The sequence below is a fragment of the Bufo gargarizans genome, chromosome 3 (genome assembly GCF_014858855.1).
Source record: "Bufo gargarizans isolate SCDJY-AF-19 chromosome 3, ASM1485885v1, whole genome shotgun sequence".
Classification (NCBI taxonomy): Eukaryota; Metazoa; Chordata; class Amphibia; order Anura; family Bufonidae; genus Bufo; species Bufo gargarizans.
The window spans coordinates 566,923,829-566,995,917 of record NC_058082.1 but is presented as its reverse complement, the minus strand read 5'-3'; the positions used below and the strand labels follow the sequence as shown (position 1 = coordinate 566,995,917).

General features: G+C 50.4%; 2 protein-coding genes across 2 annotated transcripts; one reads left to right on the top strand and one right to left on the bottom strand.

Annotated features, from left to right (window-relative positions):
• Positions 1 to 20,935: 20,935 nt before the first annotated feature.
• Positions 20,936 to 57,625, bottom strand: MAN1A2 (mannosidase alpha class 1A member 2). Its single transcript, XM_044284287.1, has 13 exons — positions 56,440 to 57,625; positions 31,748 to 32,003; positions 28,148 to 28,244; positions 27,344 to 27,462; positions 27,146 to 27,226; positions 24,836 to 24,930; positions 24,582 to 24,705; positions 24,261 to 24,354; positions 23,142 to 23,257; positions 22,751 to 22,970; positions 22,498 to 22,670; positions 22,105 to 22,220; positions 20,936 to 21,650 (listed from the first exon to the last, which is right to left on the bottom strand). The coding sequence occupies exons 1-13, from the start codon at positions 56,745 to 56,747 to the stop codon at positions 21,518 to 21,520; spliced, it is 1,932 nt and encodes a 643-aa protein (XP_044140222.1). The 5' UTR covers positions 56,748 to 57,625; the 3' UTR covers positions 20,936 to 21,517.
• On the top strand, positions 40,429 to 50,386 carry LOC122930721 (interferon-induced very large GTPase 1-like). Its single transcript, XM_044284286.1, is given in 4 exon segments — positions 40,429 to 40,487; positions 44,034 to 44,125; positions 44,684 to 45,642; positions 45,644 to 50,386. Coding segments are annotated over 3 exon segments (5,037 nt in total). The 5' UTR covers positions 40,429 to 40,487; positions 44,034 to 44,061; the 3' UTR covers positions 49,658 to 50,386.
• Positions 57,626 to 72,089: the final 14,464 nt, after the last annotated feature.

The following is a 72,089-nucleotide window of genomic DNA, read 5'->3' as shown; positions in this document are numbered from 1 at the left end:
GATACAGGAGGGTTACACGGTGAAAGGAGCAGGGTCCTCCCAGCAGCACAGAGGATTTCAGAGCTGGTATTAGGTTTCTTGTATAAGAGAGTGTCGGCGTTGGGGTCCATCTATGAGAGAGTGCTGCGGCGTTGGGGTCCGTCTATGAGAGTGCTGCGGCGTTGGGGTCCGTCTATGAGAGAGTGCCGGCGTTGGGGTCCGTCTATGAGAGAGTGCCGGCGTTGGGGTCCGTCTATGAGAGAGTGCCGGCGTTGGGGTCCATCTATGAGAGAGTGCCGGCGTTGGGGTCAGTCTATGAGAGAGTGCCGGCGTTGGGGTCAGTCTATGAGAGAGTGCCGGCGTTGGGGTCCGTCTATGAGAGAGTGCCGGCGTTGGGGTCCGTCTATGAGAGAGTGCCGGCGTTGGGGTCCGTCTATGAGAGAGTGCCGGCGTTGGGGTCCGTCTATGAGAGAGTGCCGTGGTGTTGGGGTCCGTCTATGAGAGAGTGCCAGCGTTGGGATCCTTGTATGAGAGAGTGCTGCGGTGTTGGGGTCCCTCTATGAGAGAGTGCCGGCGTTGGGATCCTTGTATGAGAGAGTGCCGCGGTGTTGGGGTCCGTCTATGAGAGAGTGCCGGCGTTGGGATCCTTGTATGAGAGAGTGCCGCGGTGTTGGGGTCCTTGTATGCGAGAGTGCTGCGGTGTTGGGGGTCCCTCTATGAGAGAGTGCCGCGGTGTTGGGGTCCGTCTATGAGAGAGTGCCGCGGTGTTGGGGTCCGTCTATGAGAGAGTGCTGCGGTGTTGGGGTCCCTCTATGAGAGAGTGCCGGTGTTGGGATCCTTGTCTGAGAGAGTGCCGCGGTGTTGGGGTCCGTCTATGAGAGAGTGTCGGCGTTGGGATCCTTGTATAAGAGAGTGCTGCGGTGTTGGGGTCCGTCTATGAGAGAGTGCCGCGGTGTTGGGGTCCTTGTATGAGAGAGTGCTGCGGTGTTGGGGTCCCTCTATGAGAGAGTGCCGGTGTTGGGATCCTTGTATGAGAGAATGCCGGTGTTGGGGTCCATCTATGAGAGAGTGCCGCGGTGTTGGGGTCCTTGTATGAGAGAGTGCTGCGGTGTTGGGGTCCCTCTATGAGAGAGTGCCGGTGTTGGGATCCTTGTATGAGAGAGTGCCGCGGTGGTGGGGTCCATCTATGAGAGAGTGCCGCGGTGTTGGGGTCCCTCTATGAGAGAGTGCCGCGGTGTTTGGGTCCGTCTATGAGAGAGTGCCAGCGTTGGGATCCTTGTATGAGAGAGTGCCAGTGTTGGGATTCTTGTATGAGAGAGTGCCGCGGTGTTGGGATCCTTGTATGAGAGAATGCCGGTGTTGGGGTCCCTCTATGAGAGAGTGCTGCGGTGTTGGGGTCCGTCTATGAGAGAGTGCCGTGGTGTTGGGATCCTTGTATGAGAGAATGCCGGTGTTGGGGTCCCTCTATGAGAGAGTGCCGCGGTGTTGGGATCCTTGTATGAGAGAGTGCCGGTGTTGGGGTCCTTGTATGAGAGAGTGCCGGTGTTGGGGTCCGTCTATGAGAGAGTTCCGCGGTGTTGGGGTCCCTCTGAGAGAGTGCTGCGGTGTTGGGGTCCCTCTATGAGAGAGTGCCGCGGTGTTGGGGTCCCTCTATGAGAGAGTGCCGGTGTTCGGAGTGCTGATGCTCGTCTGCTTGCTCTGTTGCCTGATTTCAGGTTGGAGGTAAGACTAGTTCCCGGGGCCGGTGGCGCGGTGTCTGCCCTCTGGACGTCTACACAGACGCGAGAACCTTAGACGGCGACCTCCAGAACCAGGAAACAAACTGAACTCCTCGGTCAGGAAACTATATGGAGAAGAAGGCAGGAACATGGAAGACCTTTGATAAGAGGAGAAATGAAAGGGCCAATCTCTGAAAAGCTGTCCACATGTCCCAGTGACTGCGCCCCTGGTGAAGTCCATTGCAGGGGAGCAGGTATCGGCTCCAGGAGACTGAAGGAAGCCTAACGAAGAGTTAACAAGCACAGGCAGCCATTAATGTATAACATCTGGTCTCCGAGGAGGCCACCAGCAGATGCATGGCGCATAGTCTAGAGGGGTGGTCAGATGAGAAGGGGCCACCAGGCAGCTGCCCCTGGCATAGTCACTGCTGACCCACAGGGATTTGCTTTAAGAGGGACTAGTTGGAGCACCAAGGAATCGGGGAAGCCAACTCATGGTCAGTACGGAGAACCAGCAGAGGTCGGGCAGCGAGAGGTCAGATTTGGCAGAAGTCTGGTACATGGAACAGGCAAACAAGTTAATGACTCGCGTTTGCAGGACAATCGCGAAATAGAACCTGTTGCTCAGGCACCTTCCCATAAATGTCGTAAGGTGAGCCTTTCTCAAACAGACAAGATACAATGAAACACAAAGGTTTTAAATAGTCCGCGGTAATACCGGCTGTGACGTCAGGTTACTATAGAAACCATATAAACAGAACAGAATGACCAAAGCGGCAGGAGCAAAGCACTTGGGGTAAATCTGAACCTGACATACAACATTACTTATCGCGGGAGGCGACTAACACACAGGACGCAGTCTTCTAGGTCTGCGGAGACGTTGCGCTCATATAACGTCCATCGCGTCTTCTGGGAAAACAAAGAAAGAAAATTATACCATTAAAAAACCAATCTGAGAATTAATATGCGAGAAGAACCTTACATCAAAGGAAACTGCTCAGATCGTAGTCACGGTGTAACCCCTTGGGTTCCAGAGTCTGCAATCTGTGAATCCGGAACACCTCTCTTTTCTTGAGGGATTTAACCCTCTCACCACCTCTCCGTGGGGAAGGTATTTGTGCTGTGATCTGGAAGCGCAGTTGCGAAATGTTGTGCCGGCATTTATCGAAATGATAAGGTATAGGAAGTAACGGATTCTTTTGATTTGTGTTTGCAGAATCGGTCCTTCATTCTAGCGGAACCAACATAGACGAGTCCGCAAGGGCACTTCAAGATGTGTGCAACAAAACTGCTATTGAATGTGAAGAAACCATTGGGAGAGAATCCCCTGTATGAGGGTGGGGGAAGTACTCGCCCTTGATTACACTGCAGCAATGTATACATTGCAGACGCGAGAATGTACCTCTTCTTGGCGTGGAAAGTGTCATTTGTCTTGCTAACATTTTGTCACTGCCTGCATCAGCTTTAACTCCTTCAGGACCCTGCCATTTTTCACCTTAAGGACCCGGCCATTTTTTGCTAATCTGACCAGTGTCACTTTATGCATGAATAACTCTGGGATGCTTTTACTGTCACCCTCAGATCCTTTTTTTCTTTCACTCTCCCTAACTAAAGCTCTCCCTAAATGTTTATGTGCCAGATGGCACTTTATGGTGGCTCAGGGGCCACGGATGGCGGCAGATCGCGTGGGAGGCAGAGGGACAGACACGGGGATCCTCTCTCCTTGCTCACACGGAAGTCTGTGGGGGAAGAGAGTGGAGCCCTGGGGCATTATTCCCCCCCCCCCCCCGTCCAGCCAATCACAGGCGATCCTGAGAGGTGGCGTCACCGCCACCTCACAGGATCTACGGAGGGTGATTGGGGGTGTATTACACCACCGATCACCCTCCTATTCCGGTTCATCGGGTCACCAGAGACCCGAATGACCCAGAAACACTGCAAACCGCAGGTTTGAATTGACCTGCGGTTTGCAGCGTTTGCCGATAAGGGGGGGGGGGGGGGGGGTCACAGGGTGCCTGCTGAATGATTTCAGCAGGCACCCCGTTCCGATCACCACCTGCCGTGCGGTGGTGATCGGAAATACACAGGGCGTACATGTATGCCTTGTGTGCTTAAGGACTCGGACATCAGGGTGTACATGTACGCCCTGTGTACGTAAGAGATTAAGGGATTTCGTTTTTAAAATTGGGTAACTTCTGGGGGGTCGGAGGGTGCTCTCTCCATTTTTGGCCCAGTCTGGCTGTGTGTCCAGTAAGCAGACTGGGCCCACCTTAGGGGTATTTCTAATTCATTTCCAAGCAAAATCTGTGTTCTGAAAGCCGCTGGGCGCTCCTTTACACTTGGTCACTGGCATGTGTCAGGGGAAAAAATATGACCTTCAAAAATTCTCAAAAGATGTAAAAGTGCAGACAAAAATAAAGATGTGGAAATGTATTTCGGATACAGATATTGAACAGTATTTATGTAGATATGTGAAATATTGCAGTTGAAAATAGTAAACAATTTTTAAAAGTTTTTCATAGATTTTTGCTTATAATAAAAAAAATTAAATATCAACGGATGTGCAAACCCCACGTAGTTATTCTCTGCTCAAGCAACACCTGCCAGAAAATCGCGAAAAAAGCCACAAATCTACAAAAGAATATATCTCAATGTACGTCAATTCACAGAAAGCAAGAATTAAAACTTAACCTTTATTACTACTTTTATAAATTCTTAAAAAACACTTCATGGTCCTTCTAAATAACAATAAGATACAAAAACCATTCTATATGTCAATCAAAGTTCAAAAATTACAAAAGGGAGATGAAGAATTGGGGAGGACCTGGGAAAGAACTATCCCTATGAGGGCCCTAGCTGCTGCCTCAACCCACAGGAACACCCTGACGGTGGGGGGCCTGTGCTCTCGTGCCTGCCCTGTGTCCCCCCTTCATTACCCTAAAACATTCCCAACTCGTTTCTCCAAATATTGGTTCATCAAGGGAGTAATACAGGGTAATAGTAGCTCAGAAATAAAAAATCTGAAGTTAAATAAATCTAAAGCATATGGTCCATCAATCAACGACCATGATCAAGAGACTAAGGACTGATTGTTGTCCCCTCAATTATAAATCTGCATGATTATTAATGCACCAATTAAGTAACAGGTAATTCTCAAAATTACTCCACATCTCAGGGTCACATGATTAATTCTAAATCTTTTAAAACTCTATGATTGTTTGCAGATAATTAGATCTAAATACATATAACTCATAAAGTGTGACCATGACATATTCATGCAATATATTCAAAGAGCCAAACCACTCAATGTATATACACATGGATATAACGTTGTAAATCCTCCAGGGATATGGATGCACCTATAACTGGATCCAGTCTCCAGCGAGCCAGGTATTCCTAGATCAAGTAGAAGATTGCGGTCAATAGACCTCTCACGTGCCCCGTGGATGGTATGTGGGTAGGGACCCGGCTGGTGCGTGAGCTGAGGTCAATATAGATGCGCAACCCCATGTATTATCTTCGCCCTATACATGTCGGCCGCCCCGCATTTCCGGTGAGGTCCCTAAGGGCTACCTCATTCCAACGTCCTACAAGATAGCGTTTCCACTGACGCTTCACGTGTCGATGTATAAGGTCAGTTCTGTCACCTACACGATATGTATCAATATATCTGAGAGACATGAAGGACCCCGTCCATTCCTCCTTGTCCCAGAGGCACCTGTCTATAAGAAACATGAGAAGGTTAATCTCTCGGGAGGCCGGGATCGGAATCAATAAATCCATTCGCATTCCTGTTGGAGAATCCGCCTATCCCAGTCCCCCCTTCTCTGGGACTCATGTATCACCTCCAATGCCGAGAACCTAAGGGCGTCTCCCCCATGTGCCTCCACTATTTACTTTTCGCTATGTCATTAAAGCCTCATGTGGACGTCCGTGGAACACGGAACGTGAGATACCGGACTGGCATTGCAGGAGTGCACCGCGTCATAGCAACCAAGTTCCACGGATGTCTGCATGAGGCTTAACGTGTTCACATATCCAGCGTCGTAATTCTCTGTACGTTTTTCCGATATAATCCCTCGGACGTGGGCATTGACATAAGTAGATGACCCCTTTGGTTAATTTCCGGCTGGTGGCTGAACAGGTGTTAATCTTCGTATTGGTAATAAACCCACAGGCTTTACACCTGCCAGATTTCCAAAATTGGCTGGAAGTTGGGGGTGGTTGTCCCACTGCAGACATTTGGAGCTGATCAGACACCTCCCTGATGGGACTGCTGCTGTGCTTTACACCGCTGCAGCAGACGCTTGGCATTGAGCAGCTGCTTCTCTGTGGAAACCCATTCTGGGCTTAGTTTGGGCGTCTGTAGGAAGTAATACAGGAGCGGATTGTGAGCTCGATGTGACCCATCAGCACCGGGCGCTGTCGCTCTATCAGTTTGCACGGTGTCCGCTCCGTACCTTGTCCATGTTTCCACATCACAGGTGACCAGGCAGAGCAGAAAACTCACAGACTGGCGCCCTATGACAGAGCTCGGCGGACGGTCAGTGTGCCCGTCAGTACAACCAACACTAATAGCTGTGATGTCACCGCTGCTCTCTAGTGAATGGATCTCATGGCTGTGATGTCACCGCTATTCTCTAGTGAATGGATCTCATGGCTGTGATGTCACCGCTGCTCTCTAGTGAATAGATCTCATGGCTGTGATGTCACCGCCGCTCTCTAGTGTATAGATCGCATGGCTGTGATGTCACCGCCGCTCTCTAGTGTATAGATCTCATGGCTGTGATGTCACCGCCGCTCTCTAGTGTATAGATCGCATGGCTGTGATGTCACCTCTGTTCTCTAGTAAATGGATCACATGGCTGTGATGTCACTCCTGCTCTGTAGTGAATAGATCGCATGGCTGTGATGTCACCGCTGCTCTCTAGGGAATGGATCACATGGCTGTGATGTCACCGCTGCTCTCTAGTGAATGGATCACATGGCTGTGATGTCACCGCTGCTCTCTGATGAATGGATCTCATGGCTGTGATGTCATCGCTGCTCTCTGATGAATGGATCACATGGCTGTGATGTCACCGCTGCTCTCTAGTGAATGGATCCCATGGCTGTGATGTCACCGCTGCTTTCTAGTGAATGGATCTCATGGCTGTGATGTCACCGCTGCTCTCTAGTGAAAGGATCTCATGGCTGTAATGTCACCGCTGCTCTCTAGTGAATAGATCCCATGGCTGTGATGTCACCGCTGCTCTCTAGTGAATGGATCCCATGGCTGTGATGTCACCGCTGCTCTCTAGTGAATGGATCCCATGGCTGTGATGTCACCGCTGCTTTCTAGTGAATGGATCTCATGGCTGTGATGTCACCGCTGCTCTCTAGTGAAAGGATCTCATGGCTGTAATGTCACCGCTGCTCTCTAGTGAATAGATCCCATGGCTGTGATGTCACCGCTGCTCTCCAGTGAATGGATCACATGGCTGTGATGTCACCACCGCTCTCTAGTGAATGGATCCCATGGCTGTGATGTCACCGCTGCTCTCTAGTGAATGGATCCCATGGCTGTGATGTCACCGCTGCTCTCTAGTGAATGGATCCCATGGCTGTGATGTCACCGCTGCTTTCTAGTGAATGAATCTCATGGCTGTGATGTCACCGCTGCTCTCTAGTGAATGGATCCCATGGCTGTGATGTCACCGCTGCTTTCTAGTGAATGAATCTCATGGCTGTGATGTCACCGCTGCTCTCTAGTGAAAGGATCTCATGGCTGTAATGTCACCGCTGCTCTCTAGTGAAAGGATCTCATGGCTGTAATGTCACCGTCGCTCTCTAGTGAATGGATCCCATGGCTGTGATGTCACCGTCGCTCTCTAGTGAATGGATCTCATGGCTGTGATGTCACCGCTTCTCTTTGATGAATGGATCTCATGGCTGTGATGTCATCTCTGCTCTCTGATGAATGGATCTCATGGCTGTGATGTCACCGCTGCTCTTTGATGAATGGATCTCATGGCTGTGATGTCACCGTCGCTCTCTAGTGAATGAATCTCATGGCTGTGATGTCATCTCTGCTCTCTGATGAATGGATCTCATGGCTGTGATGTTACGGCTGCTCTCTAGTGAATAGATCGCATGGCTGTAATGTCAACGCTGCTCTCTAGTGAATGAATCTCATGGCTGTGATGTCACCTCTGCTCTCTGATGAATGGATCTCATGGCTGTGATGTCATCGCTGCTCTCTGATGAATGGATATCATGGCTGTGATGTCACCGCTGCTCTCTGATGAATTGATCTCATGGCTGTGATGTCACCGTCGCTCTCTGATGAATGGATCTCATGGCTGTGATGTCACCGTCGCTCTCTAGTGAAAGGATCTCATGGCTGTGATGTCACCGCTGCTCTCTGATGAATCGATTACATGGCTGTAATGTAATCGCTGCTCTCTAGTGAATAGATCCCATGGCTATGATGTCACCGGCGCTCTCTAGTGAATAGATCTCATGGCTGTGATGTCACCGCTGCTCTGTAGTGAATGGATCTCATGGCTGTGATGTCACCGTTGCTCTCTAGTGAATGGATCTCATGGCTGTGATGTTACCGCTGCTCTCTAGTGAATGGATCACATGGCTGTGATGTCACCGCTGCTCACTAGTGAATGAATCTCATGGCTGTGATGTCACCGCTGCTCTCTAGTAAATGGATCTCATGGTTGTGATGTCACCGCTGCTCTCTAGTGAATGGATCACATGGCTGTGATGTCACTGATGCTCTCTAGTGAATGGATCACATGGCTGTGATGTCACTGCTGCTCTCTAGTGAATGGATCTCATGGCTGTGATGTCACCGCTGCTCACTAGTGAATGAATCTCATGGCTGTGATTTCAACGCTGCTCTCCAGAGAATAGATTCCATGGCTGTGATGTCACCTCCGCTCTCTAGTGAATGGATCTCATGTCTGTGATGTCACCGCTGCTCTCTAGTGAATGGACCTCATGGCTGTGATGTCACCGCTGCTCTCTAGTGAATGGATCTCATGGCTGTGATGTCACCGCCGCTCTCTAGTGAATGGATCTCATGGCTGTGATGTCACCGCTGCTCTCTAGTGAATGGATCTCATGGCTGTGATGTCACCGCCGCTCTCTAGTGAATAGATCACATGGCTGTGATGTCACTCCTGCTCTCTAGAGAATGGATCTCAAGGCTGTGATGTTACCACTGCTCTGTAGTGAATAGATCCCATGGCTATGATGTCACCGCCGCTCTCTAGTGAATGGATCACATGGCTGTGATGTCACCGCTGCTCTCTAGTGAATGGATCTCATGGCTGTGATGTCACCGCTGCTCTCTAGTAAATGGATATCATGGCTGTGATGTCACTCCTTCTCTATAGTGAATGGATCTCATGGCTGTGATGTCACCGCTGCTCTCTAGTGAATGGATCACATGGCTGTGATGTCACTCCTGCTCTCTAGTGAATGGATCTCATGACTGTGATGTCACCGCTGCTCTCTGATGAATGGATCTCGTGGCTATGTCACCGCTGCTCTCTAGTGAATGGATCTCATGGCTGTGATGTCACCGCTGCCCTCTAGGGAATGGATCACATGGCTGTGATGTCACCGCTGCTCTCTAGTGAATGGATCTCATGGCTGTGATGTCACCGCTGCTCTCTAGGGAATGGATCACATGGCTGTGATGTCACTGATGCTCTCTAGTGAATGGATCACATGGCTGTGATGTCACTGCTGCTCTCTAGTGAATGGATCACATGGCTGTGATTTCAACACTGCTCTCCAGAGAATAGATCCCATGGCTGTGATGTCACCTCCGCTCTCTAGTGAATGGATCTCATGTCTGTGATGTCACCGCTGCTCTCTAGTGAATAGATCCCATGGCTATGATGTCACCGCTGCTCTCTGATGAATGGATCTCATGGCTGTGATGTCACCGCTGCTCTCTAGTGAATAGATCCCATGGCTATGATGTCACCGCCGCTCTCTAGTAAATGGATCTCATGTCTATGAAGTCACCGCTGCTTTGTAGCGAATGGATCACATGGCTGTGATGTCACCGCTGCTCTGTAGTGAATGGATCACATGGCTGTGATGTCACCGCTGCTCTGTAGTGAATGGATCTCATGGCTGTGATGTCACCGCTGCTCTCTAGTGAATGGATCTCATGGCTGTGATGTCACCGCTGCTCTCTAGTGAATGGATCACATGGCTGTGATGTCACTTCTGCTCTCTAGAGAATGGATCTCATGGCTGTGATGTCACTGCTACTGTCTGATGAATGGATCTCAAGGCTGTGATGTCACCGCTGCTCTCTAGTGAATGGATCTCATGGTTGTGATGTCACCGCTGCTCTCTAGTGAATGGATCTCATGGCTGATGTCACCGCTGCTCTCTAGGGAATGGATCACATGGCTGTGATGTCACTGCTGCTCTCTAGTGAATGGATCTCATGGCTGTGATGTCACCGCTGCTCACTAGTGAATGAATCTCATGGCTGTGATTTTAACGCTGCTCTCCAGAGAATAGATCCCATGGCTGTGATGTCACCTCCACTCTCTAGTGAATGGATCTCATGTCTGTGATGTCACCGCTGCTCTCTAGTGAATGGACCTCATGGCTGTGATGTCACCGCTGCTCTCTAGTGAATGGATCTCATGTCTGTCATGTCACTCCTGCTCTCTAGTGAATGGATCTCATGGCTGTGATGTCACCGTCGCTCTCTAGTGAATGAATCTCATGGCTGTGATGTCATCTCTGCTCTCTGATAAATGGATCTCATGGCTGTGATGTTACGGCTGCTCTCTAGTGAATAGATCGCATGGCTGTAATGTCAACGCTGCTCTCTAGTGAATGAATCTCATGGCTGTGATGTCACCGCTGCTCTCTAGGGAATGGATCACATGGCTGTGATGTCACCGCTGCTCTCTGATGAATGGATATCATGGCTGTGATGTCATCGTTGCTCTCTGATGATTGATCTCATGGCTGTGATGTCACCATCGTTCTCTAGTGAATGAATCTCATGGCTGTGATGTCACCGCTGCTCTCTAGGGAATGGATCACATGGCTGTGATGTCACCGCTGCTCTCTAGTGAATGGATCACATGGCTGTGATGTCACCTCTGCTCTCTGATGAATGGATCTCATGGCTGTGATGTCATCGCTGCTCTCTGATGAATGGATATCATGGCTGTGATGTCACCGCTGCTCTCTGATGAATTGATCTCATGGTTGTGATGTCACCGTCGCTCTCTGATGAATGGATCTCATGGCTGTGATGTCACAGTCGCTCTCTAGTGAAAGGATCTCATGGCTGTGATGTCACCGCTGCTCTCTGATGAATCGATTACATGGCTGTAATGTAATCGCTGCTCTCTAGTGAATAGATCCCATGGCTGTGATGTCACCTCTGTTCTCTAGTGAATAGATCCCATGGCTATGATGTCACCGGCGCTCTCTAGTGAATAGATCTCATGGCTGTGATGTCACCGCTGCTCTGTAGTGAATGGATCTCATGGCTGTGATGTCACCGTTGCTCTCTAGTGAATGGATCTCATGGCTGTGATGTCACCGTTGCTCTCTAGTGAATGGATCTCATGGCTGTGATGTTACCGCTGCTCTCTAGTGAATGGATCACATGGCTGTGATGTCACTCCTGCTCTCTAGAGAATGGATCTCATGGCTGTGATGTCACCGCTGCTCTCTAGTAAATGGATCTCATGGTTGTGATGTCACCGCTGCTCTCTAGTGAATGGATCACATGGCTGTGATGTCACTGATGCTCTCTAGTGAATGGATCACATGGCTGTGATGTCACTGCTGCTCTCTAGTGAATGGATCTCATGGCTGTGATGTCACCGCTGCTCACTAGTGAATGAATCTCATGGCTGTGATTTCAACGCTGCTCTCCAGAGAATAGATTCCATGGCTGTGATGTCACCTCCGCTCTCTAGTGAATGGATCTCATGTCTGTGATGTCACCGCTGCTCTCTAGTGAATGGACCTCATGGCTGTGATGTCACCGCTGCTCTCTAGTGAATGGATCTCATGTCTGTCATGTCACTCCTGCTCTCTAGTGAATGGATCTCATGGCTGTGATGTCACCGCTGCTCTCTGATGAATGGATCTCATGGCTGTGATGTCACCGCTGCTCTCTAGTGAATGGATCTCATGGCTGTGATGTCACCGCCGCTCTCTAGTGAATGGATCTCATGGCTGTGATGTCACCGCTGCTTTCTAGTGAATAGATCACATGGCTGTGATGTCACTCCTGCTCTCTAGAGAATGGATCTCATGGCTGTGATGTCACCGCCGCTCTCTAGTGAATGGATCTCATGGCTGTGATGTCACCGCTGCTTTCTAGTGAATAGATCACATGGCTGTGATGTCACTCCTGCTCTCTAGAGAATGGATCTCATGGCTGTGATGTCACCGCTGCTGTCTAGTGAATGGATCTCAAGGCTGTGATGTTACCACTGCTATGTAGTGAATAGATCCCATGGCTATGATGTCACCGCCGCTCTCTAGTGAATGGATCTCATGTCTGTGATGTCACCGCTGCTCTCTAGTGAATGGATCACATGGCTGTGATGTCACCGCTGCTCTCTAGTGAATGGATCTCATGGCTGTGATGTCACCGCTGCTCTCTAGTAAATGGATATCATGGCTGTGATGTCACTCCTTCTCTATAGTGAATGGATCTCATGGCTGTGATGTCACCGCTGCTCTCTAGTGAATGGATCACATGGCTGTGATGTCACTCCTGCTCTCTAGTGAATGGATCTCATGACTGTGATGTCACCGCTGCTCTCTGATGAATGGATCTCGTGGCTATGTCACCGCTGCTCTCTAGTGAATGGATCTCATGGCTGTGATGTCACCGCTGCTCTCTAGGGAATGGATCACATGGCTGTGATGTCACTGATGCTCTCTAGTGAATGGATCACATGGCTGTGATGTCACTGCTGCTCTCTAGTGAATGGATCACATGGCTGTGATTTCAACACTGCTCTCCAGAGAATAGATCCCATGGCTGTGATGTCACCTCCGCTCTCTAGTGAATGGATCTCATGTCTGTGATGTCACCGCTGCTTTCTAGTGAATGGACCTCATGGCTGTGATGTCACCGCTGCTCTCTAGTGAATAGATCCCATGGCTATGATGTCACCGCTGCTCTCTGATGAATGGATCTCATGGCTGTGATGTCACCGCTGCTCTCTAGTGAATAGATCCCATGGCTATGATGTCACCGCCGCTCTCTAGTAAATGGATCTCATGTCTATGAAGTCACCGCTGCTTTGTAGCGAATGGATCACATGGCTGTGATGTCACCGCTGCTCTGTAGTGAATGGATCTCATGGCTGTGATGTCACCGCTGCTCTCTAGTGAATGGATCTCATGGCTGTGATGTCACCGCTGCTCTCTAGTGAATGGATCACATGGCTGTGATGTCACTTCTGCTCTCTAGAGAATGGATCTCATGGCTGTGATGTCACTGCTACTGTCTGATGAATGGATCTCAAGGCTGTGATGTCACCGCTGCTCTCTAGTGAATGGATCTCATGGTTGTGATGTCACCGCTGCTCTCTAGTGAATGGATCTCATGGCTGATGTCACCGCTGCTCTCTAGGGAATGGATCACATGGCTGTGATGTCACTGCTGCTCTCTAGTGAATGGATCTCATGGCTGTGATGTCACCGCTGCTCACTAGTGAATGAATCTCATGGCTGTGATTTCAACGCTGCTCTCCAGAGAATAGATCCCATGGCTGTGATGTCACCTCCACTCTCTAGTGAATGGATCTCATGTCTGTGATGTCACCGCTGCTCTCTAGTGAATGGACCTCATGGCTGTGATGTCACCGCTGCTCTCTAGTGAATTGATCTCATGTCTGTCATGTCACTCCTGCTCTCTAGTGAATGGATCTCATGGCTGTGATGTCATCGCTGCTCTCTAGTGAATGGATTACATGGCTGTGATGTCACCGCTGCTCTCTAGTGAATGGATCTCATGGCTGTGATGTCACCGCTGCTTTCTAGTGAATGGATCACATGGCTGTGATGTCACTCCTGCTCTCTAGAGAATGGATCTCATGGCTGTGATGTCACCGCTACTGTCTGATGAATGGATCTCATGGTTGTGATGTCACCGCTGCTCTCTAGTGAATGGATATCATGGCTGTGATGTCACTCCTTCTCTCTAGTGAATGGATCTCATGGCTGTGATGTCACTGCTGCTGTCTAGTGAATGGATCTCAAGGCTGTGATGTTACCACTGCTCTGTAGTGAATAGATCCCATGGCTATAATGTCACCGCCGCTCTCTGGTGAATGGATCTCATGTCTGTGATGTCACCGCTGCTCTCTAGTGAATGGATCACATGGCTGTGATGTCACCGCTGCTCTGTAGTGAATGGATCTCATGGCTGTGATGTCACCGCTGCTCTGTAGTGAATGGATCTCATGGCTGTGATGTCACCGCTGCTCTGTAGTGAATGGATCTCATGGCTGTGATGTCACCGCTGCTCTCTAGTGAATGGATCACATGGCTGTGATGTCACTCCTGCTCTCTAGTGAATGGATCTCATGGCTGTGATGTCACCGCTGCTCTCTGATGAATGTATCTCGTGGCTATGTCACCGCTGCTCTCTAGTGAATGGATCTCATGGCTGTGATGTCACCGCTGCTCTCTAGGGAATGGATCACATGGCTGTGATGTCACCGCTGCTCTCTAGGGAATGGATCACATGGCTGTGATGTCACTGATGCTCTCTAGGGAATGGATCACCTGGCTGTGATGTCACCGCTGCTCTGTAGGGAATGGATCACATGGCTGTGATGTCACTGATGCTCTCTAGTGAATGGATCACATGGCTGTGATGTCACTGCTGCTCTCTAGTGAATGGATCACATGGCTGTGATGTCACCGCTGCTTTCTGATAAATGGATTTGATGGCTTTGATGTCACCGCTGCTCTCTAGTGAATGGATCTCATGGCTGTGATGTCACCGCTGCTCTTTAGTGAATGGATCTCATGGCTGTGAGGTCACCGCTGCTCTCTAGTGAATGGATCTCATGGCTGTGATGTCACTCCTGCTCTCTAGTGAATGGATTTTATGGCTGTGATGTCACCGCTGCTCTCTAGTGAATGGATCACATGGCTGTGATGTCACCGCTGCTCTCTAGTGAATGGATCACATGGCTGTGATGTCACTGCTACTGTCTAGTGAATAGATCTCATGGGTTTGATTTTATCACTGCTTTTTAGTGAATGGATCACATGGCTGTGATGTCACCGCTGCTTTCTAGTGAATGGATCTTATGGCTGTGATGTCACCGCTGCTCTCTAGTGAATGGATCACATGGCTGTGATGTCACCGCTACTGTCTAGTGAATAGATCTCATGGGTTTGATTTGATCACTGCTTTTTAGTGAATGGATCACATGGCTGTGATGTCACTCCTGCTCTCTAGTGAATGGATGTCATGGCTGTGATGTCACCGCTGCTCTCTGATGAATGTATCTCGTGGCTGTGATGTCACCGCTGCTCTGTAGTGAATGGATCTCATGGCTGTGATGTCACCGCTGCTCTCTAGTGAATGGATCTCATGGCTGTGATGTCACCGCTGCTCTCTAGGGAATGGATCACATGGCTGTGATGTCACCGCTGCTCTCTAGTGAATGGACCTCATGGCTGTGATGTCACCGCTGCTCTCTAGTCAATGGATCTGATGTCTGTCATGTCACTCCTGCTCTCTAGTGAATGGATCTCATGGCTGTGATGTCACCGCTGCTCTCTGATGAATGGATCTCATGGCTGTGATGTCACCACTGCTCTGTAGTGAATGGATCTCATGGCTGTGAGGTCACCGCTGCTCTCTAGTGAATGGATCTCATGGCTGTGATGTCACTCCTGCTCTCTAGTGAATGGATCTCATGGCTGTGATGTCACCGCTGCTCTCTGATGAATGGATCTCATGGCTGTGATGTCACCGCTTCTCTCTAGTGAATGGATCTCATGGCTGTGATGTCACCGCTGCTCTCTGATGAATGGATCTCATGGCTGTGATGTCACCGCTTCTCTCTAGTGAATGGATCTCATGGCTGTGATGTCACCGCTGCTTTCTAGTCAATGGATCTCATGGCTGTGATGTCACCGCTTCTCTCTAGTGAATGGATCTCATGGCTGTGATGTCACCGCTGCTCTCTAGTGAATGGATCACATGGCTGTGATGTCACCGCTACTGTCTAGTGAATAGATCTCATGGGTTTGATTTTATCACTGCTTTTTAGTGAATGGATCTCATGGCTGATGTCACCGCTGCTCTCTAGTGAATAGATTTCATGGGTTTGCTGCCACCACTGCTTTTTAGCGAATGGAAACTATTGCTGTGATGTCACCGCTGCTCTGTAGTGAATAGATCTCATAGGTGTGATGTCACCACTGCTTTTTAGTAAATGGAATGCATGGCTGTGACGTCACCGCTGCTCTCTAGTGAATGGATCGCATGGCTGTGATGTCACCGCTGCGCTCTAGTGATTTTAGCCGCTCTCCAATGTGAAATGTCACTTTGAATTATGGAGTCCTTGCAATGAACAGTAGTAACACTTGTGTCCTGATACAAATAGAAACCCTAACTAACTAACTGCAGGTCTGGTCTCAGTCTCTAGGCGCCAACACTGTAATGAGGTGCGTGCACGATCTTACCGACCCGGGTCTGCTCTGCCTCCGCTGGTGACTCTGAACAGAACAAACGTCTCTCCAACAAGAATGCGGTCCCGCAGTGTATGTGACTTTGCTCTCATCAGCGTTCCTGGAAGCAATCCTCCTTCCTCTGGCCAGGATCAGCTTCACTTGGCTGCAGCTTTGGTTACTGAGGGAGGCTCTCGCACCTGGATGCCGTCGGATTCTCTGCTCACACAGTTCCTCAGTCTCATCTTCCTCTAAGATGGCTGCTTCCTTTCCTTCCAGGCTCTGACACTCCACCTCTCATGAATATGAAAATATATGCAGTCTGTAGCTGTGTTTAGGAAACAGCGGCATCTTGTGGCCAAACATCAGAATGTCAGTCCAGATCCTTTAATTTAATCTATACAATCTGTTCAGACAATGAGAGCTGTTTCCCCATCTCACATGGCTCAGATACATCATTATGTGCACAGCAGAGTAACTCCTGACAGTCTTCACATCCACAGAGATGGAGTGCGGCCCCATGATGTCATGAGGAAGTTTGCTTCTTATAAAAAACTTTAAGAAATTAAGAGATTAAAATGCAAAGATGTCACCGCTGATCTGTAGTGAATGGATAGTCTGCATTCTCAGTGATGTCACCGCTGATCTCTAGTGAATGGATAGTCTGCATTCTCAGTGATGTCACTGCTGATCTCTAGTGAATGGATCGGTGGCATTCCCAATGTGTCACTGCTGATCTCAGAGGAGTCTGGAAGAGGGGGACATAGAGGGGTTTGGTGCCCAGCTGATTTTGGGGTTGTAGCTGCTGACTGATGGTCTGGGTCAGGCCTAGGTCACACAGTGATTTCCATCAGAGATGGTCAGCCAAAACCAGCAGTGGCGCCTGTGCAGACATCGGGATGATGGGAGGATCTGCTCCTGTTCTGTTTGGGGCCACTCCTGGTTTTGACAATAGCTGATGGAAAACAGTGATGTGTGCAAGCCGCCTTAGGACAGGTTCACACTGAGCCTGCGTTGGTTTTGATGCATCTTTAGATGTGGACTTGAGGCCGGCCGTGGACTTCTTCTTCTGGATCCATTTCTGGCTTTGGCTGAATGTAAACCTGCAGGAAAATCTGCCTAAAATGTCAAAAATGCAGCGTGTGAACCTGCCCTTACTGCCCAGCGCCGCCTCTCTAGACTGAACGCACCAGTGACTCCTCAGGGCTCGAGCTCTCAGCAGTCCAGTGTAGACCTCTGCTTGCTGTGAGTGAACGAGAACAATGCTGTTTACATTCTGCAGCACTAATGGATCTCCTGTTATGGATTTCAGGCTGATAACTTCATCCGGATACCCTGGAACAGTGTGACACTGAGGGCTTTAATTCACTGACAGGCAGCAGAGTTGGTTAAACCAGTGAGAAATGTACTTTCATTGATCCATCACGGGCCTTCTGCGGAGCCGCTGGAGATGCAGATGGAGCAGAACGTTTCCTCCCCTTAATCCCGGGCATCCGCTGCTGGCTGAGCCCTCGGAGCGGCCGCCCGCGTCATCCCTGTACCAAAGCTGATCCTCAAGTCGGCGGCTGACAGATCCCTGGCCGACAACACAGGACGGACGCGTTCTGCCCGGCCGCATCCTCCGATGTGCGGAGCTCTGATGGGCCAGTGGTGGGAAATTGTGTACGGGACGTCCTAGAGATGCATCACATGGAGGACACGAGTGCCTACTGACAGAAGCACCTGGTCCCAGTACTGGCCAGATATGACCTTCCTGGTGGTGAAAAGGTTAAGCATCCCCCCCATCAGGCCTTAAAGGAGCAGTACACACGAGCGCTCAGGACGTGGCGGGACGCGTCTATGCAGAGGTTCTCCGGCCCAGCCGCCCCCGAGAGCAGAAACCCCCATCAATAGGAAGATTACAGGAATAAGCGCATTATCATTTCTTCACAGTTAGCAAGATCTCTGCTTGCTGTTCTTGTACAGGAACCTTCAGGGATTATGTCCAGTGAGTAGAAACACCGGCCTGGATTTCTTCTCCGTGCAGGAGCGCGCGGCGTCACTGGTTGCAGTGCGCTTCCTGCTGCCGCCGCTGTACAGTGGTGCACTGGTATAGATCACACCAGGGTATAAGGCTACTTTCACACTTGCGGCAGAGAGATCCGGCAACCAGCTCCGTCGCCAGAACTGCCGGCCGGATCAGGCAAGATGTATGCTGACTGATGGCATTAGTAAGACTGATCAGTCGAAAAAATGCATTGAAATGCCGGATCCGTCCTTCCGGTGTCATCCGGCATTTGCAAACGCCCGTACAATCGCGCATACAGAGCGCTCCATCGCGAACGCTCAGGTGTGAACCCAGCGTTAAGGGCGTGTAAACTTTTGGCCGGGTAAACACTTTGCTTTTGTGCTGCTTTTCAAATACACAGACTGTGGTCAGTTTTACATCAGTGGGTAAGAGCACGCACTTCCTTATGGGTGAAACATGTTGTATCAGTGGGTAAGAGAGCACCCTTCCTTACAGGTAAAGCATGTTGCATCAGTGGGTAAAAGAGCACCCTTCCTTACAGGTGAAGCATGTTGCATCAGTGGGTAAGAGAGCACCCTTCCTTACAGGTAAAGCATGTTGCATCAGTGGGTAAGAGCGCACACCTCCTTACAGATGAAGCATGTTGCATCAGTGGGTAAGAGAGCACCCTTCCTTACAGGTAAAGCATGTTGCATCAGTGGGTAAGAGAGCACCCTTCCTTACAGGTGAAGCATGTTGCATCAGTGGGTAAGAGAGCACCCTTCCTTACAGGTGAAACACATTGCATCAGTGGGTAAGAGTGCACACCTCCTTACAGGTGAAACACGTTGCATCAGTGGGTAAGAGAGCACACCTCCTGACAGATGAAACACATTGCATCAGTGGGTAAGAGAGCACCCTTCCTTACAGGTGAAACACGTTGCATCAGTGGGTAAGAGCGCACACCTCCTGACAGGTGAAACACGTTGCATCAGTGGGTAAGAGCGCACACCTCCTGACAGGTGAAACACGTTGCATCAGTGGGTAAGAGAGCACCCTTCCTTACAGGTGAAGCATGTTGCATCAGTGGGTAAGAGCGCACCCTTCCTTACAGGTGAAGCATGATGCATCAGTGGGTAAGAGCGCACCCTTCCTTACAGGTGAAGCATGTTGCATCAGTAGGTAAGAGAGCACCCTTCCTTACAGGTGAAGCATGTTGCATCAGTGGGTAAGAGCGCACCCTTCCTTACAGGTGAAGCATGTTGCATCAGTGAGTAAGAGCGCACACCTCCTTACAGATGAAGCATGTTGCATCAGTGGGTAAGAGCGCACACCTCCTTACAGGTGAAGCACGTTGCATATGTGGGTAAGAGCGCACACCTGACAGTGAAACACGTTGCATCAGTGGGTAAGAGCGCACCCTTCCTTACAGGTGAAGCATGTTGCATCAGTGGGTAAGAGAGCACCCTTCCTTACAGGTGAAGCATGTTGCATCAGTGAGTAAGAGCGCACCCTTCCTTACAGGTGAAACATGTTGCATCAGTGGGTAAGAGGGCACACCTCCTTACAGGTGAAACACGTTGCATCAGTGGGTAAGAGAGCACACCTGACAGTGAAACACGTTGCATCAGTGGGTAAGAGCGCACCCTTCCTTACAGGTGAAGCATGTTGCATCAGTGGGTAAGAGAGCACCCTTCCTTACAGGTGAAGCATGTTTCATCAGTGAGTAAGAGCGCACCCTTCCTTACAGGTGAAGCATGTTGCATCAGTGGGTAAGAGAGCACGCTTCCTTACAGGTGAAACACGTTGCATCAGTGGGTAAGAGCGCACACGTTTTGATGCATTATTAAAAAGCGATGTGTAGGCCCAGCCTTAGAAGCAGCTCCGGCGGACTGGTACGCACTCACTCAGCAGCCATATTTCGCCGCATGTTGTCTCACCTTAGGCCACACCCCCTTGTCGAGCTGGAAAACCCAAACAGGCCGTCCAGGCGCCGAATGTGGCCTCACGTTAGTACATTCTCCCCACTGCCGTTCTGTGCTGACAGCGCCTGTGCAGTCCTATGTGTCTCCATGGTAACATGCTACAAACAAGCCCTGCGTGGTCCGCTCCGCTCGCCCGGCCTCCTCTTCTGCTGCCTGTAGGTCCCTCATGGACCATGTGCCCGATCCGCAGAACCCCCCCCCCCCCCCAGGAAGCCATACACCAGGATCGGCCTTGTCTGTAACCAGAGACACATTGGCCTGCACAGGAGCTGAAGACACAAAACGGGGGCTTATAGTTAAAGTTGCTTGATATTTTTTTCTCTATATGCACTGGAGCAATACAAACTGAGTGCAAAAGTATTCACACCCTACACAACAACCACTGACATCGTTAGGCCTGTGATACACCCTCGCTGCTGCCCCCATCTGCCCGTAGTTTTTACCTGGTACCACTATGACAAAGCCCTGCGTATTCCCATTTCCTTCTTCGTGGCAGGTGTCTGATCCTGAGGGCCCTCACTGTGGCCCCCAGCTGCAGGAAAGAGGCTGCACACAGCGGGGTATGTACAATGTCTTTAATCTCCTGCTTGTTGTGTTGCTCATGCCGCTAAAACCCCAGAAAAGAGAAATTAAAGGAGGAGGTGGGAGCCCCTGGGGCGTGGGGCGGGACAGCTTCACCCATCACTGGCTTTGACATGAAGACCCGTCCGCAGTTTAGGAACGCCGCTCCAGTCACCTCCAGAGGGGGGCGCCGTGGCGTGCTCTACTCCATGGCCGCCAGGATAGGGGTAAGCTTTGGCAATGGCGCAGGATAAAAACCAGTCAGTGCAAATCTGCCGCAAAGTGCAGCCGAAATGTCTTTACCTGAAACTATCTCCGGACCCCCGCCCCCCCATAAAAGCCCCCCCCGGAGTCTTGGCCCCGTAGTAACCCCTGCAGTAGCAGCCTTGTAAGCAGCGCAGTTTGGTCGGTGATCGCCTCCATCCAACGTGCTGTTCTGTCGCTGGAGGCAACAGAGGAAAAAAGAAATGAAGGGAAATGGAATAGTGCCCGGGACGAGGCCAGTCTTGTCGAGAGAGGGGGTCTGCCCAAGAAGCCCCCCAGATCCCAAGTCTGAATTATGTGGTCCCAGGATATTGGTCCTATCGCGCCACGTGGCTCCCGGGCAGCGTGCTATTGGCCGTGCGGATGACCGGTAAGGGGTGCGCCTCCGTGTTAAACACCCAGTTGTCTAATGGTAGAAGGTCGTCACTGGAGAAGAGCAGATACAGGTACCTGGGGGAGGAGAGGGTTAATAGGGTGCGGTGTGAATCCTAAATCTTCAGGAAACGCAGATACCCCGCCCACTCTGGAAGGAACCGCCCCCCAGGAATCCCACTGTGGAGACCCCCAGCCATAGCTGCAATGGCAGTACAGCGCCCCCACAGGGGAACTGAAGGATTACAGTGTCCATTCATATCAATGGCAGGCAGAGTCCTCCAGAGACAGAGGAAGATTGCTAGACCTCCCCTGCCCCTCCCTCATTAGGCACCATTTTCAGCATCTCTGCTTGTCAATGAATGGAAACAACACAGAGGTGAACTTTTCAGCATACCCTCTGCTGCAAGAAGTATTAGATCAGGTCCCGTTCACTGACTGCCTACACAGATCTTGAAAACAGTGAGCAATTGATCCACAGAACATATCAGAAATCTGCACAGTGCTCCCCGCAGGACGATGGTCTACTCACTTCAGGGTCTCAGCGAGGAAGAAGCTCTGCTGGACGTCGTCGTACGCGGGGGCGGAGGAGTACACGTCCTTCAGACCAGAGAAGCCACCGCTCACCCTGCAGTACTTATCGATGGCCTGTAGAGGGAGACAGAGTCAGCAGAGCGGAGACGCGCGGCGCGCGGCGGAGGGGCGCACGGCGGAGGGGCGCAGAGCGGAGACGCGGGGACGGAGGAGTACACGTCCTTCAGACCAGAGAAGCCACCGCTCACCCTGCAGTACTTATCGATGGCCTGTAGAGGGAGACAGAGTCAGCAGAGCGGAGACGCGGTGCGCAGAGCGGAGACGCGGGGCGCACGGCGGAGGGGCGCAGAGCGGAGATGCGGGGCGCACGGCACAGACGGAGGGGACCCACCTGAGCAGCTTCCCAGCCCCAGTTGCGGTATTTGGGGTCGTGGGTGAAGCGCCACATGTACCAGTACGTCTCGATCACCTCTGGTCTCAGGATGTAGTATTTCTCGTTCTGACGTACGGCTAACGCTTCCGCGCCCCCGTCAAATTTAAACGCTTCAGGACCCAACTTCAGCACTGCCAAAAAAGCAGAAGGAAGCATTGAGGCCTCACCCCTCCTCGCCTGGCACTTACATGACCCCTATCCCGGTACCCACCTGTCCGGTCATAGGACTCGTGACACGTGTGAGCAATCTCCGCGCCCAGCTGAAGGTAGTGTCCAGCTTTATCCCCCGGAGATCCATCTGCTCCTAGCGCCAGCATGCCACCCGCAAAACAGGTCAGGTGACCCATTTTCCGTTCCAGGTGCCCGTTCTTCCACTCACCAATGAAGGTGAGGCCCCCGTTGGACTTGCGGATAAGATGCTTCTCGATGGCCTAGAGCAGGGACAATAAGATGTTAGGATTCTTTCACAGGACTACTACTCACATCAGGATAAGCTCACATATTACCCAGGTACCCACAAGGTGGCGCTACAGTGTAAGGAATACATGAACCAGTCCACCGATCACCCTCCCCCGCAGGCTGCCCGGCACTGGTGTACTCACTTCTATCGCGTTGTCATACATGTTCCGAGCCTCGATGTCCGTCCGGTCTGACACCAGCCAGGCCTTCAGGAGATACTCGTAAAAACTGTCTCCTAAACCTCCCACCGACGTGTGGTCTGGAGGGACAGGAAGGGTTAATGGCACATGAGTCGTCCTCACATCCTCAACCTCTGGGGACACGGGTCATCCTCAGACACCCCACCGGGACACGGGTCAACCTCAGACACCCCACCGGGACACGGGTCAACCTCAGACACCCCACCGGGACACGGGTCAACCTCAGACACCCCACCGGGACACGGGTCAACCTCACATCCTCAACCTCTGGGGACACAGGTCGTCCTCACCACCCCTCCTGCACATGGGTCAACCTCAGACACCCCACCGGGACACAGGTCATCCTCACATACCTCTCCGGTACACGGGTCATCCTCACATACCTCTCCGGTACACGGGTTATCCTCACAACACACACGTCTGGTACACGGATTATCCTCACATACCTCTCCGATACACAGGTCATCCTCACATACCTCTCCAGTACACGGGTCATCCTCACATACCTCTCCGGTACACGGGTCATCCGCACATTACCTCTCCGGTACACGGGTCATCCTCACATACCTCTCCGGTACACGGGTCATCCTCACATACCTCTCCGGTACACGGGTTATCCTCACAACACACACGTCTGGTACACGGATTATCCTCACATACCTCTCCAGTACACAGGTCATCCTCACATACCTCTCCGGTACACGGGTCATCCTCACATTACCTCTCCGGTACACGGGTCATCCTCACATACCTCTCCGGTACACAGGTCATCCTCACATTACCTCTCCGGTACACGGGTCATCCTCACAACACACACGTCTGGTACACGGATTATCCTCACATACCTCTCCAGTACACAGGTCATCCTCACACACCTCTCCAGTACACAGGTCATCCTCACAACACTCCCAGTACACAGGTCATCCTCACACACCTCTCCAGTACACAGGTCATCCTCACACACCTCTCCAGTACACAGGTCATCCTCACACACCTCTCCAGTACACAGGTCATCCTCACAACACTCCCAGTACACGGGTCACGTGTTATTCCACCACTTACGTTGCCCCCAACGCCCTGTCCTGGGATTCAGATAATTTGGGTAAAGTCCATTGGGACGATCCATTTTCTGCAGAAGTTTTCTGATGTGCATAACCTGCAAGTCAGAGGAATTCACAGTCAGGGTCTCGGGCGATGGACGGGCGTCTGCTGGCCCGTACTACTACCATACCTACTGGAGGATGTAAGTGGCCGCGGGGTGAGGAGAGCGGATGGAAAGCAATGGGGACAGAAGGCATCAGCAGACCTGAGGGGGCACAGATCATCCAGACTCCCTCCGGACTCGTCTGTGTCACCATACAGGGTGGGAAGGAGACTACTTACCTTATTATAGTACACAGGATTCCCCGTCAGGTAGGTCAAGTGCACAAACTCCAGGTGAAGGGTCCCAAATTCTGCCAGGATGCTACTGCCAGCCGATGCCCAGCCCCAGTTCCTGCCAACGCCACTAGGAGAGGAGCGGGAATAGAAGACAATAGGTTCTCCGCTCTGTACGACAAGTCAGCACCAGGGGGCACCACTGAGCCGGGTAATAGCCATTCTGTTCCCCGTAATGGAGGATTACAGTAACCACTAACCTCTTGAGGTTCACCATTGCCCAGGGGATGCCCGTCGGGGTGTTAAATGCCGGGAGCAGCTTCTCCGCCAGCAGCACCGCCTTGTTCTTAAATACCTGGAACAAGAACAGAAAGTTAATCCATTATGGAAGCCACATCTGAGGCGGTCAGGGAATATAACAGAAGCCTCGGAGATCGGCGAGGAGATGCCTGCTGGCAGCTGCACGCGAAGGGTTAATTTACGGCAAATGTGATGATGTCACTCTCCTGAGAGGACGCTGCCCATTTCAGGGAGATACGCAAGTAAAGCACTTACCGGGAAGCACGGAGGCGTCTGCTGAGCCGCGAGGTGCTAAAAGCCTCTTAATATCCGCAAATGCCGAAGAACAACTGAAGATTTAACCCTTCACTACTCCTTCTACAGGGTTAATAAGGAGTTTTGGGGGGGGAAGGGGTTCTGCTGACCCCCATCCCAATTACAGGGTCACTGCACCTGTAGGACAGGAGAATACAATCTATTGCCCCTGTTATCAGCCATTTCAGGGGAGATGATGACTGTAGGACAGGAGAATACAGTCTATTGCCCCTGTTATCAGCCATTTCAGGGGAGATGATGACTGTAGGACAGGAGAATACAGTCTATTGCCCCTGTTATCAGCCATTTCAGGGGAGAGGATGACTGTAGGACAGGAGAATACAGTCTACTGCCCCCTGTTATCAGCCATTTCAGGGGGGAGGATGACTGTAGGACAGGAGAATACAGTCTATTGCCCCCTGTTATCAGCCATTTCAGGGGAGAGGATGACTGTAGGACAGGAGAATACAGTCTATTGCCCCCTGTTATCAGCCATTTCAGGAGAGAGGACGACTGTAGGACAGGAGAATACAGTCTATTGCCCCCTGTTATCAGCCATTTCAGGGGAGAGGATGACTGTAGGACAGGAGAATACAGTCTATTGCCCCCTGTTATCAGCCATTTCAGGAGAGAGGATGACTGTAGGACAGGAGAATACAGTCTATTGCCCCCTGTTATCAGCCATTTCAGGGGAGAGGATGACTGTAGGACAGGAGAATACAGTCTATTGCCCCCTGTTATCAGCCATTTCAGGAGAGAGGACGACTGTAGGACAGGAGAATACAGTCTATTGCCCCCTGTTATCAGCCATTTCAGGGGAGAGGATGACTGTAGGACAGGAGAATACAGTCTATTGCCCCCTGTTATCAGCCATTTCAGGAGAGAGGACGACTGTAGGACAGGAGAATACAGTCTATTGCCCCCTGTTATCAGCCATTTCAGGGGAGAGGATGACTGTAGGACAGGAGAATACAGTCTATTGTCCCCTGTTATCAGCCATTTCAGGGGAGCGGGTGACTGTAGGACAGGAGAATACAGTCTATTGCTCTGAAGATGGGCACTGACATCTTCCGGACGCTCACTCAGCGTGATTAATCAATGATTGAAGTGTAGACACATTTGATTCTTACTTTTTCGTTACTAGGACTATTTAGTGGATTAAGGTTAGTCGCCGACTACCCCGGACCAGGCTGCACATGATCCACGGCAGCGTTACACGTGGGGTCAGCCTCACAGCGCCGTCACACAGCTCCTCCTGTTTTCGTGTAGCCTACTCACCAGGATTCTCTTATCCTCACTGACTATTAGCACCAATCGTGTATCTTTTACAGTTTCTTTAGAGCACGGACAGAAGTTACTGGTTGGATTATGAGCTGTGCTGTGGGTACCCCCTCCAGTGCCCGATGGTTACTTACATCATGTGAAGTGTAAATACATGCGGATAGCCCCCTGCTTGTCCTGTAACTGGTGGAGCCCAGCATATTATCATGGTTACATGTAATTTTGGCATATTTAGTGTTACCTTTTTAGTGCAGATTGAATAATACGGTAAATCACCCCCCGTCATTATAACTACTACCACCATCATCACTAAAGCCTGCGGCTGTGGAGAGCTCAGAGTGGCGGAGTATTTGTGACGCTGAATATTGTCAATGATTTACAGGAAGTGGCAACAGAGAGCTGCCAGACCCTACACCCTCGGAATAGCAGAGCTGCAGTGTTACACCACTACTCAATGTACACAGGGGGTGTTAGAGCGCGAGTCCAGTAACCCCCCTATAGAGCGGATGGGGAGCACTGCTGGATCGGTAGGGGTCGGATGGACCACCACTGATTACCAGAAAGGGGGTCCCACTACAACTTCTCCTGGCCACGATTGTCACCTGGAGGGGGGGCCCCACTTCGGGAGATCGACGAGTTCCCACGATGTAATTACTAGTCTACCCCTTTAAAGGCTCCTCAGTCCCACCTCTCACCTCTTGTCCGGACAGGTAGTATGCCGCCAGCAGACCACCGATGAAACGGATATTCACCTCGAATACGGAGACCTCAGAGTTCTGGAAAACAATGGGACACATCTAAGAGAAGACAGTCTCCAGCAGGAGGCGCTGCAGCCTTCACAGGGCCACACACCCAGGGGCCAATGAACGAGCGTCAGAAGAGGCCGCACTCACCACGCCGAAGTCCAGATTATTGGTCACCCATTCCTGTCCGTCACGGAATTCATCCAGGAGCCCCATGATGTACAGGGTGTCCAGAGCGTCCACGATGGTGGCTCCCATCTGCGAGTTCCCTGCAGTGATCAGAAGGGGTTAACAGTGGTCAGAGATCGATGCCCAGCGATGCCAGTCAGATGAAGAGATGGGTGCTGCCGATCCAATAACCACAACAAGGGAGGAGTAGTACCTGATGGGGCCACATGGGGCAGCGCAGCCACACGGCTCCCCAGCACCTGTCCTGTACAATGCGGTTCGTGTGACCCCCCCAGTCACATGACCTGTCCGCTGTAATGGTGCGTCTATATGTCTAACACCACGGACTAAAACCGCACATACACGGCACAGGCAGCGGAACACGTGTGTAATGCCTTAGAGGGATTGTCCACTTTCTGTAAATCAATTCTTTTTCTGATAGACTTTCTCACCATTTTTAAGATCACTGCTTGCTGTCAGAAGCTTGTACAATCTACAGCTGGGATTGCTACAATGTATCAGTCTGTGAGCTGGACTGGTTAAATGACACTAGACTGATACATTGTAACAAAATCTCAGGCCAGAGATTAGTGCTGTGGATTGGCTGGACTGGACACACTGTAACAAACCCTCAGCTGTGAGGCATACAAGCAGAGAAGACTTGGAGTCTGTTAGAAACCTGCAGAGCTTCTCCTTATATAAAGAGCGTCCGGGGTCACATGACGCGGAGACATTACCCAGAATCCTCGGCTCCGGTCAGATAAGCCAAGAATCCGCAAAACTCACCGAAAATATTAGTGGAGTGGCCCTTCCGGGCGATCGGCTTCAGCTCGTTGTGGCCCCAACCGTACTGGCGGTAATTGTCCCAGGCGTGCTTCATCATCTGCAGGAGAAGAGGACAGCGCCTTATATACTGACCCCCGCACTGTAGTATTATATATACGGACCCCCGCACTGTACTATTATATATACGGACCCCCGCACTGTAGTATTATATACGGACCCCCGCACTGTAGTATTATATACGGACCCCCGCACTGTACTGTTATATATACTGACCCCCGCACTGTACTGTTATATATACGGACCCCCGCACTGTACTGTTATATATACGGACCCCCGCACTGTACTGTTATATATACTGACCCCCGCACTGTACTGTTATATATACTGACCCCCGCACTGTACTATTATATATACTGACCCCCGCACTGTACTATATATACTGACCCCCTGCACTGTAGTATTATATATACGGACCCCCGCACTGTACTATATATACTGACCCCCTGCACTGTAGTATTATATATACGGACCCCCGCACTGTACTATTATATATACTGACCCCCGCACTGTACTGTTATATATACTGACCCCCGCACTGTACTGTTATATATACTGACCCCCGCACTGTACTGTTATATATACTGACCCCCGCACTGTACTGTTATATATACGGACCCCAGCACTGTACTGTTATATATACTGACCCCCGCACTGTACTGTTATATATACTGACCCCCGCACTGTACTGTTATATATACTGACCCCCGCACTGTACTATTATATATACTGACCCCCGCACTGTACTATATATACTGACCCCCGCACTGTACTATTATATATACTGACCCCCGCACTGTACTATTATATATACTGACCCCCGCACTGTACTATTATATCTATTATATATACTGACCCCCGCACTGTACTATATATACTGACCCCCGCACTGTACTATTATATATACTGACCCCCGCCCTGTACTGTTATATATACTGACCCCCACACTGTACTATATATATACACTGACCCCCGCACTGTACTATATATATATACTGACCCCCGCACTGTACTATTATATATACTGACCCCCGCACTGTACTATTATATATACTGACCCCCGCACTGTACTATTATATATAATGACCCCCGCACTGTACTATTATATATAATGACCCCCGCACTGTTATATATAATGACCCCCGCACTGTACTGTTATATATAATGACCCCCGCACTGTACTGTTATATATAATGACCCCCGCACTGTACTATTATATATACTGACCCCCCGCACTGTACTATTATATATAATGACCCCCGCACTGTACTATTATATATAATGACCCCCGCACTGTTATATATAATGACCCCCGCACTGTACTGTTATATATAATGACCCCCGCACTGTACTGTTATATATACTGACCCCCGCACTGTACTATATATACTGACCCCCGCACTGTACTATTATATATACTGACCCCCGCACTGTACTATTATATATACTGACCCCCGCACTGTACTATTATATCTATTATATATACTGACCCCCGCACTGTACTATTATATATACTGACCCCCGCCCTGTACTGTTATATATACTGACCCCCACACTGTACTATATATACACTGACCCCCGCACTGTACTATATATATACACTGACCCCCGCACTGTACTATATATATATACTGACCCCCGCACTGTACTATTATATATACTGACCCCCGCACTGTACTATTATATATACTGACCCCCGCACTGTACTATTATATATAATGACCCCCGCACTGTTATATATAATGACCCCCGCACTGTACTGTTATATATAATGACCCCCCGCACTGTACTGTTATATATAATGACCCCCGCACTGTACTATTATATATACTGACCCCCCGCACTGTACTATTATATATACTGACCCCCGCACTGTACTATTATATATACTGACCCCCCGCACTGTACTATTATATATACTGACCCCCGCACTGTACTGTTATATATACTGACCCCCGCCCTGTACTGTTATATATACTGACCCCCGCACTGTACTGTTATATATACTGACCCCCGCACTGTAGTATTATATATACTGACCCCCGCACTGTACTATATATACTGACCCCCGCACTGTACTATATATACTGACCCCCGCACTGTACTATTATATATACTGACCCCCGCACTGTAATATTATATATACTGACCCCCGCACTGTACTATTATATATACTGACCCCCGCACTGTACTATATATACTGACCCCCGCACTGTACTATTATATATACTGACCCCCGCCCTGTACTGTTATTTATACTGACCCCCACACTGTACTATATATATACACTGACCCCCGCACTGTACTATTATATATACTGACCCCCGCACTGTACTATTATATATAATGACCCCCGCACTGTACTATTATATATAATGACCCCCGCACTGTTATATATAATGACCCCCGCACTGTACTGTTATATATAATGACCCCCGCACTGTACTGTTATATATAATGACCCCCGCACTGTACTATTATATATACTGACCCCCCGCACTGTACTATTATATATACTGACCCCCGCACTGTACTATTATATATACTGACCCCCCGCACTGTACTGTTATATATAATGACCCCCGCACTGTAGTATTATATACGGACCCCCGCACTGTAGTATTATATACGGACCCCCGCACTGTAGTATTATATACGGACCCCCGCACTGTAGTATTATATACGGACCCCCGCACTGTACTATTATATATACTGACCCCCGCACTGTACTATATATACTGACCCCCGCACTGTACTATTATATATACTGACCCCCGTCACTGTACTATATATACACTGACCCCCCGCACTGTACTATATATACACTGACCCCCTACACTGTACTATATATACTGACCCCCGCACTGTACTATTATATATACTGACCCCCGCACTGTACTATTATATATACTGACCCCCTACACTGTACTATTATATATACTAACCCCTGCACTGTACTATTATATATACTGACCCCCTACACTGTACTATTATATATACTGACCCCCGCACTGTACTATTATATATACTGACCCCCTACACTGTACTATTATATATACTAACCCCTGCACTGTAGTAATATTATATATACTGACCCCCGCACTGTACTATTATATATACTAACCCCCGTACTGTACTATTATATATACTAACCCCCGCACTGTACTATTATATACCGACCCCTGCAATATCTTATAACATTATAACATGTTGATGGGGGGGGGGCCTGTACATTGATCAGTGTCCTCTTGTTATGAGGTGGGGTGAATGCTGTACATTTGGCAGGGCTGTCACCGCTCTGTGTGCCTCGCGCCTCTTCTCTGCTTCTCAGCAGCCGCTGTGGACTTCCTGCTGAAGCCTCGTCAGGAAGAAACCTACAGACCTCAGGGGGTCACAGCCGAATCTGGGGGATGGGTAAACCCTGCGTAAGAGCCGTCATGGCAACCGACGGGCGCAGCGCTCTATTTTTGAGAGGAGGCATCCGATTGGTTGCCAGGGGTAACTGCCCCTCTTTCTTGGGCAGAGCTGTCACGTTCTCCTCACCTCCTTGATCTTGTCCCGTTTCTCTCGGATGTCGGGGTCCCCGGGGTCTCCACTCTTCAGCTCGGGCAGGTTGGGCACCGGGGCCAGCGGCACGGGCGGGTTCTCCTTCTTCTTCAGATCTTCCAGCAGCTTGCTCTTCTCCGTCTGGATCTCGGCCCGGATCTCGTCCCGGGACTTCTTGAGCTTCTCCTTGGCTTCCTCCAGGGCCCGCTCATGGTCGGCTCGGATCTTGTTCCTCAGCTGCTCCTCCTCCTCCCTGCAGAAGGAAGCAGAATATCATCAGTGACTGGCAGGAAAACCGCTTGCTTTCAGTGAACTGTCCTGACCTAGTCCTGCCCACTGAAAGTGTCATGACGACTCAGTATATGTTCCCGGGAGCAAGAGATTAATGTTCCCATTCACTGACTGCAAGCAGAGATCTAGAAAGAATATGCAATGATTTCACGTAAACACACAGCTGTGATCTATAAATATATGACTGTCTAATCATATGGGCCCCCGGGGCCCCCACCCACTGCGGCACTGATGAGAGGCAGGAATATGCAGCAGGTGCACCTGAGGCGTGAGGTCCTGCTGTGCCTCGTGTCATCACGACTGCAGGAGCTCGGAGAACAGGCCGACAATTATAAGAATATAAAAGCTGCACAGCAACTGTACTGATGATGTATACTCCAGTCACATCCAAAGCTGAAGAGACACAGGTCCTCCAGTCACATCCAGAGCTGTTTCCTGATGGCTCTCAGGACCTCCTCTGCTGGCAGGAACCAGAATTGTGAATGCAGCTCTGGATGGGACCGGAGTATGAGATACCCTGGTGGCGCTGTGTCTTCGGGGAGGCTGGGTACCCTACATGAGGGCGGCGGTGCCTGCAGCCGTGTCACCCGGGCACGGATCGCAGCGCAGCCGCCACTAACATCACTGGATCAGGTCGTAGACCAGGACACAACGGCTGCAGGTAATTCTGGGGATCTTGCAGGTGGCCATGAGACCAGATTCACCGACATTAGCCGTCAGCCATGTCCTGGCGATTTGCACCATGGCTGACCTCATCAGAAAACTAGGGGTCATCTGCAATGTCAGATTTCACTGTAATTCTGGCATTCTATTCATGTGCCCCCTGGTGATTATAATCAGAAACAATGCTTCCCCTGTGGCCGGGGGATCTTCTAATCCCCTCAGACAGCAGCAGCGTCGTCTACCAGGCCCGAGCCCATGTGCAGAAGTATTGGTGCCCTCCAGCCAACATACGTGGACAGCAGTATGGCGGCAGGGATGTGCGCTCTCCACAGATCACCCCCCGCTGAGCTGAGGACGGGGCGGCTATAAATTCACATCTATGACCCCCCCCCCCAGGAGCAACATTATTATTTCATGTCCTCTGCTTCCCCGAGCTCCGATAAATCTTCCCATCAATAATGAGCAGCGGTTAAAGGAGAAGCCGGATACAGGGCTGCACTACCGAAATACCGGTATAATACCGCCAGAAATACCGATATAATACCGCCAGAAATACTGGTATAACTCTGACATAACACAGCCAGAAATACCCTTGTTTCTCTCTCTCTCTCTCTCCTCTGGACCCCCCTCTCTCTCTCCTCTGGACCCCCCCCCTCTCTCTCTCCTCTGGACCCCCCTCTCTCTCTCTCCTCTGACCCCCCTCTCTCTCTCTCCTCTGGACCCCCCTCTCTCTCTCTCCTCTGGACCCCCCTCTCTCTCTCTCCTCTGGACCCCCCTCTCTCTCTCTCCTCTGGACCCCCCTCTCTCTCTCTCCTCTGGACCCCCCCTCTCTCTCTCTCCTCTGGACCCCCCTCTCTCTCTCTCCTCTGGACCCCCCTCTCTCTCTCTCCTCTGGACCCCCCTCTCTCTCTCTCCTCTGGACCCCCCTCTCTCTCTCTCCTCTGGACCCCCCTCTCTCTCTCTCCTCTGGACCCCCTCTCTCTCTCTCCTCTGGACCCCCCTCTCTCTCTCTCCTCTGGACCCCCCTCTCTCTCTCTCCTCTGGACCCCCCTCTCTCTCTCTCCTCTGGACCCCCCCTCTCTCTCTCCTCTGGACCCCCCCTCTCTCTCCCCTCTGGACCCCCCTCTCTCTCCCCTCTGGACCCCCTCTCTCTCCCCTCTGGACCCCCTCTCCCCTCTGGACCCCCCTCTCTCTCCTCTGGACCCCCCTCTCTCTCCTCTGGACCCCCCTCTCTCTCTCTCTCCTCTGGACCTCTCTCTCTCGTCTCTCCTCTGACCCCCCTCTCTCTCTCGCTCCTCTGGACCCCTCTCTCTCCTCCTCTGGACCCCTCTCTCTCTCTCTCCTCTGGACCCCTCTCTCTCTCTCTCCTCTGGACCCCTCTCTCTCTCTCTCCTCTGGACCCCTCTCGCTCTCTCTCCTCTGGACCCCTCTCTCTCTCTCTCTCCTCTGGACCCCCTCTCTCTCTCTCTCCTCTGGACCCTCTCTCTCTCTCTCTCTCTGGTATATACCCCTCTCTCTCTCTCTCTCTCCTCTGGACCCCTCTCCTCTCTCCTCTGGACCCCTCTCTCTCTCTCTCTCTCCTCTGGACCCCTCTCTCTCTCTCTCTCTCCTCTGGACCCCTCTCTCTCTCTCTCTCCTCCTCCGGACCCCTCTCTCTCTCCCTCTCTCCTCTGGACCCCCCCTCTCTCTCTCCTCCGGACCCCCCTCTCTCTCCTCCGGACCCCCCTCTCTCTCTCTCTCCTCCGGACCCCCCTCCCCCTCTCTCCTCCGGACCCCCCTCCCCTCTCTCCTCCGGACCCCCACCCCTCTCTCTCTCTCTCTCTCCTCCGGACCCCCACTCCTCTCTCTCTCTCCTCCGGACCCCCCCCCCCCTCTCTCCCCTCCGGCCCCCCCCCCCTCTCTCTCTCTCCTCCGGACCCCCCTCCCTCTCTCTCTCTCCCCTCCGGGCCCCCCCCTCTCTCTCTCCTCCGGGCCCCTCTCTCCCCCCTCAGGGGCCCCTCTGTATCTATAGGACAGTGACCGCCCTGTAGATTCCATAGCACGCTGCGCACTCAGAAATGCTGCAGAAGTAACTACATATGAACTTGAAAATATGGCCTAAAACTGCCCTCGAAGACCAATCCAGCCCGATCCACCTGTTCTGCCCGTGTCAGTCACTCTGAGTTCTTGCATTCTATTCATGGATCAGACAGATCTGGAGCATCATGAGACCACCTACAGGACAAGGATCTCTCACACATGACGTACACATCAGCTCCATGCCTGGCAGAGATCCTGGACAAACCGGTTTGGGGAGTGACCCTGCAGCGGGGGCGCTCCCTCCTGCACGTTATACACGGCCTGTCCACCTGGATGGACTAAGCAGATGGTTCTGAGCCTCCTATTGGATAATTACTGCACCGGCGATTATCTTTCATCTGGTAATAAGTTATTTAACCCCGACTGGTGCAATGAGCGGCTTCTCATTTCCTAAACAACCATGTGGAAAGACCTGAACTTACTGGATGACCGGGCTATTCCAGCAATGGCTCTGCTCTTCCCTGATGGGCATATTCCAAGATGGCAATGCCAGGACTCATCGGCCTCAGATTGTGAAAGAGCGGTTCAGGGAGCAGGAGACGTCATTGTCACACATGGATCGGCCACCAGAGTCCAGACCTTAGCAACCCCATGGAGAATCTCTGGGATGAGCTGGAGAAGGCTTTGTGCGGCGGTCGGACTCCACCATCATCAATGCAAGATCTTGGTGAGAAGTCACTGGATGGAGATAAATCCTGTGACATTGCAGAAGCTTATCGGAACAACGCCGCAGCGAACGCGGCCGGAATCACAGCTAGAGGCTTTTTTTTGTGGCAACTTTTATTTTTTGGGACAGGCAGTGTATGTAGGGTGTTGTCTGTCAGTATACTGGTAACTGCAGACCCCTGTCACACCGCAGTGCGCGCCACCGGCGTGTGACCATAATGTGCGCACCAATCCCAAAGCCTTCACTTTCCACCTGTGCAGGGAGCTGCTCCAGAGGGGCAGGCTGAGGAGGACCCCATTACTGGGCCGCCAGTCATCAAATGTTCCGAAATATCCGTCACAGAAGAGATAAACTCACGTGTAATGTTACTTATCCTGTGATCCTGAGTTACATCCTGTATTATACTCCAGAGCTGCACTCACTATTCTGCTGGTGCAGTCACTGTGTACATACATTACTTATCCTGTACTGATCCTGAGTTACATCCTGTATTATACTCCAGAGCTGCACTCACTATTCTGCTGGTGCAGTCACTGTGTACATACATTACTTATCCTGTACTGATCCTGAGTTACATCCTGTATTATACTCCAGAGCTGCACTCACTATTCTGCTGGTGCAGTCACTGTGTACATACATTACTTATCCTGTACTGATCCCGAGTTACATCCTGTATTATACTCCAGAGCTGCACTCACTATTCTGCTGGTGCAGTCACTGTGTACATACATTACTTATCCTGTACTGATCCTCAGTTACATCCTGTATTATACTCCAGAGCTGCACTCACTATTCTGCTGGTGCAGTCACTGTGTACATACATTACTTATCCTGTACTGATCCTGAGCTGCATCCTGTATTATACTCCAGAGCTGCACTCACTATTCTGCTGGTGCAGTCACTGTGTACATACATTACTTATCCTGTACTGATCCTGAGTTACATCCTGTATTATACTCCAGAGCTGCACTCACTATTCTGCTGGTGCAGTCACTGTGTACATACATTACTTATCCTGTACTCATCCTGAGTTACATCCTGTATTATACTCCAGAGCTACACTCACTATTCTGCTGGTGCAGTCACTGTGTACATACATTACTTATCCTGTACTGATCCTGAGTTACATCCTGTATTATACTCCAGAGCTGCACTCACTATTCTGCTGGTGCAGTCACTGTGTACATACATTACTTATCCTGTACTGATCCTGAGTTACATCCTGTATTATACTCCAGAGCTGCACTCACTATTCTGCTGGTGCAGGCACTGTGTACATACATTACTCATCCTGTACTGATCCTGAGTTACATCCTGTATTATACTCCAGAGCTGCACTCACTATTCTGCTGCTGCAGTCACTGTGTACATACATTACTCATCCTGTACTGATCCTGAGTTACATCCTGTATTATACCCCAGAGCTGCACTCACTATTCTGCTGGTGCAGTCACTGTGTATATACATTACTTATCCTGTACTGATCCTGAGTTACATCCTGTATTATACTCCAGAGCTGCACTCACTATTCTGCTGGTGCAGGCACTGTGTACATACATTACTCATCCTGTACTGATCCTGAGTTACATCCTGTATTATACTCCAGAGCTGCACTCACTATTCTGCTGCTGCAGTCACTGTGTACATACATTACTCATCCTGTACTGATCCTGAGTTACATCCTGTATTATACCCCAGAGCTGCACTCACTATTCTGCTGGTGCAGTCACTGTGTACATACATTACTTATCCTGTACTGATCCTGAGTTACATCCTGTATTATACTCCAGAGCTGCACTCACTATTCTGCTGGTGCAGTCACTGTGTACATACATTACTTATCCTGTACTGATCCTGAGTTACATCCTGTATTATACCCCAGAGCTGCACTCACTATTCTGCTGGTGCAGTCACTGTGTACATACAATACTTATCCTGTACTGATCCTGAGTTACATCCTGTATTATACTCCAGAGCTGCACTCACTATTCTGCTGGTGCAGTCACTGTGTACATACATTACTTATCCTGTACTGATCCTGAGTTACATCCTGTATTATATTCCAGAGCTGCACTCACTATTCTGCTGGTGCGGTCACTGTGTACATACATTACTTATCCTGTACTGATCCTGAGTTACATCCTGTATTATACTCCAGAGCTGCACTCACTATTCTGCTGGTGCAGTCACTGTGTACATACATTACTTATCCTGTACTGATCCTGAGTTACATCCTGTATTATACTCCAGAGCTGCACTCACTATTCTGCTGGTGCAGTCACTGTGTATATACATTACTTATCCTGTACTGATCCTGAGTTACATCCTGTATTATACCCCAGAGCTGCACTCACTATTCTGCTGGTGCAGTCACTGTGTATATACATTACTTATCCTGTACTGACCCTGAGTTACATCCTGTATTATACTCCAGAGCTGCACTCACTATTCTGCTGGTGCAGTCACTGTGTACATACATTACTTATCCTGTACTGATCCTGAGTTACATCCTGTATTATACCCCAGAGCTGCACTCACTATTCTGCTGGTGCAGTCACTGTGTATATACATTACTTATCCTGTACTGATCCTGAGTTACACCCTTCATTATACTTCAGAGCTGCACTCACCGCCACCTCATTAGTTTGTCTGATGTCGTATGGGGTCAGTTAGTTTTCGGAAGGCAATGCGTCCATGAGTGCAGTATGATGGCGGTGACCAGACACCATCTCCGGGGGTCCCGCTCCTCTGTGCAGAGAGTAGACGGGTTTGGGCGCCTGATGTTTGAAGGCTTTTTCTGTGCTAAGAAAAAGGTATATGTTTTAATTTCAGAAGCAGCGCCCCTCCCGTCTGTGGCCCCTTTGGGGGTGTCCGGAGCCACGGCTGGGGTTGTCGGGATGAGACTGCTCCTTTAAGGCATGTACTTCAGACTGAACTTTTTGGAGGTGGTGTTGAGGTCAGAAGAGGATTAGGAGGGAATAGGAAATATAAAGGGCGCGGACCTCTCCTCCTGCTGGATCCACATCTGGTTCTGGCTGAAAAACCTTCTAGAAAATCTGACTCAAAATCTCCTCCAAAAACCTGTGTGTGAACCTGTCCTTACGATGCCCTGGAGCAGTCAATGTGGCCCCCGATATTCTAAGATGAGGCCTTCTACGGCAGCAGAGACCTCGGGGACAGTACCATGCTTATACTGAGCAGAACATACAGCTGCCCGAGGGTCCTTGGAAGGGCAGGGACCGGCCCCGTCCATGCCAACTGCATCGACGGCAAACGAGGGAGTGGTGAACCGGCCCGGGGTCAATGCAAGGGGAAGAAAAACTGCTGCTGCCCACTAGCCCTGCCATCACTGCTGCTGCCCACTAGCCCTGCCATCACTGCTGCTGCCCACTAGCCCTGCCATCACTGCTGCTGCCCACTAGCCCTGCCATCACTGCTTCCCCTGCAGTCACTGCTGCTGCCCACTGCAGTAACTCCTGCTGCTGCCCACTAGCCCTACCATCACTGCTGCTGCCCACTAGCCCTGTCATCACTGCTGCTGCCCACTGCAGTAACTCCTGCTGCTGCCCACTAGCCCTACCATCACTGCTGCTGCCCACTAGCCCTGTCATCACTGCTGCTGCCCACTGCAGTAACTCCTGCTGCTGCCCACTAGCCCTACCATCACTGCTGCTGCCCACTAGCCCTGTCATCACTGCTGCTGCCCACTAGCCCTGCCATCACTGCTGCTGCCCACTAGCCCTGCCATCACTGCTTCCCCTGCAGTCACTGCTGCTGCCCACTGCAGTAACTCCTGCTGCTGCCCACTAGCCCTACCATCACTGCTGCTGCCCACTAGCCCTGTCATCACTGCTGCTGCCCACTGCAGTAACTCCTGCTGCTGCCCACTAGCCCTACCATCACTGCTGCTGCCCACTAGCCCTGTCATCACTGCTGCTGCCCACTGCAGTAACTCCTGCTGCTGCCCACTAGCCCTACCATCACTGCTGCTGCCCACTAGCCCTGTCATCACTGCTGCTGCCAACTGCAGTAACTCCTGCTGCTGCCCACTAGCCCTACCATCACTGCTGCTGCCCACTAGCCCTGTCATCACTGCTGCTGCCCACTGCAGTAACTCCTGCTGCTGTCCACGCCATCAGAGCTGCTGCTACCCACTGCTCCTGCCATCACTGCTGCCTACTTCTGCCCCTGCCTTCACTGCTGCTGCCCACTACTGATGCTGCCCACTTCTCCCCCTGCCGTCACTGCTGCTGCAGCCCACTACCCCTGCCATCATTGCTGCTGCCGCCCACTGCTGCCCACTACCCCTGCCATCATTGCTGCTGCAGCCCACAACCCCTGCCATCATTGCTGCTGCAGCCCACTGCCGCTCACTGCCCCTGCCATCAATGTTGCTGCTGCCCACTGTCCCTGCCTTCACTACTGCTGCTGATGCCTACTGCCATTGCTGCCCTCTACCTCTGCCTTCACTGCTGCTGCTGCCCCCTGCCAGCTTCCTCTCTCACTCAGCATGTAATAATCATATATCGTCCTTGGGCACGCCCTGCGTTCCGTGGCAGGTGGTGGTAACTAGCGCTACCTATTACACTGCAAGTTTTTCCCCACCCTGAATATTTGTCTTAAAGCCATAGTCCGGTTCCAGAATAAAAAGATGGAAAGCTTTACCATCTTCCACCATTCTTCCTGCATCAGTTCCATACTGCATTCAAGATCTCTGCTTGCTGTCACTCAACAGGACCCTCATGGCACGGGTTGTCTGCAGCGGATACAGATCTGTCCTGCTGATGTGAGGACACTCGGGTGCACAGCTCCTCACAGTTATCAGAAATAAACAATGAAGGTTCCTCCTGAGTAACAGCAATCAGAGATCTTGAAAACCGTGAGGAACTGATGCAGAAAGTATGACGGGAAGTTGTAGAAGGGCTGAGCACACCCCGAAGGAGTGGTTTACAGAAAGTGAAAGAGAATTGCTGGAAATTCCTGCAGCCATCTCCTGTGTGACCGGACGCTGTGTGGCTCCATCGCACGGACGCCGAGGTACGAGCCGAGGTACGAGAATATTATTTTAGCTCCATCATACAATGTAAGGCCTCCGAGATACACGGTCCGTGAGCGGCCATATGTCCCGGAGCGGCATGGATCGTGCGCACAGCATCATACAGTGCGGGCGACGTGCACAGCACCATTGCTCCAGTGCGCACAATCCATGCCGCTCACGGACCGTATATCTCGGAGGGCATACGGTCGTGGGCAAGAGGCCTAACAGCCGGTACAGGCCGCGCCCCGATGCTCTGGTGGCCTCTGACTCCCCCCCGGTGGTTCTCCAGGACCACAATCCTTAGGATAGATGGGTGTGCTGGGCAGGCACTCAAGCACTTCCTTTCTTCACCACACAGAGGCGCTGTCGGCTGGTGACTCTCCAGACCGAGCTCAGGGGATGTCCAGCAGATGACTGACTGCCCGGCAGCCCCATGTCACGCTCTCCACCCCGCCGCCTCCTCGGCTCCACAGACACCGAGCATCAGGACTATAACGAACAGTCCTCCAAGAACAGCGGAGCAGTGCTACTCCTGGCACAGCGCCACACACTTGGTAGTGGTAGGGCCTGGTACTGCAGCTCAGTCCCATTAAATGGAATCTGTCAGCAGACGGCAGTTAGGCGCCAAGCTGCTGACAGACCTACCCATGAGCACTGCGAATCTCTCGGACGTCCGGACTAGCGGATCTCATCACATTTGTTTGTGGGTCCGACCGGCGCCATTGGTATCTATGGTGCAGCGGACCCAGCAGAATGTTGTAGAGCCCTTATAAAATGGACGAGGCAGAGACGAGTAGACGGAGGGAGTGTAACCCTGATCATAACCACCCAGAGAATAAGCCCGGTATTTACACAGCGGCGGGAAGAACCCCCCCCCCAACAAACTAAATTCTCAGCACCAGCAGGGGAGAGCGCCCGCTCTGGAGGCCGGAGGTTACACACGGATTTATCCGGAGTCTCACATATCGCGGCATTTAACTTTAAGGGAGATCAATACAGGTCAGGGGTCAGCAACCAGAGGAACTCCAGCAAACTACAACTCCCAGCATTCTCTGTGTATTCCTGTAGGAAGTCCAAAAGCAGCCTAACAAGTATGCACCGCGGCATAGGTGCCAGGTGGGCCCCGGTGACAGGGCGGCATAGGTGCCAGGTGGGCCCCGGTGACAGGGCGGCATAGGTGCCAGGTGGGCCCCGGTGACAGGGCGGTATAGGTGCCAGGTGGGTCCCGGTGACAGGACCGTATAGGTACCAGGTGGGTCCCGGTGACAGCGCTGTATAGGTGCCAGGTGGGTCCCGGTGACAGCGCTGTATAGGTGCCAGGTGGGTCCCGGTGACAGCGCTGTATAGGTGCCAGGTGGGTCCCGGTGACAGCGCTGTATAGGTGCCAGGTGGGTCCCGGTGACAGGGCTGTATAGGTGCCAGGTGGGCCCCGGTGACAGGGCTGTATAGGTGCCAGGTGGGCCCCGGTGACAGCGCTGTATAGGTACGAGGTGGGTCCCGGTGACAGCGCTGTATAGGTGCCAGGTGGGTCCCGGTGACAGCGCTGTATAGGAGCCAGGTGGGTCCCGGTGACAGCGCTGTATAGGTGCCAGGTGGGCCCTGGTGACAGCGCTGTATAGGTGCCAGGTGGGCCCCGGTGACAGCGCTGTATAGGTGCCAGGTGGGCCCCGGTGACAGCGCTGTATAGGTGCCAGGTGGGTCCCGGTGACAGCGCTGTATAGGTGCCAGGTGGGCCCCGGTGACAGGGCTGTATAGGTGCCAGGTGGGCCCCGGTGACAGCGCTGTATAGGTGCCAGGTGGGTCCCGGTGACAGCGCTGTATAGGTGCCAGGTGGGTCCCGGTGACAGCGCTGTATAGGTGCCAGGTGGGTCCCGGTGACAGGGCTGTATAGGTGCCAGGTGGGCCCCGGTGACAGGGCTGTATAGGTGCCAGGTGGGCCCCGGTGACAGGGCTGTATAGGTGCCAGGTGGGCCCCGGTGACAGGGCTGTATAGGTACTAGGTGGGCCCCGGTGACAGCGATGTATAGGTACTAGGTGGGCCCCGGTCACAGCGCTGTATAGGTACTAGGTGGGCCCCGGTCACAGCGCTGTATAGGTACTAGGTGGGTCCCTGTGACAGCGCTGTATAGGTACTAGGTGGGCCCCGGTGACAGCGATGTATAGGTGCCAGGTGGGCCCCGGTGACAGCGCTGTATAGGTACTCGGTGGGTCCCCGTGACAGCGCTGTATAGGTACCAGGTGGGTCCCTGTGACAGCGCTGTATAGGTGCCAGGTGGGTACAGCGCTGTGTATCCGTGTACGCATTCCTCCTTGGCTGCACCGAGCGCTGTAGGGGCCGGAGCATCTCTCCTCCTGCAACAGCACAGCTTTGCTATAACATTGCACATCGATGCCAGGCTTTTCAGCAGGGTGAACGGGCACGGGGAAGAGCCGACACAGCACGTCGCTTCTCCTGCCTGCGCCCGCTCTGCTACGGCCTGGCATAAAAGTTACGTTTAGAAGTTAGGTTAGTTTTTATAAACAGTAATAGCACTGATGCTGCTGCCATGTCCTGAGGTCTCCACCAGTGCTGCAGGCATATACCAGTATCACTAACTGGTGTAAGAGAGACTGGTACAGATGTATGAGGCACGCCGCGCCAACTATCCAACATACTTTTCTACTATTCTCAAAGTAGTAGAAAATGGCGCCTCACAAACAGCCCGCACTGACACTTCCGCCACTGGTCCCCTATGGGCCCCTACCAGGGCTGTCCGATGCCTGTCCTGGGGGCTGCTGTGAGTACAGATGATGTGTACGGGGTAAAAGCCCCCCGGCCGGTGCTGCTTCTCCTGTCTGGATGTTCCCTGATGAAGGCAAACGTGAAGCTTTTTCCAAAATGTGTTAGATAGTTTTTTGGTTGCCAGAGGCTTCTGTACCTCAGTGATGTCACTGAACACTCGGTCCAGACAGGAGAAGCAGTACCGGCTGGGGGGCTTCCACCCCGTATACATCATCTATACATACACCAGCAGCAAAACAGGAGAGCAGACAGCAGCCCCCAGGACAAGCATCGGACAGCCCTGGAAGGGGCCCATAGGGGAACATGGCTAATGCATGGGGTGACCTCAGACAGGTCTCATCTGCTTTTGTGGCTCAATTTCTGAGAAAAACAAACGTATTTTATGCAAATGAGCCTCTAGGAGCAACGGGGGCGTTGTCGTTACACCAAGAGACTCCAGGTGTGATGGTGTCCTAAAGTGGAGAGAGCTTGGCAGTTGCAGAGAGAACAGAGCCCCTAGGTGTAATGGCAACGCCCCCATTGCTCCAAGAGGCTCATTTGCATACATATGAACATGTGATCAACACAGATGCCTTCAGGTACAAAACTGCTGACAGATGCCCTTTAATAGCAGGAAACAGGGAGACCTGTTTTTCTAACTGAAATATAAATTTTCTTATAAAAAATCCTAAATCTGGAAAGTTTTCCCAAAACACCCTTATGGCATCGCTGACCTTCCTGCATCTGCGGGGTCTGGTGATTTATTGAATGTTTGATGTTTCAGGTTCAATGACGTCATCCAAAGCGACACCATGCTTAAGGCGGTGACCGAACTGGAATTATCGACTGCAGTAACACAACGGGTTAAATCACCAGGTGAGGACCATAGTCTTTCCTAGATTCATGACCGAACCCTCAGAGGTGGTAGGAACAGCGTGGCATTGAGGTGTCAAGGTGACCATACGCTGGAGATTTTGGACGGCCAAAAAGGCCGATTGACCATAGACGGATGTCCACGACAGATCCCGACAGCAGATATCTGTAATGGTTGTTCGGAACAGCAGATCTGCATCCCACGAGTGGAGGCTCAGGTCTGGCAACGGATCGAATGGTGACTTCTTTAGTTTTAACTTATGGTATTGTTGTGGAAGACGACGACCTTCACAGACCAACCGTGTATGACAGGAACCAGCAACCTTCAGCACTCCAGCTGTTTTGAAACTACAACTCCCAGCATGCACAACTCATAGAAGTGAAAGGAGGATTCTGGGAAATGTAGTTTCAGAACAGCTGGAGTGCCGGAGGTTGCTAAACCCTGGTGTATGACAAGTCACCCAGAAAATGGCCATCTGAAATTTCTGTGTATGACCAGCTTAGTCTTCTCAAGCATTAAGAGATTCCATTATGTAACTGGGATCTGTTCTGTCTTCACAGTAAACGCATTTCAGCATCTCTTGAAGGAATTAGATCTAGAAAAGTATGTGAATTCAAAGCTAACACTAAACGAGGTCTTAGAACTAGGACTGGATCATGTCCATCATGACCAAGCACGGGAAACAGGACTGGATCATGTCCATCATGACCAAGCACGGGAAACAGGACTGGATCATGTCCATCATGACCAAGCACGGGAAACAGGACTGGATAATGTCCATCATGACCAAGCACGGGAAACAGGACTGGATCATGTCCATCATGACCAAGCACGGGAAACAGGACTGGATCATGTCCATCATGACCAAGCACGGGAAACAGGACTGGATCATGTCCATCATGACCAAGCACGGGAAACAGGACTGGATAATGTCCATCATGACCAAGCACGGGTAACAGGACTGGATAATGTCCATCATGACCAAGCACGGGTAACAGGACTGGATCATGTCCATCATGACCAAGCACGGGAAACAGGACTGGATCATGTCCATCATGACCAACCTCAGGCCAAAGAGGAGATCCCTTGGATTTACTTAAAGAAACTGATGGCCTTAAACTCCACTGCAAGGGAGATGGCCAGTGACATCCACCCGCTAGATGTCCTCTGCGTCCTCCTGCAATGTGCCGACAGCTTTCTACAGCAAGAGATTGTAACCAAAATGTCCATGTGTCAATTTGCTGTCCCTTTGCTGCTTCCTCCCACCATCGGCCCAAACAACACCCTCATGCTATGGACGATGAGAGGTATTGTGAAGCGATGGAAAACTCACGTAAAAGAAAGCAGCAAAAAATTAATAGAAGAAAATATAGTATATATTCCCATGCCAGTCTTCTCGTTTGTCAGATTGGGGAAAGTGAAATTATCCAAATCTATGCTCTTAAATAACCTCCTCAGCTCACGAGCTCAAAACCACGACTTCTTCATACACGAGAATTTGGAGGGAGGAAACGTGGAGAAAAAAAGTGTCTAAAGGCCTCATAGAAATGTCCTGGTACTTTCCTTGTGGGAAATCTGACGTCTTCCCAGAACCTGTAGCAGTGACCAATCTACGTGGAGACCTGGGGTCCAACTGGGAACAGTTCACATTTCTGACTCGAATCTCATCGGCTGTGTTCATATTTGTCGACAGAGTTCCTACAGAGGCAGAAACCAGGCGATTACCAACCGGCACTAACTATTATTACGTTGTCACTCAGTTTGAAGAGTCACATAAGGCAAAATGGGACAACTTCATGTCGACGTTCAGGATTGATCAGAGCAATGTTATAATAAAGGACAGAAGAACAAACCTAAGTCAAATGGTGCAAGTGATGAGAAAGACCATGATGTCCTTGAGTACCAAACAGATCACAATTAAAAACATGGCATATAAAATCTCTGGTCTTCCCATTTGTATAGATGAACAATCGGAAGAATGCAGTCGGGCGAGAAGATATGCTGAAGAGCTAACACAAGACATTGCAGTGGTTGAGAAGTATAAAGAAAAGGCAATGGCCTTACAGGGGAAGCTCTGGAAACAACTGTCCGCAACAGAGAAGGAGCTCTGCCGAATGAGCAGACAGGGGGACCGGAGCATGCAGGACTACCAGTCAGAACTGATGGACAAACAGGCCTCCATTCGTCAGCAGCAAAGTGAGACCACAATGCATAAGAGCATAGAGCGCTTTATTGCAGCAACCACTGGCCTTCCAGCGGCAGAAAGACGCTATTTTCTTAAATGGCTTCAAGAGGAACTCAGTTCACTTGCTAGAAGAGATATCTTGGCGTTGCAGGTGAAATACAATGAAACATGTCTCAAGATAAATGATCTAGAACTAAAGAATCAAACACTAGAAAGATGTAGAACAGAACTGAAGGAGCTGGATCAGAAGATTTCGAATAGCTCTTTGGGACTTGAACACTTCCTGCGGGAGATGGGGCAGATCTATGAGGCTGAACGGGCTATGCAAAATCGAGGACTGATGAACATGAATAGGAGAAGTGCTGACAGCTTTCCAGGCACAGCTGCCGATCTCCTGCTGGATGGGTTCCCACTGGAGCTGATTGATGGAGATGTCTCCAACATTCCCATACAGTGGATAAAGGATGTCCTGACCGAGCTTGATAGGAAGACCGACGGACGCTGTAGGATGAGAGTGATATCGGTGTTGGGAGTGCAGAGTACGGGGAAGTCCACCCTTCTCAACACCATGTTTGGTCTACAGTTCCCTGTGGCCAGTGGACGCTGCACACGAGGAGCCTTCATGACCCTTATCAAAGTGAAGAAAACCTCCCGGGAAGAACTAGGCTGTGACTTTGTCATGGTGATTGACACTGAAGGGTTAAGGGCCCCCGAGCTATCTTCTCTGGAGGGCAGTTATGAGCACGACAATGAGTTGGCCACATTAGTGGTTGGGTTGAGTGATATCACCATAGTAAACATAGCCATGGAAAACGCAGCAGAAATGCAAGATATTTTACAGATTGTGGTCCATGCTTTTCTCCGGATGAAAGAGATAGGGGAAAAAACCAACTGTGTTTTTGTCCATCAGAATGTGAGTGATGTGTCCGCTCAAGAGAACAACATGAGGGATAAGAAAAAACTCCTAGAACAGCTCAACGAAGTGACAAAAATAGCTGCAAAAATGGAAAAAAGAAGTAAAGTCACAATGTTCAGCGACGTGATGGACTATGATCTGGAGAGAAACAACTTGTACATTTCTGGCCTGTGGCAGGGGAAGCCACCAATGGCCTCTGTGAACGTCGGTTACAGTGAACAAGTTCAAGACCTTAAAAAATATTTACTTGAATTTATTAAACGCCAAAAACATTATCGAAATCCGTCCAGCATTCCCCAATTCTGCAAATGGATCGAAAGCTTATGGAAGGCTGTAAAGTATGAGACATTCATCTTCAGTTTCCGAAACAGCCTGGTAGCGGACGCTTATTACAGACTGTCCATGCAGTTCTCCCTGTGGGAATGGGAATTTCGCAAAAAGGTCCACAGCAAAGTTAACAGCTTACAGAACAGCATCAAAAATCAGTCAGAGGAGGCTCCAGACAGAGGAGCACATGCCGAACTCAAGGACCTGGAAAACTGCATCCATCATGAAGAAACTCAAATGATCCAGTCACTAGAAAAATATTTCGAGGATAGGCTAGAAAATCAAAATGTTCAACTTGTAGAAAGATATCGGGAAGACTTCATTAAAAGCATCCAGTCTCTGAGAAGGGAACTGGAAAATAACGCTCAAGTCAAGTACAGAGAAGCGGTTGCTATACAGAGAGAGACATTAGCCATTCAGAATATCCAGAATAGATATCAAGAGTTAATAGAAGAAAAGATCACCAAACTTCTAGAACGCTGCAGAAAGGAAAACTACAGGTTGGGTAATAAAGATTTAATGAAGGAATTCAATACCATGTGGACCGAGACTCTTGAAGACCAACAGATCAGTCATGTGAACAAGCGTAACGTCCAACAGTCCATGTTCTATCAACTGAAACGAGACATGGGCATGAAAGGACCTCTGGTCAACGAGAGGCTTACATCAGAATGTACGTTACGAACCTCCTCGCTGATCGATCACTATTTAACAGAGGAGATAACTAACGAGGAGGACCACAAGCTGAAGACACTGGTGACCTTGTTAGACCAAAGCTGTGAAGAATATGTCGACAGAGTCGTTAACAGAGGCGGAGATTATGTCGATGTTTTCTGCTATGAATTACTTAACACGATCAACGAACAACTTGGGGCCAAAACAGGCAACGTGGCGGACTATTCTGTAGAGTTTGAGTTGGAGATAAAGATTTTCATTTTACATAAAGCGTCTCAGAAGTTTCAGGACATGCACGAGAGATTCAACCACAACAACCACCCAAGGGCCATTCTAGAGCGCCTCAAACCTCAGTATCTGTCAATATTCGCCGACTCATTCCAAGAAAAGGATGAATGTCAGAGTCGAGCCAAACGCTTCACCCAGCTCTGCCTGAAACCGGCCATATTCAACTATATATTCCAGAATCTCGGAGATAAAATTATGGATGATGTTCTTCTTGGTCCCAATAATCAGACTTTTAGAAACAGAAGCTTTTTTCAAAGCACTCTGCTAGAAGGTCTACTGTCCGACATGTCATTCCAGGAATACGTCAAGTACATAAGCTCCTATGAGGCATACGCTAAAGACTGGACGTCAAAATATATTTCTAAAACGTACAGAAATTCCCCAGTTCTAGAGTCTTTACAAGAACAGGTTCTCGCTGATATCATCTCAAGAATCAAAGACATTCTCAACAATGAAGAATGCCAGGAAAGTCCAAACCTCTCCAGATTTTTAAAAATATTTTGTGGGATGTTAAGAAAAGAATTGGTGCTGTCAACGGCAGAGATTAAAGTGTTGGCCTTCCACAGCCTTATGAATTCTAAGCAATTTTCTTCTGATGTTGAGGTCTTTCTCCAAGACACAGAACAAGAAGTTCGGTCAGAGATGAGGTCTATGAGTTTTGAATCTCTACTTTCCAAAATCACATTGAAGCCTCAGGATGAGCTGCTGAAGAAAGCGATTGGATGTGGACACCAGTGTCCGTTCTGTAAAGTCCCCTGTGAGGCTGGAAGTGATGCCCACGAGAACCACTTTGCATCTGTCCACAGACCTCGAGGACTGGGACAATACAGGTGGTGTAAGAATGAAAAACTGGTTGCTGACATTTGTACTACGGCCGTTGTGTCCCAAAGTCAATTCAAAAATTCAGACACGGGTTGGACATTTCATCCATACAAAGACTATCGCACTTACTATCCAGACTGGGCCATCCAGCCAGACCCCAGCATCGAGTCCTCCGATTACTGGAAATACATATTCGTGAAGTTTAATATAGAATTTGCTAAAATGTACAATGCAAAACCGGCCGTTCTGCCAGCCAACTGGAAGACGATCACCAAGGAGCAGGCCTCGTCCAGCCTGAGGAAAGTGTACAACTTGAGTTAATCTTTTTTTTTCTTTTCTTCTTTTTCATACATTTTTATTAGTGTATTCACAAAACCAAAAACCAAAGACATAACGGCAATAAAAAGGATATCAATTTAAAGGGGTTGTCCGGGTTCAGAGGTGAATCTGGACATATCTCCTTCTTCACCTAGGCAGCCCCTCTCACGTGAGCATTTTATGTCCAGATGCTCTCCTTCGTCCTCTGCTGAATCGCCCAGGACAAGGGCTTTTTCTGGAAATCCGGAGACGTACCAGCATCTCCATGGGCAAGCCAAAAACTCCCATTCCTGCACAACCCTCAAGAGGAATTTTTCATGTTTTTACCAATCTGAGTCCAATCCCTAATTTCCCTATGCCACAAATCCTTCCGTCCACACCTTCTCCATCTGTGACCGGGACGGACAATTATCTACAGCACTATCATGTGGACAATGTGATTCTCCACAGACTGAGGAGCCGCTTGTCAACAACGCAATAAAATATTCATTTTCCTTCTTTACAAATCTGAGCAATAAAATTTAGACTTTTTGGGAATTGTCTAAAATTATTCCACAGCGGAGAAGAACTACGGGGCGAGCAAAAAGTCGCCGGACGCCCTTTTATTTCAGAAACGAAAAAGGAAAATGAAATATCTGAAGACCCCAGCAAGTAATCGGTGAGGGGGCTTTTAGGCTATGTCTAAGCCAAGGCCACCATCTTGAAAGCTACCATTTTGGACGAAGGGCAAATTGTATCCAATGGGAAGGGGGTCTGTGTACATACATTACTTATCCTGTATTATACTCCAGAGCTGCACTCACTATTCTGCTGGTGCAGTCACTGTGTACATACATTACTTATCCTGTACTGACCCTGAGTTACATCCTGTATTATACTCCAGAGCTGCACTCACTATTCTGCTGGTGCAGTCACTGTGTACATACATTACTTATCCTGTACTGATCCTGAGTTACATCCTGTATTATACTCCAGAGCTGCACTCACTATTCTGCTGGTGCAGTCACTGTGTACATACATTACTTATCCTGTACTGATCCTGAGTTACATCCTGTATTATGCTCCAGAGCTGCACTCACTATTCTGCTGGTGCAGTCACTGTGTACATACATTACTTATCCTGTACTGATCCTGAGTTACATCCTGTATTATACTCCAGAGCTGCACTCACTATTCTGCTGGTGCAGTCACTGTGTACATACATTACTTATCCTGTACTGATCCTGAGTTACATCCTGTATTATACTCCAGAGCTGCACTCACTATTCTGCTGGTGCAGTGACTGTGTACATACATTACTTATCCTGTACTGATCCTGAGTTACATCCTGTATTATTCTCCAGAGCTGCACTCACTATTCTGCTGGTGCAGTCACTGTGTACATACATTACTTATCCTGTAATGACCCTGAGTTACATCCTGTATTATACTCCAGAGCTGCACTCACTATTCTGCTGGTGCAGTCACTGTGTACATACATTACTTATCCTGTACTGATCCTGAGTTACATCCTGTATTATACTCCAGAGCTGCACTCACTATTCTGCTGGTGCAGTCACTGTGTACATACATTACTTATCCTGTACTGATCCTGGGTTATATCCTGTATTATACCCCAGAGCTGCACTCACTATTCTGCTGGTGCAGTCACTGTGTACATACATTACTTATCCTGTACTGATCCTGGGTTACATCCTGTATTATACTCCAGAGCTGCACTCACTATTCTGCTGGTGCAGTCACTGTGTACATACATTACTTATCCTGTACTGATCCTGGGTTATATCCTGTATTATACCCCAGAGCTGCACTCACTATTCTGCTGGTGCAGTCACTGTGTACATACTATACTTATCCTGTACGGATCCTTAGTTACATCCTGTATTATACTTCAGAGCTGCACTCACTGTGTACATACATTGGTGACACGGGTGGCATATCCCCAGCTGTAGTCAGAGGACTGAAGACCTAAACTAGTAACAAGCCTGGGGCTTCCACCTCTGCCCGAAGGCAGGGCTGCACTACTGAGACCGACTCCAATTTTGGAAGAATAATATTTATATAAATCTGTAAAACCCTACCTGCTAACAATCTCAGTACAACATGTCTTACTTAATACGTCACTTCCAGAGCTGCACTCTCTATTCTTCTAGCAGTATTTAGCAATTTGTCTGACATACATATCTGAAAATGCAGCCGGCCCGGAGGTCATCTCCTGGAGCAGCAATTTCCTTCCAGGTAAGGCTCCTTTCACACTAGCGTTCGGGGCTCCGCTTGCGGGTTCCGTTTGAAGGCTCTCACAAGCGGCCTGGAACGGATCCGTACTGGCCTAATGCATTCTGAGTGGACGCGGATCTGCTCAGAATGCATCAGTCTGGCACCGTTTGTCCTCCGCTCCGCTCAGCAGGCGGACACCTGAACGCAGCTTGCAGCCTGGCCGTGCGGAGGCAAACGGATCCGTCCTGACTTACAGTGTAAGTCAATAGGGACGGATCCGTTTAAAGTTGACACAGTATGGCTAAATTTTCAAACGGATCCGTCCCCCATTGACTTTCAATGTAAAATCAAAACGGATCCGTTTGCACCATCATGAACAAAAAAAAATATATATATTTTTTTTTGTTCATGGTAATGCAAACGGATCCGTTCTGAACGGATCTAAGCGTTTGCATTATAGGTGTGGATCCGTCTGTGCAGACACCAGACGGATCCGCTCCGAACGCAAGTGTGAAAGTAGCCTAAGGCTGGGTTCACACCTAGGCGTTTCTCAAACGCGCGTTTTATGCGCGTTTTTTTTAATAGTGAACGCGCGTTTGACGCGCGTTTGGGTGATTGACAGCAGTGTTGTCCAAAGAGTCTATGGCCCAAACGCGCGTCAAACGCGCCAAAAAAAGCTCCTGTACTTGTTTGAGCGTCGGGCGTTTTACAGCGCGATCGTACGCGCTGTAAAACGCCCAGGTGTGAACCCTTCCCATAGGGAATCATTGGTTCTTGCCTGTTGTGCGTTTTACAGCGCGTAGGAACGCGCTGTAAAACGCTCAGGTGTGAACCCAGCGTAAGACAGATAGAAACTGCGCTCTGCTGCTTCTGGCATCCATCCATTTATCAGAGCAGACATGAAGGTAAAGATAAGTGAGTAGGTGAGGGGCTCCCAGGGGCCCCTAACTACATTACCCACTTCAGTGCCAGCTGCTGTAACAATTCAACCCGGGAGCTCAATTGTTGTGAGATCCTTATCAGAGCTGAGGGCTGGCTGCTGGGGATAAAGGAATGTAGGGCGTGAAGATCCGGGCAGCAGACCTCCAGCTCCAGCAGTATGGGGCGGGAAGATCCGGGCAGGAGATCTCCAGAGCAAGGAGTATGGGGCGGGAAGATCCGGGCAGGAGATCTCCAGAGCAAGGAGTATGGGGCGGGAAGATCCGGGCAGGAGATCTCCAGAGCAAGGAGTATGGGGCGGGAAGATCAGGGCAGCAGATCTCCAGAGCAAGGAGTATGGGGCGGGAAGATCCGGGCAGGAGATCTCCAGAGCAAGGAGTATGGGGCGGGAAGATCCGGGCAGGAGATCTCCAGAGCAAGGAGTATGGGGCGTGAAGATCCGGGCAGGAGATCTCCAGAGCAAGGAGTATGGGGCGGGAAGATCAGGGCAGCAGACCTCCAGCTCCAGCAGTATGGGGCGGGAAGATCAGGGCAGCAGTATGGGGCGTGAAGATCCGGGCAGCAGTATGGGGCGTGAAGATCCGGGCAGGAGATCTCCAGAGCAAGGAGTATGGGGCGTGAAGATCCGGGCAGGAGATCTCCAGAGCAAGGAGTATGGGGCGTGAAGATCCGGGCAGGAGACCTCCAGAGCAAGGAGTATGGGGCGGGAAGATCCGGGCAGCAGACCTCCAGAGCAAGGAGTATGGGGCGGGAAGATCCGGGCAGCAGACCTCCAGCTCCAGCAGTATGGGGCGGGAAGATCCGGGCAGCAGACCTCCAGCTCCAGCAGTATGGGGCGTGAAGATCCGGGCAGCAGTATGGGGCGTGAAGATCCGGGCAGGAGATCTCCAGAGCAAAGAGTATGGGGCGGGAAGATCCGGGCAGGAGATCTCCAGAGCAAGGAGTATGGGGCGTGAAGATCCGGGCAGGAGATCTCCAGAGCAAGGAGTATGGGGCGGGAAGATCCGGGCAGGAGATCTCCAGAGCAAGGAGTATGGGGCGGGAAGATCCGGGCAGCAGACCTCCAGCTCCAGCAGTATGGGGCGGGAAGATCCGGGCAGGAGATCTCCAGAGCAAGGAGTATGGGGCGGGAAGATCAGGGCAGCAGTATGGGGCGTGAAGATCCGGGCAGGAGATCTCCAGCTCCAGCAGTATGGGGCGGGAAGATCCGGGCAGCAGACCTCCAGCTCCAGCAGTATGGGGCGGGAAGATCAGGGCAGCAGTATGGGGCGTGAAGATCCGGGCAGGAGATCTCCAGAGCAAGGAGTATGGGGCGTGAAGATCCGGGCAGGAGATCTCCAGAGCAAGGAGTATGGGGCGTGAAGATCCGGGCAGGAGATCTCCAGAGCAAGGAGTATGGGGCGTGAAGATCCGGGCAGGAGATCTCCAGAGCAAGGAGTATGGGGCGTGAAGATCCGGGCAGGAGATCTCCAGAGCAAGGAGTATGGGGCGTGAAGATCCGGGCAGCAGATCTCCAGAGCAAGGAGTATGGGGCGTGAAGATCCGGGCAGCAGACCTCCAGCTCCAGCAGTATGGGGCGGGAAGATCAGGGCAGCAGTATGGGGCGTGAAGATCCGGGCAGGAGATCTCCAGAGCAAGGAGTATGGGGCGTGAAGATCCGGGCAGCAGATCTCTAGCCCTAACAGTAGGGAGCGTGAAGATCAGGACAGGAAAGCTCCTGCCCTAGCAGTATGGGGCATGAAGATCCGGGCAAGAGATCTCCAGCCCCAGGAGTATGGGGCGTGAAGATCCGGCCAGGAGACCTCCAGAGCAAGGAGTATGGGGTGTGAAGATCCAGGCAGGAGATCTCCAGAGCAAGGAGTATGGGGTGTGAAGATCCAGGCAGGAGATCTCCAGAGCCAGGGGTATGGGGCGTAAAGATCTGGCCAGGAGATCTCCAGACACAGGAGTAAGGGGCGGTGATAAGTTTTGGACAGATTTGGCCAAGCATGTCCCCGTGTTCTAGATTATACAATAGCGGCAGGGATGCTCAGACACAGCTGGGTAATGGCCACGTTTCCTAGAATCAATGTGGCTCATGTGACCTGCACTCACTACATCATAGATCAGCTACATGGATCACATACGGTCGCGTGAAAGTACCCTTAGTGTGCGTCTGTGTTCTATACTGCATGATGGCGGTAAGCGTGCTCCTGTGTTCTAGATTAGGGACGCTCAACCTGTGGCCATCCAGCTGTTGTAAAACTACAACTCCCAGTATGCCCTAAATGCTTAGGCTGTCCAGGCACGCTGGGAGTTGTAGTTTTGCAACAGTTGGAGGGCCGCAGGTTGAGCACCCCTGTTCTAGATGATATGATAGAAGTAAGAATGTCCCTGCATTCTAGATGATATGATAGAAGTAAGAATGTCCCTGCATTCTAGATGATACGATGCCAGTAAGTGTGCTTCTTTGCTCTAGATCATATAATAGAAGCAAGCATGATCCTGTGTTCTAGATCATATGAGGGCAGTAAGTGTGGTCCTGTGTTCTAGATCATATGAGGGCAGTAAGTGTGGTCCTGTGTTCTAGATCATATGAGGGCAGTAAGTGTGGTCCTGTGTTCTAGATCATATGAGGGCAGTAAGTGTGGTCCTGTGTTCTAGATCATATGAGGGCAGTAAGTGTGGTCCTGTGTTCTAGATCATATGAGGGCAGTAAGTGTGGTCCTGTGTTCTAGATCATATGAGGGCAGTAAGTGTGGTCCTGTGTTCTAGATCATATGAGGGCAGTAAGTGTGGTCCTGTGTTCTAGATCATATGAGGGCAGTAAGTGTGGTCCTGTGTTCTAGATCATATGAGGGCAGTAAGCAAGCTCCTGCATTCTAGGCCATATGATAGAAGTAAGCGTGCTCCTGTGTTCTAGACCAGGCATGCTCAACCTGTGGTCCTCCAGCTGTTGCAAAACTACAACTCCCATCATTCCCGGACAGCCTACAGCAGGGCATGGTGGGAGTTGTAGTTTTACAACAGCTGGAGGGCCGCAGGTTGAGCTTCCATGTTCTAGACCATATAATAGAGGAAAGCGTGCTCCTGTGTTCTAGACCAGGCATGCTCAACCTGTGGTCCTCCAGCTGTTGCAAAACTACAACTCCCATCATTCCCGGACAGCCTACAGCAGGGCATGGTGGGAGTTGTAGTTTTACAACAGCTGGAGGGCCGCAGGTTAAGCATCCCTGTTCTAGACGATATAATAGAGGAAAGCGTGCTCCTGTGTTCTAGATTGTATAATGACAGGAAGCGTGCTCCTGTGTTCTAGACCGTATAATGACAGGAAGTGTGCTCCTGTGTTCTAGATTGAGCAGTACACGTGCTCCTGAGTACAGGTGTGTTCTAGACTTTGATGATGGGGTCGGGGTGCTCCTATAGATGATGTGTGGGTTCAGTAGGTGACTTCCCCAACTACTGCCCGTTTCACTAAGTTGGATCTTATAAAAACACCAGAGACTTTCCATCATGACCCCCTGACCCATGTGCCGGCTGCGGGTGCCACCTGTGGTGTCCTCTCCCTGATCTAGAATGGTGACAGAACCTCATCCCTGAGGAGGGGTTGGTGCCACACATGAGGGTGACCCAGGCGCCGCTGCTCCTACCTGTGGCGGTGCTCGTCGTGGCCCAGGCCGTGGATCAGGAAGCCGCCCGAGTTCTTGTCGCCCTTGTCGGAGTCGATGTGGGGGATGAGCACGTCCTCCAGGCCCAGGTCGAAGCGCTTGTGCTTGGAGGAGTCCGGCAGGAAGAAGAAGGCGCCGAAGCAGAGCGTGATGAAGGCACTGAGGATGAGGAGCAGGATGAACTTCTCCGAGAGCCTCAGGGTGGCGCGGTGGTGGGGGATGGACGAGGCGCCCAGGCTGAGAGGGGGGATCCTGCGCCCAGACAGGGGGAGCAGAGCTGGGGTGGTCATGTCTGCAGCGGCCGTGAAGAGCGGGTATCAGGTGATGCCAAACGTACAATGCATTGAGGGACTGTCAGCGAAGACCTGCCACGTGTCACCCTGGGCACCCGATGCCAGTACAATGAAAGAGCGCCCACAAATCCTGGCAGGTGAGGGGAACAAGTACAAGGTGCCCGCTCTGCCCCCTCACCAGAGGTGCCAGCTATGCCCCCTTACTGACAGGTATCCGGTGCCAACAGTGCCCCCTTACTGACAGGTATCCGGTGCCAACAGTGCCCCCTTACTGACAGGTATCCGGTGCCAACTGTGCCTCCTTACTGACAGGTATCCAGTGCCAGCTGCGCCCCCTCAAAGGTGCCAGGTATCCAAAGGCAGCTGTGCCCCCTTACGGACAGGTATCCAGTACAAGCTGTGCCCCCTCACTGACAGGTATCCAGTGCCAGCTGTGCCCCCTCACCAGAGGTGCCAGGTGTCCAGTACAAGCTGTGCCCCCTCACCAGAGGTGCCAGGTGTCCAGTACAAGCTGTGCCCCCTCACCACAGGTGCCAGGTGTCCAGTGCCAGGTGTGCCTCTTCAGTATGACATGTGCCTGGTAACCGGTGCCAGCCGAGCCTCTGTACTGTAGGGAGTGCCGGCCACGGCCTGTGGTGCCTCCCGCACTGAGGTGACGAGGTTAGGGGCCCGTGTTTCAGTCCAGGCTATGAGCGAGCAGTGACCGTAGACAGGACGGAAGCAGCCCGGGTCCGCTCTCTCCGGAGACCTCGGCCGATGCAGCTCCCGGCGCTCAGCCCGCAGCTCCTCCTCTATCTCATACGTTAATCGGTGCCTTCGCCATCTTGACCGGGGAGGCGGAGCGAGGAGGAGCTGCCATGGAGACTCCGAGTCCTCCGCAGCCAATGAGGCTGACAGCTGACGTAACACGTCACTTCCGGCGTTAAGGGTCACGTAGGCCATAGCACATTCTATGCCCGCCATCTTTGATAAGGGAAGGGAAAGTATCACAGGGTTTGACCTAAACTAGACGTCTACTGTCAGTGTCACAGGGGGCGGGATTAGATACACAGCTCAGGAGACTGTATCACACTGGACAGAAGGGATTAGATACACAGCTCAGCAGACTGTATCACACAGGATAGGATTAGATACACAGCTCAGGAGACTGTATCACACAGGAGAGGATTAGATACACAGCTCAGCAGACAGTATTACACAGGATAGGATTAGATACACAGCTCAGCAGACAGTATCACACAGGATAGGATTAGATACACGGCTCAGCAGACAGTATCACACAGGATAGGATTAGATACACAGCTCAGCAGACTGTATCACACAGGATAGGATTAGATACACAGCTCAGCAGACAGTATCACACAGGATAGGATTAGATACACGGCTCAGCAGACAAGTAGTCACACAGGATAGGATTAGATACACAGCTCAGCAGACAGTATCACACAGGATAGGATTAGATACACAGCTCAGCAGACAGTATCACACAGGATAGGATTAGATACACAGCTCAGCAGACAGTATCACACAGGATAGGATTAGATACACAGCTCAGCAGACAGTATCACACAGGATAGGATTAGATACACAGCTCAGCAGACAGTATCACACAGGATAGGATTAGATACACAGCTCAGCAGACAGTATCACACAGGATAGGATTAGATACACAGCTCAGCAGACAGTATCACACAGGACTAGGATTAGATACACAGCTCAGCAGACAGTATCACACAGGATAGGATTAGATACACAGCTCAGCAGACCGTATCACACAGGATAGGATTAGATACACAGCTCAGCAGACAGTATCACACAGGATAGGATTAGATACACAGCTCAGCAGACAGTATCACACAGGATAGGATTAGATACACAGCTCAGCAGACAGTATCACACAGGATAGGATTAGATACACAGCTCAGCAGACAGTATCACACAGGATAGGATTAGATACACAGCTCAGCAGACAGTATCACACAGGATAGGATTAGATACACAGCTCAGCAGACAGTATCACACAGGATAGGATTAGATACACGCTCAGCAGGACAGTATCACACAGGATAGGATTAGATACACAGCTCAGCAGACAGTATCACACAGGATAGGATTAGATACACAGCTCAGCAGACAGTATCACACAGGATAGGATTAGATACACAGCTCAGCAGACAGTATCACACAGGATAGGATTAGATACACAGCTCAGCAGACAGTATCACACAGGATAGGATTAGATACACAGCTCAGCAGGACAGTATCACACAGGATAGGATTAGATACACAGCTCAGCAGACAGTATCACACAGGATAGGATTAGATACACAGCTCAGCAGACAGTATCACACAGGATAGGATTAGATACACAGCTCAGCAGACAGTATCACACAGGATAGGATTAGATACACAGCTCAGCAGGACAGTATCACACAGGATAGGATTAGATACACAGCTCAGCAGACAGTATCACACAGGATAGGATTAGATACACAGCTCAGCAGACAGTATCACACAGGATAGGATTAGATACACAGCTCAGCAGACAGTATCACACAGGATAGGATTAGATACACAGCTCAGCAGACAGTATCACACAGGATAGGATTAGATACACAGCTCAGCAGACAGTATCACACAGGATAGGATTAGATACACAGCTCAGCAGACAGTATCACACAGGATAGGATTAGATACACAGCTCAGCAGACAGTATCACACAGGATAGGATTAGATACACAGCTCAGCAGACAGTATCACACAGGATAGGATTAGATACACAGCTCAGCAGACAGTATCACACAGGATAGGATTAGATACACAGCTCAGCAGACAGTATCACACAGGATAGGATTAGATACACAGCTCAGCAGACAGTATCACACAGGATAGGATTAGATACACAGCTCAGCAGACAGTATCACACAGGATAGGATTAGATACACAGCTCAGCAGGACAGTATCACACAGGATAGGATTAGATACACAGCTCAGCAGACAGTATCACACAGGATAGGATTAGATACAAGCTCAGCAGACAGTATCACACAGGACTAGGATTAGATACACGGCTCAGCAGACAGTATCACACAGGATAGGATTAGATACACGGCTCAGCAGACAGTATCAAACAGGATAGGATTAGATACCGGCTCAGCAGGCAGTATCACACAGGATAGGAATTAGATACACGGCTCAGCAGACAGTATCACACATGAAGTGATTAGATACACAGCTACAGCAGACAGTATCACACAGGATAGGATAGATACACAGCTCAGCAGCAGTATCACACAGGAAGGATTAGATACACAGCTCAGCAGACAGTATCACACAGGGATAGGATTAGATACACAGCTCAGCAGACAGTATCACACAGGATAGGATTAGATACACAGCTCAGCAGACAGTATCACACAGGATAGGATTAGATACACAGCTCAGCAGACAGTATCACACAGGAGAGGATTAGATACCCAGCTCAGCAGACAGTATCACACAGGCTAGGATTAGATACACAGCTCAGCAGACAGTATCACACAGGATAGGATTAGATACACAGCTCAGCAGACAGTATCACACAGGATAGGATTAGATACACAGCTCAGCAGACAGTATCACACAGGATAGGATTAGATACACGGCTCAGCAGACAGTATCACACAGGATAGGATTAGATACACAGCTCAGCAGACAGTATCACACAGGAGAGGATTAGATACACAGCTCAGCAGACAGTATCACACAGGATAGGATTAGATACACAGCTCAGCAGACAGTATCACACAGGATAGGATTAGATACACAGCTCAGCAGACAGTATCACACAGGATAGGATTAGATACACAGCTCAGCGGACAGTATCACACAGGACAGGATTAGATACACAGCTCAGCAGACAGTATCACACGGGATAGGATTAGATACACAGCTCAGCAGGCAGTATCACACAGGATAGGATTAGATACACAGCTCAGCAGACAGTATCACACAGGATAGTATTAGATACACAGCTCAGCAGACAGTATCACACAGGATAGGATTAGATACACAGCTCAGCAGACAGTATCACACAGGACGGGATTAGATACACAGCTCAGCAGACAGTATCACACAGGATAGGATTAGATACACAGCTCAGCAGACAGTATCACACAGGATAGGATTAGATACACAGCTCAGCAGACAGTATCACACAGGACAGGATTAGATACACAGCTCAGCAGACAGTATCACACAGGATAGGATTAGATACACAGCTCAGCAGGCAGTATCACACAGGATAGGATTAGATACACAGCTCAACAGACAGTATCACACAGGATAGGATTAGATACACAGCTCAGCAGACAGTATCACACAGGATAGGATTAGATACACAGCTCAGCAGACAGTATCACACAGAACAGGATTAGATACACAGCTCAGCAGACAGTATCACACAGGAGAGGATTAGATACACAGCTCAGCAGACAGTATCACACAGGATAGGATTAGATACACAGCTCAGCAGACAGTATCACACAGGACGGGATTAGATACACAGCTCAGCAGACAGTATCACACAGTGTAGGATTAGATACACAGCTCAGCAGACTGTATCACACAGGATAGGATTAGATACACAGCTCAGCAGACAGTATCACACAGGATAGGATTAGATACACGGCTCAGCAGGCAGTATCACACAGGATAGGATTAGATACACAGCTCAGCAGGCAGTATCACACAGGATAGGATTAGATACACAGCTCAGCAGACAGTGTCACACAGGATAGGATTAGATACACAGCTCAGCAGGCAGTATCACACAGAACAGGATTAGATACACAGCCCAGCAGACAGTATCACACAGGAGAGGATTAGATACACAGCTCAGCAGACAGTATCACACAGGATAGGATTAGATACACAGCTCAGCAGACAGTATCACACAGGACGGGATTAGATACACAGCTCAGCAGGCAGTATCACACAGGATAGGATTAGATACACAGCTCAGCAGACAGTATCACACAGTGTAGGATTAGATACACAGCTCAGCAGACAGTATCACACAGGATAGGATTAGATACACAGCTCAGCAGACAGTATCACACAGGATAGGATTAGATACACGGCTCAGCAGGCAGTATCACACAGGATAGGATTAGATACACAGCTCAGCAGACAGTATCACACAGGATAGGATTAGATACACAGCTCAGCAGACAGTATCACACAGGATAGGATTAGATACACAGCTCAGCAGGCAGTATCACACAGGATAGGATTAGATACACAGCTCAGCAGACAGTATCACACAGGGTAGGATTAGATACACAGCTCAGCAGACTGTATCACACAGGATAGGATTAGATACACAGCTCAGCAGACAGTATCACACAGGATAGGATTAGATACACAGCTCAGCAGACAGTATCACACAGGATAGGATTAGATACACAGCTCAGCAGACAGTATCACACAGGATAGGATTAGATACACAGCTCAGCAGACTGTATCACACAGGATAGGATTAGATACACAGCTCAGCAGACAGTATCACACAGGACAGGATTAGATGCACAGCTCAGCAGACAGTATCACACAGGACGGGATTAGATACACAGCTCAGCAGACAGTATCACACAGGATAGGATTAGATACACAGCTCAGCAGACAGTATCACACAGGATAGGATTAGATACACAGCTCAGCAGACAGTATCACACAGGATAGGATTAGATACACAGCTCAGCAGACAGTATCACACAGGACAGGATTAGATACACAGCACAGCAGGCAGTATCACACAGGATAGGATTAGATACACAGCTCAGCAGACAGTATCACACAGGATAGGATTAGATACACAGCTCAGCAGACTGTATCACACAGGATAGGATTAGATACACAGCTCAGCAGACAGCATCACACAGGATAGGGTTAGATACACGGCTCAGCAGACAGCATCACACAGGATAGGATTAGATACACAGCTCAGCAGACAGTATCACACAGGATAGGATTAGATACACAGCTCAGCAGGCAGTATCACACAGGATAGGATTAGATACACAGCTCAGCAGACGGTATCACACAGGAGAGGATTAGATACACAGCTCAGCAGACAGTATCACACAGGACAGGATTAGATACACAGCTCAGCAGACTGTATCACACAGGATAGGATTAGATACACAGCTCAGCAGACAGTATCACACAGGATAGGATTAGATACACAGCTCAGCAGACAGTATCACACAGGATAGGATTAGATACACAGCTCAGCAGACAGTATCACACAGGACGGGATTAGATACACAGCTCAGCAGACAGTATCACACAGGATAGGATTAGATACACAGCACAGCAGGCAGTATCACACAGGATAGGATTAGATACACAGCTCAGCAGTCAGTATCACACAGGATAGGATTAGATACACAGCTCAGCAGACAGTATCACACAGGACGGGATTAGATACACGGCTCAGCAGACAGTATCACACAGGATAGGATTAGATACACAGCTCAGCAGACAGTATCACACAGGATAGGATTAGATACACAGCTCAGCAGACAGTATCACACAGGATAGGATTAGATACACAGCTCAGCAGACAGTATCACATAGGATTAGATACACAGCTCAGCAGACAGTATCACACAGGATAGGATTAGATACACAGCTCAGCAGACAGTATCACACAGGATAGGATTAGATACACAGCACAGCAGGCAGTATCACATAGGATAGGATTAGATACACAGCTCAGCAGACAGTATCACACAGGATAGGATTAGATACACAGCTCAGCAGACAGTATCACACAGGATAGGATTAGATACACGGCTCAGCAGACAGTATCACACAGGACAGGATTAGATACACAGCTCAGCAGGCAGTATCACACAGGATAGGATTAGATACACAGCTCAGCAGACAGTATCACACAGGATAGGATTAGATACACAGCTCAGCAGACAGTATCACACAGGAGAGGATTAGATACACAGCTCAGCAGACAGTATCACACAGGACAGGATTAGATACACAGCTCAGCAGACTATCACACAGGACAGGATTAGATGCGTATGCGTCTATAATAGCTAATAGTCTAACGGAAAGGCGCTAAGAATATATATACTTTATTAGAAAATGTATTTAAAATCAGGGGGTTGTATCAAGAACTCCTGCAATCAGGTGCCTCGGAGCGGACGCGGTGATGCTCAGGTTTGTACCTGGAGGATAAGATGTAATAATTAAATCTCTCCCGTTCACCACTAATCTGTATAAGCCCCAAATGTGTCAGAAATCGCCGTCTACAGGGATAATGTCGCCATGAAGCGACTAAGATACGGTCACCAGGACACAGTAGTCGGTGTGTAGAGGCTGTGAAGGCGAGGAATGTTCTGCCGACTGGAATATGTGTAGGGCCGCGAGTGTAACCCCTCATAAACCAGATCTGCACTCACACGTTGCGTCTCCCAAACGCTCGACGCGTTTCATCATAAACAGAATCCTCAGGAGCTCATTGTAACACTTGACTGTGGAGAGATATCGCAGCCGCTGACGCTCGGGCGCTCCAAAGCTATGACAGGCGGCCGCGCAAAGCGCAAGTGGGTTGGGTAGGGATAGCGGCGTATGAGCGCCAGGCGAGGCGGTCTAAGCCGCTGTAGCGTTACATTACCCTACTTCGTGAGATTCCCCTACCTCCTGACTTCCTGTCGCACTGCTAATGACGTGAGAAGGCGTTCCTGATTTTAACGATCTGCGCATGCGCAAACCGACAGTTTATGGAAAATCTCAGCAGAGTTCAGCTACACACCAGGACACTGCGCATGCGCAGGAGAGTCTCAGTAGGGAAATATTACAGTCCAGTGCGCAAGCGCGGCTAATTCCGGGCGGCGCATGCGCAGTGTCCCGGTGTGAAGCTGAACTCCGCTGAGATTTTCGATAAACTGTCGGTTTGCGCATGCACAGATCGTCAAAACTCAGGAACGCCTCCTTACGTCATTAGCAGTGCGACGGGAAGTCAGGAGGTAGGGGAATCTCACGAGGTAGGGTAGTGTAACGCTACACCGGACGTACACTCGCCGGCACTAACCGCCCACCGCAATGAGATGTCCGCCCGCAGGATCGCGGTGACAGCAGGGATAAAGTAACCAGGAAAAATAGACCAGAGCGCAGTAGGTGAGAACCAAGAGACTGAAGCCGGAGACCACCCGCAGAGGTCCCACTGCCCCCCAGTGATGAGAATGGACGCAGCAGCCATGGTGTATGGAATAGCAATAAGGTACGTGACACAAACAGACATCGGGACCTATGTGACGGCACCCGATGAAGAAATGTGGTCATTGAGTCCTGCAGGAAGAACGGTGCCCAGTCTGGATGTCCACTGGGCTTCTGTCTGCATTGCCACCACGCAGGGAGGGTCTCACAATTTCAATGCCCTGAAAAACGATTGCCCGCTCATTGCCACCATGATGCAAATTGATATGTCAAGCAATGGGGGTGTCAGCATTCTTCCCGGATAGTCATGCCAACATCCAGGCCCGGCCGTGCAGTCTACCATTACCACAGTGTATAACATCCAGCCTCTAGCCATGCAGTCTACCATTACCACAGTGTATAACATCCAGCCTCTAGCCGTGCAGTCTACCATTACCACAGTGTATAACATCCAGCCTCTAGCCATGCAGTCTACCATTACCACAGGTGTATAATATCCAGCCTCTAGCCATGCAGTCTACCATTACCACAGGTGTATAATATCCAGCCTCTAGCCATGCAGTCTGCCATTACCACAGTGTATCACATCCAGTCTCTAGCCATGCAGTCTACCATTACCACAGTGTATAACATCCAGCCTCTAGCCGTGCAATCTACCATTACCACAGTGTATAACATCCAGCCTCTAGCCGTGCAGTCTACCATTACCACAGTGTATAACATCCAGCCTCTAGCCATGCAGTCTACCATTACCACATGTGTATAATATCCAGCCTCTAGCCATGCAGTCTACCATTACCACAGGTGTATAATATCCAGCCTCTAGCCATGCAGTCTGCCATTACCACAGTGTATCACATCCAGTCTCTAGCCATGCAGTCTACCATTACCACAGTGTATAACATCCAACCTCTAGCCGTGCAGTCTACCATTACCACAGTGTATAACATCCAGCCTCTAGCCGTGCAGTCTGTCATTACCACAGTGTATAACATCCAGCCTCTAGCCATACAGTCTACCATTACCACAGTGTATAACATCCAGCCTCTAGCCATGCAGTCTACCATTACCACAGTGTAGAACATCCAGCCTCTAGGCCATGCAGTCTACCATTACCATAGTGTATCACATCCAGCCTCCAGCCATCCAGTCTTCCATTACCACAGTGTATAACATCCAGCCTCTAGCCGTGCAGTCTACCATTACCACAGTGTATCACATCCTGTGGGAGGAGCTGTGTTTCTTCCTCTGTGCTGCACTGTGAGAGGAGCAGGAGCCTGACATCGTGTGCTGGGGGATACGCTGCCCTTTCCCCAGGGGGTGGCGTGTTCTCCAGGTATGGATCCTCGAGCCCCTGACTGCCGCCGTTTATCTACACGTGCCGGCAGCCATAGTGGAACCCCGCGTGCGGCAGGAAGACCTCCTGAAACTGGAGACTTACCTCCTGATTCTCCAGCATCGAGAAACAGCGGCAAGGTGACACCGGCGGCCGGTGGTAAGCCTCAGAGAACCCCGCAGCGTGCGGCTGCAAAGCCGCAGGGAGCAGATGACAGCCCCGCTCAGATAGCGGGCAGGAGAGGAGCAGCAGCCAGGAGCAGCAGAGATCCACTGCAGGAATCCCTGTGTGACTCCAGCAATGCACCGGGTGGGGTCAGGAGATGTCCTGGGATCCTCTCTGAGCTCCTCTTCAGAGCAGATAACTCTGCACCCAGGAAAGCTGGATGGGAAAGAAAGGCCGGCTGCTAAGCAGGCAGCGGGTGAACAGAGAGCAGAGCCGGCGGGTCAGGTTGCTGAACAAGCAGCCTGTGAAGTCTCTGGACCAAGGAAAGCTGCAGGAATGGAGCCTGGAACCCCAGAGGGTGAGGTATGTGAGGCTGGGAGTAGTGATTCTGTGCCTCAGCCCAGAGGGGGGGCTTCAGGTGTAACTAGCAGTGACTTAGCTCCTGGTGGGGTTGCTGGTGTTTCTGGTTCTCCTGGTATCTCCTCTGGTGTACAAGCTGCAGAGGCCAGGAGACTGTTTAATTGGGGGGTCATGAGCCCCACTGAAACCCCCTCATTGTACTCATCAAGGGTGGCGTATTTTCTAAATCAGCTTGAGGAGGTAAAGAAGAAATTAAAACAATTTAAATTGGAACAGAGGAATGTGAAAGCTCAGGCCATGCTACCAAAAAGTAAGAGAGCGGTCCTGTCCTCCAGGCTGGAGAAGCTGGAGGAGGAGATCGCGACTTTGGAGGAAAAGAGGGCCTCCATAGTGAAAAATGGAGGGCCGTTTATGGAGAAATTCAAGAATGACTGTCGCTTTGAAAGCATGTCTGGCTCCAGTCCGTCAGGGCTGCGGTCTGGAAGCCAGAGGAAGGTGAAGGAGTTGGCGGTGGAATCAGAGGTGGACTCATTACCGGGTGGCCAAGGGGACCCCTCTGAACCAGTTATGTCATCCTCTGGGGATGAAGGCAGGTCTGGGGGGAGACTAATGGTGGAGATCAGACAGCTGGAATCCCCAGTGGGCAAATTGTATTTCGGTGACGAGGAGGTCCCGGAAGATGAGGTGGTAAGAGAAAAGAAAAAGAAGATCATAAAAGACGAAGTGTTACGTTTTGTGCCTTCTGAACCCATTGCTGAGCCCAGCGCGGTTCCTGTAGTGGAATCGGGCCAAACGGCACGGGAGAATGAATCTGAGATGGTGGCAGCAGGTGTCCCCCTTTCCTGCAGTGGAAAGGAGAACACAGGAGCAGACAGGGTTAAAACCCCTGACAGTGTTGCGGACAAGGTGAAGGATGGAATGGCTGCGGACAAGGCTCAGAAAAAGACAGTTGAAAGGGCCAGAGCAAAATCTGGAAGGTTTATAAAGAAACCAGCAAATAAACCATTAAAGTCTGTGGATGTTGCTGAATCTTCAGGGACTGTGCGGGCTGCAGAGAGGGTGAGGGGTGTGGGGGATAGGAAGTCCTCCGCAGTTCCTGAAATGGGGGGCCCTTCAGACCCTGCCCCCAATGACTCCAGTACTCCTCTAGGGAACCCGACCAGTCTGAGGGGAGTGAAGAGCGATGGGATTGTAAGTATGGTAAATGATGTTGCGAGTGGTAACTTAGGAAGAGACGCAAATGAGAGCATGAATGAGAGTATGAATGAGAGTATGAATGAGAGTATGAATGAGAGTATGAATGAGGACGTTGTTACAAATAAGGATGTAAATAGGGAAATGAATGGTGAGGCAAATGAAGATATAACTGGTGAGAGTATGAATGAGGAATTGGTAGTTGCTTATGCAGCAGATACGGAAGTCGAGGAGGAAGAGGCTGACGGGAGGAGGCAGGTTGCAAGGGAAGCAGGGGATTGTGTAAATAGGAGATCATATGCTAGTGTGGCTGCAGGTGACTCTTTGCCCAGGGAATCAGGTAATGGTAACTTGCAACGGCGCCTCTTGGAGGCTCTGAGGAAGGGGAAAGAGACTTCCATGCAGGTGGAGGGTGAACCGGTTAAACTGTCTTTTTGGACAGAGAGACATGGTCTGAGAACCTTCCGAGAGGAAAGAGCGGGAGAGACCGTTTGGTCTCTCCCTACATCCGGGGGGAGCCGTAGGAATGTGGCCCGTCTCTCTTGGAGGAGTGAAGAACCAACGCCTTCTAGGAAAGACGTTGTGGAGCTTCTCCTGGGGATGGGCTTTGTGGCAAATGACATCTTTGCCCTAATCCATCCCTACGGCACCAAGAGTTTCGATGTTAGTTTTGTTAGACCAGAGGGGCTTGAGCTCTTCTGGTCTAAATATGAACTGGCAAAGAACACCCCGGCCTGGCGGGGATTTTCTGTCCAGGCTATAACCCGCCAGACGATGGTCAAGAAAGTGACGGTATTAACCTGTAACGAATCACTTTCTAGCGTGGACATTATGACATGGCTCAGTCGTTATGGCGAGGTTGGACAATTCCCCGCCAAAGTTTTGGATGATCACGGCATCTGGTCAGGTGCCTGGACCTTCAGCGTAAAGCTGAGGGCACAGGGCAACTCAGTTGCTCATATCCCCTCCTCTGTTTTCTTGGGTCGAGATAGAATTATGGTTTTCTATCAGGGACAGCCGAAGGTCTGCTATAGGTGTGGTAGTCCCACTCACTTTAGCGCACAATGCGATGTTCGCAAGTGTGCAAAGTGTGGTGACATTGGCCATCTTGCCGCATCCTGTAGGCGGATTCGGTGTAACCTGTGTGGGGACCTGGGTCATCCCTTCAGTCGTTGTCCGCTTGCCTTTTCCAACAAGGCTCAGGGCCGGGCCCGGACTCAAGCGGATGCTGGCCATGAAGCTGGGTCTGTTGTTGAAGAAGGGCCTGCTGCCGGGACTGGGCCGGTTGGTGAAGGGACGAGTGCCGGTGATACCAGCACTGGAAGAAGCAGACAGGGTACAGTTAAGAACTTAAGGCCTTCCAGGATTAAACGGCAAGAAAAACGCCGTAGGGATAGGGAGCAGGCGGCAGCTGGTCCCTTAGTTGATTCTCCGGCAGGCCTTTTAGTTGGGGATCCAGGTTGTAGCGACCCAGGGTACAGCGATGAGGAGGGAGGACCTGGGGTTCAGCCTGAGGAAGCCAACCCCTCTGCTACATCCGCATCCTCGTACGGCGAAAGCATGGACGAGGATTACAGGAGGTGGTTGGGGGATAGGAGGAACAAACGGAGCAGGAGGAAAAAGAAAGGAGAGGGTCGCAAGCCCTCTCTGGAGTGGGATTTATCTGTCCCACTCACCCTTGACCAGATGCCAGAGGAAGAATTAGTCGGGGCCCCTCCTGTGGATCTCTCCAACCGGTATCAGGTCCTTGACGAGGATCCCCCAACTCCAGTTGGGGAGGAGGAGGATGTGGTACCGGAGGGCGCAAAGGCCTCCTCGCAGGTTGCCGGGCCCTGCCCTCCTTCTTCTGGAGGGGGGGCTAAGCCTGATTCCGTGGGCAAACAGAACGGTATGGATGTATCAGTGTGTCTGAAAAGGCAAAAGGAAAATGAAGGATCAGGAGATAATGATGAGGAGAGTGGTGGTGGAGGGGGGAAAAAGAAAGCTATCCAACTCGATCATGTATGATGGCGGAACTCACCCTGTTGACGCTGGCAAGTATTAATGTTGCTAGCATTAAGTCAGACGTGGCCCGTTTTATGGCCTTTGATTTTTTCAGCCGTATTGATGCTGATATTTTATTTTTGCAAGAGACCTGGTTAACAAGTGTTGAGTTGCTGGCGAAAGCCAAGCAGGAATGGCGGCTCGGTCCGTCATTCTGGTCTCTTGCGGCCGAGCCACGTAGCGGGGTGGCGGTCCTTTTTAAAACCGCCGAAAGAGTAGAATGCAGGAGGATTATCGAGTTGGAAATGGGAAGGTGCCTGATTCTAGATGTCCTCATGGGAAGACAAGAATTAAGATTAATCAACATCTATGGACCACAAAGTAGGTGGGACCGTAAATGTCTTCTTATGAGGATTAAGCCTTTTCTTTTTACCAGCCGACAAGTAATCTTTGGAGGAGACTTTAACAATGTGACTAGAGTCTGTGATAGGGGGGTCCCCAGAGGTGGGCTGGATACTGATGGCGTCGTCTTGAGTAGAATAGTTGAGGAAGCTCGTCTGGTGGATGCTCATTTACGGCACAAACCGGATCACGTGGATTTCACCTTTAATAAGGGAAATCGTAGGTCTAGAATAGATAGGTTTTATTTGAAGGAGGAGGCTGTTTTTTCGGCTTTACAAGCTGAGGAAGTGGAATTCTCCGATCACTGTTTAATTAGTTTCTCTCTGAATGTTACAGAGACTCCCCGCATGGGAAAAGGAATATGGAAGTTGAATTCGTCTCTCCTGGAAGAAGCGATGGTAGGACAATCCTTTGAGGATTTCCTTCAGAGCCAGGAACCTTTGGTGGACATGTGCAACAGTAAGTCGGAGTGGTGGGAGATGTTTAAAAAAAGGACGGCGAGGTTTTTCCGAAAGCTCTCTAACCTCAGGAGCTGGGACAGATACCGTCTGTACCAGGAACTGAGGAAGAAACTTGAAAGACTTGTGTCGACGGGAGATAGCCGCGAGGATATCTCTCGTGTAAAATCCTTGCTCAAGAGGTGTCAGTATGATAGGTACGCCTCTTTGGTTGCCGAGAGGGATTTCGGGAAATACCGCTCGCCCGACCCTTACGGGAACTGTAAGATGGCAGTAAGAAGTAAACTAGTGATGGGCCTGGTTGACAGTACAGGCTCCCTGAATAGGTCCAAATCAGGGATCCTGGAGGTCGTCAGGTCCTTCTACTCTCACCTCTTTGGTAGGAAAGAACTGAATCGGGACAGTCTTTCAGCTTTCTTGGCTGGGGCGATTCCCGGGGCGGGAATGGACCCCTCTCTTGATATTTTGACAGAACCTATCAGGGAAGAGGAAGTGAGACTGGCCATTGATGGGCTCAGGCCCAAAAAATCGCCAGGTCCGGATGGCTTAACATCCGAGTGGTATAAGACTTTTAGGGAACAATTAGTTCCTCTCTTGACCGAGGTGTATAACGAGTGTCTTTCCTCGGGCAATCTGCCAAGGTCAATGGGAAAGTCCGTCCTGATTCTTCTGACAAAGGGTAGGGATCCATCCCGCATTGAGAATTGGAGACCCATATCGCTTCTCAATGTGGACAGAAAGATTTTGGCAAAAATACTCTTCTGCAGACTGGCGAAATTTGCGCCGAAGCTCCTTTCGGGGTCCCAGCATTGTTCAGTTCCCGGGCGGAGCGCTTTTAGCGCCGTTCTCAGTGTCCGGGAGGCCGTGGAACGGGGCAGGGCGGGTCTTTGGAAGGGGCTTTTGTTATCCCTGGATCAGGCTAAGGCTTTTGACCGAGTGAATCACGAATACCTGTGGTCTGTCCTCTTGTGGTATGGTCTACCCGGGAGGTTTGTAGAGTGGCTAAAAACCTTGTACAAAGGGGCCGAGAGTTTCCCGTTGGTTAATGGTTGGCTGGGTCGTCCTTTTGAGGTGGCTTCCGGTGTCCGCCAGGGATGTCCTTTAAGCCCTCTGCTGTACGTGTTTGCGATCGATCCTTTCATCAGAAGGGTAGATCGCGGACCGTTGGCGGGGGTGAGGATGGAACTGGCGGTGGGGGGGCCATCTCTGAAGGTGGTAGCGTAC

Bases quoted from the DNA above. Each gene is read 5' to 3' on its own strand.
- MAN1A2 (XM_044284287.1), bottom strand. From the start codon at position 56,747: ATGACCACCCCAGCTCTGCTCCCCCTGTCTGGGCGCAGGATCCCCCCT. The intron at 22,671-22,750 runs GTGGGTACCGGG...CTTTTTTGGCAG, and splicing joins CGAGTCCTATGACCGGACAG to TGCTGAAGTTGGGTCCTGAA. The intron at 21,651-22,104 runs GTGAGTAGACCA...CTCCTCCCCCAG, and splicing joins TTCCTCGCTGAGACCCTGAA to GTACCTGTATCTGCTCTTCT.